The 64,072-nt window shown below is 45.5% G+C and overlaps 1 protein-coding gene across 3 annotated transcripts; it reads left to right on the top strand.

The window, feature by feature from the left end:
• The first annotated feature begins 5,778 nt into the window (after positions 1-5,778).
• Positions 5,779-34,323, top strand: FAS (Fas cell surface death receptor). 3 transcript variants are annotated; one of them, XM_060642966.3, is made up of 9 exons: positions 5,779-6,626; positions 20,567-20,732; positions 25,077-25,214; positions 26,248-26,356; positions 29,038-29,096; positions 29,251-29,319; positions 30,762-30,868; positions 31,906-31,930; positions 32,644-34,323. In XM_060642966.3, the coding sequence occupies exons 1-9, from the start codon at positions 6,597-6,599 to the stop codon at positions 32,928-32,930; spliced, it is 990 nt and encodes a 329-aa protein (XP_060498949.1). In that variant the 5' UTR covers positions 5,779-6,596; the 3' UTR covers positions 32,931-34,323. The 3 variants fall into 3 exon arrangements, with proteins under 3 accessions (XP_060498949.1, XP_060498951.1, XP_060498950.1); XM_060642967.3 differs by having other exon boundaries at positions 5,791-6,626; positions 30,762-30,823; XM_060642968.3 differs by lacking the exon at positions 31,906-31,930 and having other exon boundaries at positions 5,787-6,626; positions 30,762-30,829; positions 32,625-34,323.
• Positions 34,324-64,072: the final 29,749 nt, after the last annotated feature.

Below are 64,072 nucleotides of genomic sequence, written 5' to 3'. Positions count from 1 at the left end.
CACGCCAAGGTCCCTAGCACTATATAAGTATTAGATGCTGCTAGTCGCGATTCCTTATTTTTGTTTGATTGCACAATTCCTAGCTCCTTAAATAATTCCTCCCCTTACATTTTCCTGGCTTAAGTAAAAATAGCTTTGAAGAAAGATCGTAAAGAATTTTGGTAACCTCCTGGAAAGAACTGGAGACTCCAAGGGGATTTCAAAGCCAGCGCGGTGGGGAATATCTGTTTCATATTCTTCCTCAGCGTGGACGCTAGAAAAATCCGTCTCGCTCCATGTGCTGTGATCAGGGAGTCGGGCTGACTGGCTGGAAGCATCTGGAAAGAAGCGTCTCAAGACGTGGGTCTGTGAAGGGCTGGTGAGGAGGGTTTGGGTGGTAAAAACACCTCTTCTAACCTCGAGTTCAAGGACGGTTACTATCGCCCGTGTTTCATGGGGCATCAGGGAGCATTTCTGACTGCTGGAAAGTTCTGAAATGGAATGAGCCACCTCGGGAGGCAGTGAGAGGCAGCGCAAGGAAGGACTGCAGCCCAGGCCGGGGTTTCACTCCCCAGGCTGTCCTAGTGGGATTCAAGCGGGAAGGGCCAAGCTGGGGTCCCAAAGGTCTCTCCGGCTTTGAGACTCTGTGACCGCAGGTCAGAAGCTGTCAGGAATGCCCCGCCGAGGGCCTCAAGTTTAGATTCTTGACACTAGCCCCACATGAGACTCTACATTGCAGTTTTAAGTGTTAAAAGTATCAGTCTGCTGAATGGAAGCACTTAAGAGACCGCACAGTTTTTGCCAACCCACGTTGATATTTGTGCTGATTTTCTTCCGGCTTGAATGCACCAGGAGAACTTCCAAAGGAAGTGCAGATGTGGCCCAACTTCTATGAGCCGGACCTCTCCTGAACTCTGACAGGTGTTGTCCTCCCCCCCTTTTTTTTTTAAATTTTTTTAATGTTTATTTTTTGAGAGAAAGAGACAGAGCACAGAATCCAAAGCAGGCTCCAGGCTCGGGGCTGTCAGCACAGACCCCGATGCAGGGCTCGAACTCACAGACTGTGAGATCGAGACCTGAGCTGAAGTCAGACGCCTAACCAGCTGAGCCACCCAGGCGCCCCGATAGGTCTTTTTCTAAGTGGACATTAAGTCTCTGGGGTCCATTGTCCCCTCGATCTGCACTTCTGCTTGGCCCTACAACCTTTAATAAGAAATCCAATCCAACCAAATATATTGTGATGGTCCACAAAGAGAGGACCCATCAAACAGGGCCCAACACAGAACATTTTTGGGGGGAAAAAAGAAACCTCACCAGACAGGTCTTTCCCCAAGTCAGTCCTCCTGATCCCGTGTTGACATTACCTCCCTGACTGCTGCCTTGACCCACCTCTACTTCCCCCAAAGATCCTCACCTTCCCTGGCAATCTCCCACCCCTTTCTTGTGCAAGGCCAGCCCCCCAAACCAGCAGACTCACACAAAGTCCCAAGTCTCCCAGAGAACCATCCTTCCTAGAGGGCGCTGTGTATAGGGGGGAAGGAGATGCTGAGAAATTTAAAACTATTTTAAATCATATAGCCATGCCTCACCCCCTTTTTGGGGTGTTTCTCCTTACCATTTTGAACTATTTTATAATGATCATCTAGGCACGTCACAAAGATATTTGTTCTTTTCTTCACCAATACCTATCTGGTGGACTCGAGCCGGTAAATGACCCTGAGAGCACAGACTGGGGGCATGTGGCTTGCAGTGAGCCTCTGGAGAAAACCCTGGGTGTGTCTGAACGATCACATTTGTATGAAGAGAGGCAGAGAAAGATCGGCACCTCCTCTCCTTCAGGCCACACCTGACCAGAGACAACAACGGACGGTCATGGGAACTAAGAGTCTGATCCCATGATTCCATTTTAGTTCTTTTCCAGAAAAATGCAACCGAGCTATTTTCCCTGTGGAGAGGCTGAGCTGACAGGCTGCGGGCGATGCTGTGTTCTCTCACCTCGTGAGAAGGCAGGCAGTTCAGGAAATGAAAGGCACCGGTGCTGGGCACCGTGGGCGGGGACCCCATGTGTTGTCATCTATAAAACAAGTTGGTGACCCCGTAGGGTCTGAAGTGGACCATTTGCAAATTGCAAAAATTAAATTAAATTAAATTATACAATGCGAGACCAACTCCCAGGCAAATCATCACGATTCAAAGGGCTTATGTTTAAAGTGAGACGGAGAGAGAGAGGGGTTAAATATTATGCAAAGCTTCTCGTAGCTAGCGAGGTAATGAGGATTTAAATCCACGGGCCCAACCTTGTCACGAGTCTATTAGTGAACTAGGGCTGCCTTCTGCGGAAAACCTTCCACTTATCCCTTCTGTGGAAGAGACCTGTGCTCTGGACCCGGCTCCAACTGCCCCCCCCCCCCCACTCTGGCTCTGTGGGACTCACTTTCCTCCTCCCCCAACCATTTTCTCCCTTAAGCTGACTCAGCCTGTTCTTTTTTATCATTATTATTTTTTAATGTTTCTTTGTATTTGAGAGAGACAGACGGACAGAGAGAGACAGGGGGAGGGGCAGAGACAGACGGAGACAGACGGAGACAGAATCCGAAGGAGGCTCCAGGCTCGGAGCTGTCAGCATAGAGCCAGATGTGGGGCTCGAACTCACCAACTGTGAGATCACGACCTGAGCCGAAGTCGGACGCTTAACCCACTGAGCCACCCAGGTGCCCCTGACTCAGCCTGTTCTAACAGGGAAAGGCAGGTGCCTGGCAGAGGGTTCCCCCCCCCCCCCCCCCCCCGTAAAGACAGCACCCCTTCCGGTCTCCTGGGGAGCGTCTGGGCGTCAGACCAGAAAGACTGGTCTTTCTCCGGCAGTCACCTGAGGGCTGGCAGGAAGGCCAAATTGGACAGAAGTCACCTCTGCACAGTAAGTCAGCTTCTCCAGAAGCCTGTTGGCCTTTCCACCCGCGGGCTGGGAAACAATCCCTAGTGGTATGCAGGCGAATATTTTGTTTCAATAGTTGTATATTTATTTTTATGGATGCCCTCTGTGTTTGGTAAGGAATGTTGATTTTCCATTTATGGCTATATGACAATATAATTTTTTGTTTTAAAAATAAAGTCATCTTAAGAACCAAGTAAGTTGATTTAAAAATATAGAAAGTTAAATAAAAGTACAAGTGAGCCACACAAATGGCAAAAGGGGGACTGAGGCTGGAGGAGCTTTGTCTTAATCTAACCCTTAGATCTCCTCCCCCCACCCCCACCTCCCCACCCTCCATCCCCCCACCCCCGCCCCCGCCCCCACCCCCAATGGACACCTTTTGGGAAGCAGCCCCTATTTTCCCATGGGCCAGTTTTGGACGGCAGGAGGTGATCACACTTCTCATGCGTGCTTGGAGGGCGCACCACAGGTGGCCGGACGCAGCAGGGAAGGGCCACTCAATGGCATCATGATCCCAGGCCTATGGAGGACCTGTTTCTCCCATCACTGGTTGCCCACGTGTTCCCTGCAATCTGGCCAGCACACTCTTAATGTTCCTTAATCCACTGTCTTCAGGTTCTTGCCCAGGAAGTAGGCTAGTAAAGCACTTTTCACACTGGGGGAACCTGGGAGCTTGAATAACGAGCTCCACATCTCCGTGGCCGAGCTTTCCAGCTCCGGGCTGCCGGGCTCCTAGCGCCTTGCCCTGGGCAGCACCTTCAGGCACGTGAACGGGTTCATACAGGAAGTGGTGGAGGAAAGGAGCTGCAAGCCCTGTAACTTGTCTGGCTTCCCATCTGAACTTTGACCCCAAATCAGCAACCCGCCTCCGGAAAGCCCCACATTCACGAAGAGCAAGGGAGCAGTGAGAAAGCATTCACTGGTATTCTTGGAATGCGCCTGGTGCTCGGCGATTGTCTTTTCTTTAACCCTGTAAGACCTAATACGTTGTCAGGGAGATGAAATGTCTAGGTGATGAGGCTCGCAGACTGCCTATCTAAACCGAAGCTCTCTCTCCTCCCTCTTCCCTCTCCCAAGAACCGAAATATATTTCCGTTAATTGATAGAAACAACATTCAACTTCATCACTTGACTGGTGTGGTATTTGGCGCCCTCTAGTGGTAGGAAACGCTTCCGTCATACGTAATGTCTCCCGATCTTGAGCCATCTCGACAGGCTTGCTCAGGCAAACATCCCTTGCGTGAAGCTGAAAATGTAACAGTTAATTTGTAACAATTAATTTTGGTACCAGAGGACTTCTGAGGCTGATGAGAAGCTCTGACGAGCTATCATTCAGGATTCTTTTGGTTGCAAGAATCTGGCTTAAGCAAACACTGAGAATGTACCGAGTTTGGTAACTGGGTGGTGCAAGGTTCCGGATCGGGACCAAATCAATCCAGGATTCAGCGACACTACCAGTCTCTGCCTCTCAGCGTGGTTTCTGCTCAGCAGGAGCTGACTGTTCCTTCAGCCCTGGCGGGTCCACAAGCTCTCTTAACAGCCACATCTGTTCTGCATTTCACGTCTTCCCACTTCAAATCCAGTGGAAAAGAGAAAGTGTGTCCTACTGTTTCCAGCAAAGGTCACAAGGTTTATGACCTTCGACACAAGGTTTATCTGGTAGAGTGCCTGAATTTCTATTATTGAGATTGTTATTTTCCCTTGAAGGCTTGGAGGCCCTTAGGAACGTGTTGTTAAAAATAAAAATAACTTGTAGAAATGTCCAAACTGTTTTGCCTAGGACGCCAACATATTCATGAGGTGTTCACTCGATACGTGGTCTTGAAAGGATCCCATAAAGAAGACACACAAGCGTGGGCCACAGTGTATATCATACCCCCCTGTAGACAGTCACAATGCATATTAGCCTATGAAAGGGTCCGAGAAGTCTCGGATTAAAAGACCTGTTTGCATTTTTTAAATCTAGAACATTCTAAAATCGTTTGGCCCCTCACGAAACACCCGTCTCCCCCACAAAACACCTATTACCATCTCACGGAACCTGAGGGTAATTGGGGGAGTGCGGGACAGCAGGAGCAGGGCCCAGGAGCAAAAATATCTAAGCTAATTCTTGGCTCTGCTATTGATTAACCAACTTTGCCAATGTTGCTTAACCATTTTTGGCTACAGTTCTTTATGTGTCAAGTTAGCTTAATAATCACCCACCTTGCTGGCCTAAAATAGTAAGTACCACGTCAGTAGGAACCATTTGTGAAAGTTGCTGGCTCATCAGTCACACTCAGGAGATGTTGATGTTGTCATGGCCTCTGTCTCCTTCCTCTTGCCTCATTCCTTCCTTCTTATGTTTTTTTTTTTTTTTATTTCAATGAACTTTTTTTTAAAGAATGGTTTTAGATGTATAGAAAAGTTGCAAAGATAATACGCACAGTCCCCGTGTGATACCCCCCACGCCCATTTACTTCTTTTGTGTCTGTTCTGTGGGGGAACAGTGACACTTGAAGGGGGCTGGCCAGCCAGTCTTCACAGGGCTCGCTGACAGCCTTCTGGAAGGTGAGGCAGAATCAAACCAACACCTACAAGTCAGGGCCTTAAGTGCAGGGTGAACCACAAAGTGAGCGAAGGCATCCAGGAGGGCCACCTGCCCCAGGCTTTGGGGGCCTGAATAGTCTTCCAGAAGAAAATGTCTACAAAGACGAAGCCGGCCAAGGGGAAGGAAGCAGAAAGGGGGGCGGGGGCGGGGGCCGGGGAGACTGAGGCTCAGAACTCCATGAAGGGTGGGAAGAAATTCTGAGTACTTCACTCGAGCCCCGCCTGGGAACCGCTTTCAGATTCACACTCCCAACGTCATACAAACTTCCCTTCTGTAAAATTCTTGCAAAATACTCTCTGACCAGACAGATCAATTTCTCCAAAACAGTAAAGACTTTGAACTGTGTTAACGCCATCACTAAAGAACTGCAATTTTAAAGAGAGAGAGAGAGAGAGGGAGAGAGAGAATTGGCCAGGAAATGATGAGTAACAAGGAGGGGAAGTCCTCCTGAACACGAAATGCTGCTGGAGCTGCGTGATGTGTCCTAACCGGTTAGCTTTGTCCTCTCCTTGAGCGATAAAGGCGAATCCCCAGGGCACAACATCTGAACCCTTTGCGGGACAGCTGTCACCGGGTACCGCAGTCAGGGGCTCTCGGGAGCCTCGATCGCAGCCACCGCCCGCGAGCGGAGGGAGGCCGGGTCTTCGTCGGACCGTTCCCAGCCACCGGCCGAGGCTCCGGGTCGCAGCAGGACGGCCAGCCGGCCCCCCGGGGTCCTCACCTGAAACCCCGCCCGCCGGCCGCTCGCGGAAACGCCTCCGCGCTGGGAATGCCCGTCTGTGCACCCGAGCCTGACCCCTCCCTGCGTCCCGCGCGGCGCCTCCCCCCGTCTCCCCCTGCCCCGGGCGCTCCCCGGCCGGGCTTCCCCCTGCGCCCCGGCCCCGGGACGGTCTCGGGGAGCCGCGACGGGGCGCGCGCAGGTGCTGGGAGACTTCCGGGGCGCGGGGAGCGCGGTCGGGGCGGGGGGCGGGGAGCTCCTTCGCGGGCTGGCGGGGCCCGGGGAGGGGCCAGGCGGCGGTCACTCCTCCCGGACCCGGGGGCGGCGGCGCTGGCGCTCGAGGAGGCTCTGGCGGACCGGCGGGGCGCTCCGCAGCCATGAAGGGGCCCTGGGCCGTCCGTTGGCTGGTGAGTCCGCGGCCCTGGGGCGCACGGCGGGGGAGGCGCGTTGCGGGGTGGGGGGTGGGGGCTCTCCGGGATCTGAGAGCCGCCCCCTCCCCGGGGATGGGGGACGAGGTGGGGCGGGGGGGGGGGGGGGTGTTCGGGATCGGTGCTGCGCGTCCGGCTCCGGGGCGGGGGGCTGTGCGCGCCGGGCCCGGGGACCGACCCCGCGCGCTCCGCGGCCGCTCCGGGATTTGGGGCAGAAAGCGGCCTCCGGGCGGTGGGGGACGTCGGGCTGGGGTTTTCCGAGCCGTTTCTTGGCTCGGGAAAGTGATTTTGGGGCTGAATGCGCCTCTGGAGGCTTGTGACTTTCTTATCAGGGGACAGAAAAAGAAACTGGTTTTATTTCCCTTCCGGGAATCCCTCTCCTTAAGACTGTAAGTCACCGTCTCAGGTTTGTGTTCTCTTTCGTCTCGTTTCTTTTTGTCCTTCCTTTTCTTCTCGAAACCTGGCTGCGCTGGCGCTCCTGCCGCTTCTGTCTCCCCCCCCCCCCCCCCCCACCTGGGGCGGGAGGTGGGACCTGATCCCAGCGCGCCCGCACCCGGGCGCCCGACCTTGGCCTCGAATCCCGGGCAGCAGGGAGAGTCCCCAAGCTCAGAAGCGCCAGCCTGGTGGCCCGTCGAAGGGACTTGGATCATTTGAGCTCCATGGGAGTCCACGGATTCTCGTTCTATCGGGACCCACCCAAGCTCCCAGCGCCGTGATGGGGCCGCTTGTAAATGCCACCCCAGTCCAAGCTCACCGCGGGTGCGGGCCGCGGAAGATGCCTTCAGCTCCATTTCACAGATGGCGAAATGGAGGCCAGAAAGCTCACGTAAATGCACCCGAGATCGCACAGCGCGTGTAGGGGGCAGAGCTGGGCCTTGATTTAGACCTAGGTCCAAAGTCCAGGTAACTTGTTGCTGGGGCCTGGTTTCCAGACCACGCCAAAAGTTGAAAGGGAAGGGGCAGGGATGTCTGGAACCATCTTATGATGGGGGGGTGGGGGGAGGGAGAAACCAACAACAACAACTCACTGGGCCTTTCGGAAGTAATGCACAATATTTGGCTTCCTTTAGGAGCTCTCTTAGAGAAGATGTAAGATTCAAAATTGATTTGTACAAATCAGACTACACTCTCTTCTTCCTATCCTTAACCACTGCTTTATCGCAGGGCCGGTTGCTTTTGCAAAATCTCTCCCCGTTCTTGGGACAGCAGCACTAGTGAGTGTAGCAAAATTATCCAAACCCAGAAGGGCTTCGTTTTTTAACTTGTATACTGTTGCATCTTTGCCAGAAGTTTTTGCTTTTCTGAAAGAATGCACACACAAATAATGTGTGTGTACACCTATTATGATGATATCTGTATAGTTACATATAATATATGGCCTAGCAGATTAAGAAGTTTCAGGTTTATCCAATAAAATTTGTAAGTGCAGACGAATAAAGAAGAAAAAAGTCTGGCACAACCCCATCACGTAGGCAATCGCCGTCTATATTTTGTGGTGTGCATTCCGTTTCGCCCCTCCAACGTGGCTCTTAAATTTAATTACACAGAATCTTGCCTCGTGCCCACTGCTCGCCCAAGAGCATACCTGTATTCTTCAAGATGTTTCCACGCTGTCTGTCGTGTCACCTCCTGTGTTTCCAGCAAATGCTGCCTTTTGTGCCTTTGCAGGTAGCAGTGCTGACTTACTAGTAACAAGAATGAGAAAATGGCGGGAGGAGTGGAACCCAGAAGCAGATGTTTAACCTTGGCAATGGGCTTGCCTCATGTATTCTTCCCCTCGGTTTTTTCCAGTCTTCTAGTCTCTGTTGCTGCCCGTGGTCCACAGATACGCCCACCTCTTACCTCCGCACGTCTCTCTCTCCCTTCTTGGAGCCTTCTCTCCTCCAGCTTCTCCTGCTGCTTGTGTGGCACCTACAAGAAATAAGTTTGAAATCCCCAGACAATTCACGAGTGTCTAAAGGAGACAGAAAAAGTGTCAGACCTAATGTAGAAATGTGTCTGAGAAAGAGCTGTGGGAACGTCTTGCTTGTTTCCTTCCTTTCTTCTTTTCTTTTCTTTTCTATTCTATTCTTTTTTTTTTTTTTTTCTTTTTCTTTTTTCTTTTTTTTTAGCACATGGCTCTGGTAGGTTTTATCTTGTACTGTTGAGGTCTGTGGTCAGGCAGGGACTAGATACACAGTTTTTTCTACATTTCTTAGAGCAGTTGTCTTAAAATTATGGTCAAGAGAAAGGAGAGGGCATTTGAAAAGAAACCAGTGTATTTATAAGCAATCATATGGAAGATTTTTGGTGGAAGAATTAAGAACGATTGCTTGATTTATAATTTAGTCATTTTCCTTTAAACCAACCTAAGAAACATGAAATGAGTTGTAGTGTGTGTGTTTTTTTTAATTTTTAAATTTTATTATTTTTTTATTTTAGAGAGAGACAGTATGTGAGCAGGGGAGAGGGGTAAAGGGAGAGGCAGGGAGAGAGAGAGAGAGAGAGAGAGAGAGAGAGAGAGAGAGAGGGAATCCCAAGCAGTCTCCACACTGTCAGCACAGAGCCCCATGAGGGACTCCATTCCACAACCTTAGGATCATGACCTCAGCCAAAATTAAGAGTCAGCTGCTCAACCTGCTGAGCCACCTAGGCGCCCCCTTTTGGTATATTTAATGTATTTTACTTTAGTTCATTATTTTATCATTTTTAACTTTTTAATGTTTATTTACTTTGAGAGAGAGAGAGAGAAAGAGCGTGACCAGGGGAGGGGTAGAGAGCGAGAAATCCCAAGCAGGCTCCCCACTGCCAGCGTAGAGCCCACTGTAGGGCTCGATCTCACCAACTGTGAGATCATGACCTGAGCCAAAATCAAGAGTCAGACGCTTAATGCACTGAACCGCCCAGGCATCCCTATTTTATTTTTTTGACACAATGTGTTTTTTAATGGGTTTTACTTCTCTCACAATGGACTTAAAAATTTTTTAAATGAAACGAAATTACGAAATGTAATTTAAAACAATAACCACCGGGATGTAAAAACACAGACTTCTAAAGGATGGCAAGATTGGGCAGCAGAAATGAAATTGCTACACGGAGCCCATCAGGCCCCCAGCCTTAGCTCCAGTTAGATCAACAAGTGTCCCCTCCTCCCTCTCTGACACACAGTTACCACCCCTAGTGGCAAATTAGAGTTTAGAACTTTAGAAAACTAAATTTCAGTTCTTGCCCTAAGTTTAGAGGGGGAAAGGTAAAAAGAGTCAGAAGGAAAGAGGACCCAGGATTTGGACGTAAGTCTCTTTGGGACACTAGACAAGTAATTTATTTCTAAAGAGCTCTTAGGATAGAACTGTCAGGATTTTGAAAAAATCTCTCGGAAGGCTAGCGAAGCCAGATGACTCCAGTTTCAACTAGCAGTTAGAGAAAATAAACAACACTGAAGGGATGTCTAAAAACCTGAATAAGGAAATCCCCCAGTTGAAAACCCCTAGTGAATGAAGTGCCTTTTGGCAAATTATCTTGGTCCCAAAAGTCCCTCGTGAGCACATGTTTTGTAATAGGTACTAAAGACCGTTGCCTTAGGATGAAAAATCATAAAAGGGCATGTTTAAAAAGTGGACCCATAAGATGCAAAGCAAGGCGAAACCAAATTTAGGACAGTGAATCTCTTTCTTCCTTTTAAGTCAGTATAGAGAGAGAAATTGACTATGATGTGAAACAAAAAATAATTCTTGAGAAAATAAAGCCACATATTTTTTTAAATTTTTTTTTCTTTAACATTTATTAATTTTTGAGACAGAGAGCATGAACAGGGGAGGGGCAGAGAGAGAGGGAGACACAGAATCTGAAACAGGCTCCAGGCTCTGAGCTGTCAGCACAGAACCCGACGCGGGGCTCGAACTTACGGACCGCGAGATCATGACCTGAGCCGAAGTCGGACGCTTAACCGACCGAGCCACCCAGGCGCCCCATTTTTTCACCACCAAATACAAGCAGTTTTTATTTTATTTATGGCCTCTTGGTTTCATCTACACTTGCACATAATTACATGTTTCCTCAGTGGTGTTTATAGTCTGCTTTCTGTCCCTTCTTGGGTACACAGTTTTTATCTTTTAATTTGTATTGGATGTGTTTACAGAGAGGGCATTTATTCAGTGCACTTGGATTTCTATAATGCTCATCACTTACTGTTTTATTTATTACCTTGTAATAATCTCTTATTATAAAGAAAACATTTCTAATTGTACTGGGATCAATCTCTATATGTCTTATCACCAAAAAAATTATTTGTAAACCACTGTCAGGACCTTAGTGTATTTAGTACTATATTCCTTTTGCTGTCTGTGTGTATCTTTTCCCAAATGTGGGGAAATGGCATTTAACTACCTCAAAAGTCCTTTTCATTTCCGGAAGGCCCTTGCTTTGAAAAAGAAAAACAAAGTGCCTTTAGCTTCCTAACACCAGCTAAGTGTCTTCAGCTCAGTCCTGAACAGGAACAAAACGCAATGCACTTGCGCCCTTTTCTTGCCTTTGAAGTGAGATGGAAACCGTAAAGCTCTAATTAGGAAGAAACTGATCGTGGTAGCATCGGTAACCCCACCTTCCCCCGAAGGAATGCGCTCCTTCTTGCCTTTGATCTGTTCCCTCCTTGTTCTGGAATGAACTTCTGTGCAACTGCGATCTTTGCACCACCGCAGCCGTCTGTGGGCATTTAGCAACAGCCGTCTATGTCGGACAACTGGCCCGAGTTCCACCAGGTGTGAGGATGATAGTGAATTTAGCGTGGACTTGGGCATTTGGAGCAGGATCAGCCTTATAAATGAGCAAATCCGACTACAGGTCAATGGGCAGACATGCTGAGCCCAGCAAGGCAAGCGCGCCCCCTGTAGGTTTTGTTCAACGGTGAGCTGGGATAAACTTGCGACATTGGAATAAACTTGGCCATGGAGTCATTAATGACAGGCTGTCCCCTGGTCAAGTCGTGCAAGATTCTGGATGTATTCACCTCTGTGCTCTGGGAGGCTGTGCTCTGGGAGGGATGTAAATACAAGGTGTGGGAAACATGGATGCTTTTGATTTCTGAGGGCAGAGATCTTGGAAGAGAGAGACAGAGAGAGAGAGACAGACAGAGAGAGAGAGAGAATATGTACTCAGAGCGTGTGGCTTATGTTCTTGCCCCGTGCTGATGATCGAGCTTTGGTTTTTTTGCCATCCTCGCAAGGAATCCTTGATCATAGTAGACTGTTTTTTCATATGGATGTCTTAATAGATTTAGGCCTGATTGCAAAAATTGGGCTGACACTGTCCCAGACTGGTTTTTTGTTGTTTTTCTTTTTTTGTCCACATGGGATTGACACACACTGTATATATATATGTGTGTGTGTGTGTGTGTGTGTGTGTGCGTGTGTATATATATATACATATATATATGTGTGTGTGTATATATGTATATGTTATATATATATATGTATATATATATATATATATGTGTGTGTATATATATATATATATATATATATATGTTAGTGTGTATTTTTTTTTTTGACACAGAGAGAGGGTGCATGGGAGGGGCAGAGAGAGAGAGAGAGAGAGGAAGACAGAATCTTAAGAAGGCTCCACACTCAGCATGGAGCCTGTTTCAGGGTTCGATCCCCCGACGCTGGGATCATAACCTGAGCTGAAATCAAGAGTGGGAGGTTTAACTGATTGAGCCACCCAGGCGTCCCTGTAGGAACGTATTTTTAATATTAGTTGCTACCTCAATGGTGGAGGATTTGGGTTTCTCTTGAAAAGTGGGAGACCTAGGCCCACATGCCCTACTCCCCTCCCCATTGCCTGTTAGGTACTCCTGTGCTCCCTCTTTGGCCCCCTGGGCATTTAAGGACTCCAGGCTCTTGTTTAGAATTTTGTAGCCCTCCCATTATGTGTTTCCTCCATCAAAGGTGACTTCCCTTCCTTCGGGCCTATTTTTGGAAGGGTGTGTTTCTCTGGGAGAAGTCAACTTCTGGTTCGCAAGGGCAGAACACAGGCTGTTGGTCTGTAAAGCTCTCAACTTGTCACTTGTAAATGTCAAGGCTGGCTCCCCTCAGATCTTCCTCTAGGAGGACAGCCGTGGTGAACATCCACGGGACTGAGAACTTGCTGAAGGTGGCCATAGGGAGGGCCTCGTCCTCAGAGACTCTGATTTATTATTATTATTATTATTATTATTATTATTATTATTATTATTTTAACGCATCACTACATGATTCTGATCTCCATCACAGTTTTGAAAACTGTTTTTCTAACTCTAGTCAACATCTAATCCCAGGTAGAATTTTCTAGATTCCCTCACTGTATTTTGTTCATTGCTTGATCACTCAGAGATCTTGCCAGTCCCTTACCGCCCCCCCCCCACCCCCCAACTGCCTCAACTCTTTCTCTCTCTCTTGGTCTTTTCAGAAGCTGGCCTTAAGAAAGAAAAGAGATTACACCTTTTGAAAGAGTAAGAAGGAGTGGAATCTTCACTTATCTCTTTCATGCAGAAAAATTTATTTTATATCTCTGCATCTCCATGTTTCAGTAATGTACCTCTTACAAAAGGACATGACTGTTGCCTGATTTTTTTTTTACCCGAATACATTAGAAATGCCTTTCATCATTGGAAATGGTGGACTGGCCATGGTGGACTGGCCATGGCCTAAGACGTCTTTCTCCTCCTTTGTTTTAAGTAACTAAACATCAAAAAAAGCAAGCAAGGAAACAGAATCATTTCTTGCTCCATTTATGTCCTCAGCAGCAGGGGACAGGGCGAAGCACTGAAAAAGGTCACACTCTTTCGATGCACCTGTTACTCATTCTTGCCATTCGAAGGGCAGCCATTTTTCACCACCTCACAAACATTATTTTCCCGTTTGCTTTCAACTTCACTAAGAGTAAAAAAATGTTTAAAAAAGGGTTTTTTTGCCACTTCCATTTCAAATCCTATTTCCTCTCTCAAGGGCAGTTGATTTCTCTGGAGTAATCCAAAGGGTAGTCCCAGCGTCTTCCAGCAGCTTGCTTAATTCAGTCACTGAGACGTCACTCTCTCTGAAACTACCGTGTTAGACCTTGAGTGTTTGCAAGTCCGGGGAGTGTGTGGACAGCTTGCCACACTGCGGTGTGGTGCATGGTGCGGGGCCCTGATCAACTTCCGGGTCTGGCCATCCCCACCTCAGTTCTTGTATTGAGGGACCTGTGGGCTGTGAAGGGTGATCCATCACTGATGCTGGGGACTAATGAATGTCCAGTTACTCTCTCAGTGTCTCGTCACCTGCTACAAGGAATAGACTCTCATGCAGCCCTGTTTCTGAGTCTCAAAAGGAGCCAGTGCAAAGATTCTAGTGGGGGGGGGGGAGACTTGGGGTTCCTATTTGTGCATTGCAGACCCCCACCCCTGCAAGAGACCACAGACCCAGTGAGCATCGTGCCAGTGCTCAGAAACTCAGCACCCACATCGGAGGAAAGGAGACGTAAACCCAACTTCTTCCCAAGTTGCAGACCAGGATGTGGAGTTTCGCCTCTTGTGCCAGCCAGAACCCCAACCAGGAAGAAAACTTCCTGCCTCAGTTTTCTCAGACTTGGGACTGACTCTGGTTCTCAGAGAGTTCCTGCCAGACCCCCTCTTTCCACCCTCAATATGCATTTCCTTTGCAGATTCTTTGTTTCTTGTCAACAAGCGTCTGAAAACACACTGAGTTGTTTGTGTGCCTAAGTGGAGTAGAAGTAGTTAGGAAACCATTTTACAAACCTAAAACAGAGCCCAGGGTTAGGTCAGGAGTGCTGGGTTTTCCCTTGGCCCTTCCCAGTCGTAGATTATTGGACAAGTCATTTCGTGTGCTCTGGGCACTATAAAATACGACAGCAGGGGGCGCCTGGGAGCTCGGTCAGTTAAGCGTCCAACTCTTGGTTTCCACTCAGGTCATGATTTCACAGTTTGTAGGATCCAACCCCACGTCGGACTCCACGCTGACAGCATGCAGCCTGCTTGGGATTCTCTCTTCCTTTCTCTCTGCCCTCCCCTGACCCCCTCTCTCAATAAATAGAGAAACATAAAATAATAAAATAAAATAAAATAAAATAATAAAATAAAATAAAATAAAATAAAGTAAAGTAAAATAAAATAAAATAAAATAAAATCATAAAGTAAAATAAAATAAAATAAAGTAAAATAAAATAAAATAGTAAAGTAAAATGAAAAAGTAAAATAAAATAAAATAGTAAAGTAAAATAAAATAAAGTAAAATAAAATAAAATAAAATATAAATAAAAGACAGTGAGAATTCCTCACTGTTTGTTCTAATTACCACGAGGAGATACATATTGTTGAACTTTGTACTGGGCCAGGCAAATGTCACGCCGGAGCGGGGAAAACGGCCTTCTGAGGGACCGGAGCCCCCACTTCACATTTTCGTGGATAATTCAGGAGAGAGAGAAACAAATATTCTGATTTGCAGAAAATACTAAAATCCAGGGGCGCCCGGGTGGCTCAGTCGGTTAAACGTCCAAATTCAGCTCAGGTCACGATCTCGAGTTTGGTGGGTTCAAGCCCCACATTGGGCTCAGGTCCTGGAGCCTGCTTTGGATTCTGTGTCCTCCTCTCTCTCTGCCCCTTCCCGACTCACACACTGTCTTTCTCTCTCTCTCTCTCTCTCTCTCTCTCACACACACACACACACACACAAATAAACATTAAAAGAAATTTGTTTAATGTTAAAATCCTGTAGATAAGGAACGACTCAACGGAGGTCTATCTTGCAGCTGAACAGGTGTTTGTGGCCCCTCTCTGCTCTGACATTCCAGGGGTCCATGAGGTCGCTGTGTCTACGGTTATGGTGGCCATAGAATCCCGCTATGGCTTGCTAGTCAGAGTGCTAATGACTTGTGTGGCTCGGGAGACGTGATCCTTACTTATTTTAACAGCTAGTTGCTAGTGATGATTTCGCTGAGGACCTCAGGCTCTTCCCTACTTTGGCAGGTCTGAGTGCCACCTGCCCAGAAAGCCACCTGTTGGCTCTTCCCCACATTTCCATCCACTCACTGCGCAAACATCTTATTTGGTGGCCTTCCCGGACCATGCTTTCTAAAACAGCACCGCCCCGCCCCTCCAAGTCTCCACACCCCCTAAGCTTTCTTTATTGCTTTACATAGCACTTACCCCTCCCTGGCATAGTGTGTATTTCTCTGTGTGTATTCACGTCATATCCTTGCATGGGATGCTGCATTGTATGTCTCAACGTGACTGGACCACAGAGCTCAGATATCTGCTCAAATGTTATTCTGGGTGTTTTTATGACAGTGTATTTTTGGTGTGGTGTTTGTTTTTTGTTGTTGCCACTTTTTAACAAGATTAGCATTTAAAGTGGTAGACTTTGGGGTGCCCGGGTGGCTCACTCAGTTAAGCATCTGACTCAGCTCAGGTCATGAGGTCATGATCTCATGGTCTGTGAGCTTGAGCCCTGTGTTGGGCCTGTGCTGACAGCTCAGAGCCTGGAGCCTGCTTCGGATTCTGTGTCTCCCTCTCTCTCTGCTCCCCCCGCCCCCGCTCATGCTCTGTCTCTCTTTCTCTCTCTCTCAAAATAAATGAACATTAACAGAATTAAAAAAAAAACAAAGTGGTAAACTTTGAGTAAAGGAGATTTTCCTCCCCCATGTGGGTGGGCCTCATCCAATCAGTTGAAGGCCTTAACAACACAGAGACTGCAGACCTTGAGGAAGAAGAAATTCTGCCTCTAGACTTGAACTGGAGTCAGCTCTTCCTGACTTCCCATCAGATTTTGGACTTGCCAAGCCTCTCTCTCTCTCTCTCCCACACACAAACACACACACACCCTCTCTCTCTCTTTGAGTCCTATTTCTCTGGAGAACCCTGACTAACACAGCTCACTTACATATAATCTGTATGAGAATAGAGTCTTTACGTGTTCACGGCTCTGTTCCAGGCACCTGTCTGGCACATAGTAGGTACCCAACAAAGTATTTGCTCAGTTAATTAATGGATTAATGGGTTAGAGAATATTCCCAGCAGAATACACAACTGAAGTTCTCTGACTTTCTCATCTTTAGGATGATGGAGATGTAAAACTATTTTTCTTTTTCATTGTTTCCTGTTTGGTTATCATCTGACTTAGTTTCTTCACATTTCAGACCTTTAATTTAACCCATTTTCGGGCCTTTTCAGCTTTTATGCAAACATTTTTTTTTTTTTTTTTTTTTTTTTTTGAGCATTCAGATCATTTAGTTCTTTGTGGGTTTCCTGCCTTGTCACAGTCCAAATGCCTCAGTTCCTGCCCGGACAGTTTGGGTTAAATCTTTGCATACTGCAAACTTGAGTTAATGCAACCATCAAAAAGGAAATACAAGCTGTATGGAGCACGGGGCACTGCCTACATCACATTTTGTACCCGTCACTGCCTGCCCTTCAGATCAGCTTTCTTTTTCTTATTTAACGTAAGTCTCTGAGGCTCACTTGAGCTCAACTCTGTGAAGCAGATGTGATCAGACATGAAATGAAGTTGGGCCTGATGTCTGTGCTCGTGGCCAGTGATAGTCGTGTCTTCCCATGCTCTACCCCGGGTTTTGCATGTCTCAATGTCTTGATGGATTTGGCACAGTGGATTTTGATTTCCAACGAAAAATTTCAAAACTGGGGCGTCTGGGCGGCTCAGTCGGTTGAGTGTCTGACTCTTGGTTTGGGCCCAGGTCATGATCTCACAGTTTCATGAGTTCGAGCCCCACATTGGGCTCTGTGCTAGCAGCATGGAGCCTGCTTGGGATTCTCTCTCTCCCTGTCTCTGTCTCTCTCTGCCCCTCCGCTGCTCGTGCGCTGTCTCTTTTTCTCAAAATAGATAAATAAACTTAAAAAAGAAAAAAAAAACTGTGAAACAAAAACAACGTGAGTTAGAAAGTACATTGGTTTTAGACAGCTGTAGAAAGTCGACTAGATGCACGGTTCTCCAGAAATCGCATTCGTATCACAATCCGTGAGTGTAAGATGTGAGCACTTATCGCCTAAACCAAGAATGACTCGTGGACCCGCTCGTAACACTGTCTCAGCAATACTGGATGGAATTAGAATACCAAAGAGGATGGGGCCCCCTGGGCCTAGGAGACCCCCACGCACACAGGATTGGTTATCAGCTCTCAGCACTTTTCACTTGTCAATTTGGGCTGGCTCAGTCCCCATCAGTCTCTTCTGAGTTTAACTATGTACCATTTTCTTCAGTTTCTGGTGGGAAACCTGAGTTGAAAGAGGAGAGCAAGTGTTACTCACCGTGACCTCCGTCTTCATAGCCGTGGAGGTGCCTGACGACGGGAAAGAATTTGGGGTGCTTACATCCAGTCTTGTGTTATCTGTTGCAAACAACACTCCCTGGTAACTTCCAGCAGTGGGGAGATTTTTACACTGGCTCGAGACTGTACGTGCTGGCGATGCCTGGAATGTTAGATGGCTAGTATGTTTAATCCCTGACCGTCATATAGAACAGCCAGACGGTTTTGGAATAAGGATCCTAAAAATTTGGAAAATTTTCATTGGAAAGCCCTTCCCATCTCAGCAGTTAACACTTTGCTATGCTTACCGTCACATTATTTTTCCCAGGACGCCCAATTCAGTTACTATGCATTAGCTTTTGATTCTCTGATCTAGAAGAGGGACGGATATTAACCGGATGACAGGATAACCCACAGATAAAGTAAGAAGTGGGGAACAGTCACCCGGAAAAGAGAGTTGGATGCTAATAAAGATCTTTTGTGCAAAGTTGCACATTTTGGCTTAGAAAAAGCTCATAGATTCAAAAGTCTTTTAAAAAACTGAGAGGCATCCATCCCGGGGTGCCTGGGTGGCTCAGTCGGTTAAGCGTCAACTCTTGATTTCGGCTCAGGTCACAGTCTCAGAGTTCGTTGAGTTCAAGCCCTGCGTCAGGCTCAGCGCTGACAGTGTGGAGACTGCTTGGGATTCTCTCTCCCTCTCTCTTTGCCCTCCCCTGCTCACTCTCTGTCTCTCACAGAGTAAATAAACTTAAAAAAAATTAAAAAGGAAGAGGCATGCCAATATAAAGTGTAAAACATCCCCAAATTATTAATGCACCACAAACAACCTGCCTGCAAATGTGTTTTTGGACACTTAATACTCATTGTCTATTACAATCAATGTTACTTTGTATTCTTGTAACCTGGCGTATAATAGGTGCTCAAGGAACGTCTGTGGGATTGAAGAGCAGTGAAGCCAGCATATTTAGGCATTATTCCTCTGATCTGGGTACCAGTTCAAGTGGTTCTTTACGCAGAAGTATTCATATAGAAAGCATATGTATAGGCTATAGCCTGTAGTAAGTGCCCCTGTCTCTTGGGTGTAGGGAAAGAACGCCACTGTGAAAGGCATTTGGAGACTCAGACAAGTCCTACCTTTTGCTGGCGAGAGACCCTGGTCAAGTGAGATATTTTCTTGATATTTTGGTGTCATTCGCCCTCTTGGAAGAAGACCAAATTTTAGAAATGCATTTTTAAGCACATCCATCCCAGGAGGAAAAGAGGGCCATCTCATCTCCTGTAAGGTCCCGTGGTATCCTGTGACCTGAAGGGGACACAGGCTTTGGTGACATAGGGGGAGGGGCTAGAAGGGAAGACGTAGGAACTTGTGTGCAGGGGCTTATACGTGAAGAACACTTAGTTCTCTTTACTCAGAAGGTGCTGGTATTATTACTATGCCATAGAGTAGAAAAAAATAATATGTGCCATGAAAACGGTGAAAAATGACCTTAAAAAAAGTCTTCGGAATTAAGAGTTTAAATTTTTTGGATGCTTAGCGATAGAATTTACATATTCCACCTAAAAGAAGGAATTGTTTATATTTATGGTTAGAGACACCAAAAATACTTAGGCAGTCAGAGAAAGGAACCAACCAGAGATTATGTCCAAATGCTTCCGTACGTTTTGGGGGGCTCATTTTTCCAAGGAATTCTGGTGTGTAACTGACTAAGATAAATTTGACACCGATATCACTTAAACCGATGGACTTTTATCTCCAGAAGAAGGGAACTGAAAATAGATTAAAGACTGGTTCTCCACTAAAAGAAGTTCATTTTTTTTTTTTTTTTTCTGAACAAAGGTGAAGAAAATCCCATCGGTTTCATTGTATGGTTGGACAACCAGATAAGACTTCATCAAAACTGTTTGTTCTGTGGTTAGGTATAAAAAGAGAAGACATAGAACTTGTTATAAACTAAATGCCAGGTTTGGGAGAAGCTATCACTTCTTATCCTCCTAATAACTCTGCAAGACACAAAGTGCTGTCGTCACCTACGAGTCAGGAAATTGAGGGTCAGGGTGGTTTTATAAATTGCCTGAAGCCACACTGTTGGTAGAAAAGCCGGGATGCACACCGCAATCAGTCATTTTGAAATTTACTGGTTTTCCTACGTCACGACGTTGTCCCTCACTAGAGCTGTGTGACGATAACAATAATGGTAATTAAGAAAACAGTAATAATACAGTTTACTGGGCACCTCTTTATTATGTGCCAGAAATCGCGTGAAGAGTTTTAAGGGCGTATTCCGTTTAATTATCACAACAAACTCATGAAAAGGACATCATTTCCACTCATTTCCGCTCTATAGATAACGCAATGGAGACTGGGAGCATTTGAGGGACTTTACCCACAGTGATGGGGCCGGTAACTGGGGGGCCAGGGTTCACTTGAGCCCAGAATCCTGGCTCCTGTCATCCCCGATGCCATTAATAGAGTAGTTTGGATTGTCACACAACCAGTGTGCTCCCTTTCTGGAGGCGAGTCAGCAGAAGGAGGCAGCCCCACGTGGATTTTGCCTGTGCGACAGCAAATGTAACCGTTCGGGGCAGGTCACCCCTGTTTACCACGTTGCCTGGTTGACAAGTCAGTGTTTGCTCATGCTTTCCTTTTTCAGATACTTACCTCTGTTGCCGGATCACTGTTCAGAGGCGACAGTGCTCAGGTCGCCGATGTCAACTCCAAGGTGTTGAAATTGAGTAAGAACGCTACCGAAGGGGAGCCTGGATGCAAGGAAGGTCTGCATCGTGGGAGCAAGTTCTGCTGTCTGCCATGCTCTCCTGGTATGTGACCCAAAACATCCAGCCGTTAGCTGGAAAGTCAGGGTGAGGCGTAGCACGGAGTAATAATGGAGAAAAAATGTTTGCGGTGCTTGGTTCTCCTCTATCAGAGCATTGCTGGAAAGAGAAACAACTGGGAAATTACTTTCCGGACGCTAATGTAGTTCAACTGTATCCTGCTTGTTGGGTGCGGGTACAAATAAATACGATTTATAAATGGCAGGTGCCGCTGGAGGGAGAGCATTTCTTCAGCTGTTTTTCAGGAGCAAAAGAAGACTCATGTGTGGATATTAAAGCTTATCACAGGGGCGCCCGGGTGGCTCAGTCAGTTTGACTTCGGCTCAGGTCATGATCTCATAGTTTGAGTTCGAGCCCCGCATCTGCCCTCTGTGCTGACGGCGTGAAGCCTGCTTGGGATTCTCTCTCTCCCTCTCCCTCTCTGCCCCTCCCCTGCTTGCTCTCTATCTCTTTCTCAAAATAAATAAAAATACACTTAAAAAAAAACTCATCACAATGGGCCCGACTAAAATATATCATAGTATATCATAGTAATTGTGGGGCTCTGAAAGCAAGGGACCCCCCCACCCTTCAGAGATGTGTCTAGCAATTCCCTTCGGTTGGAAGGTCTCTGGAGCCTGCAAAATACATTTGCGTTTTCGCAGCTGCGACTCGGTGAGCGAGAAAAGCAGTGGACAAAGGCCAACAATTTTAGAACACCAGGGTTTTGAAACGCAAACCCAATTTCAGATCGGAAATCCTTCGAACACGAGCAAATTCGAAGCTTTGCAAAAACGCAGTTGTGGGGCAAGCCTGGTTTTCAACATGAGTAGAGTGGAGGGCTAGTTCCTACCGGCATGAACCCCTCTCAGCTGCACGGTGAAGGGAGGCAGGAGGGGAGAGGGAAGAGCACCTGGACTGCCGTAGATTAACACAGCCAATGAGGACCGAGCGTGGTAGGTTTCGTAGTGGGTCTTCAGGCTTCCAGAACTCCAGCAGCTGAACAGGCTTAGGTCCTGTGTCGAAAGATCCTACCAGCCTCCCTTGGGCTCCTGTCCAGTTTTTAATAACCTTCATGGAAAATCCCACCCACTTAGACTTAATCCTCTTTACATTTATTTCGTCTTCTCCAAATGGGAATAAAGAATGGCTTCCTAGCTTTTTTATACCTTGTTAAACATCATCCATGGGGCCTCTGGGTTAAGATCCTTATGTCTTTAAAGCGTAAGTTGCAAATTCAAACGTGGATAAGAGGCTCTGCGTATCAGACTGTCAAGAATTTTTGTGTTTGCTTTTTTTGTTTGATTTGCTTTGTTTCATTTTCTCTGAAGAAGTGCTTTCAGCCCCGCTGAGCTTGCTTGTGAGATAAGAACTCTCAGAAACCACGACTGGAATGTAAATTATCACTAACTTTTTAAGAAAGAAATTTGGACACACAGAACAAAAAGTTGAAAACGTTCGTGCCTACTGTTACAGTAATAAATTTATGGGGAAAAGGTCTTTAAAAATCATCAGACATAGGGGCACCTGGGTGGCTCAGTCAGTTGAGCGTCGACTTCAGCTCAGGTCATGATCCCGCAGTTGATGAGTTCAAGCCCCGCATTGGGCTCTGTGTTGACAGCTCAGACCCTGGAGCCTGCTTCCGATTCCGTGTGTGTGTGTCTCTCTCTGCCCCTCCCCTGCTTGTGCTCTCTCTCTCTCTCTCTCAAAAATAAATAAACATCAAAAAAAATTAAAAAGTAGTCAAATGTAAAGGAAAATATTGTATGCATGGCATTTCATTGTGGTACCCTGTGATGTGGGATCGGTGAAGTAAATCTGGGAGTATTCAAAAGTTAGAATGTCTCAAGCAAATATATCATGTTTTCTCATATATTTCTGACATGAGCCTCAAGGTGTAAATTCCCTGAGGGGATTTCTCACTGATCTGTCGGTTGGATTACCCGACTGTCTCTGCTGCATCCCTAAGAATCCTGGGCGGTGACGAATGCACACTGATCCGCTGCCCTTCCTTCTCCCGCCTGTTGAATTGTAGGCTTATCGCTATTCACATTGCTTCCAACTCTTTTTATGCTCATGGGTGCTGTGATATTCATGTGTAATTTAATCAACTATTATATAAACCCATGCTATATGAATACGGAGAAAAGGCAGATTTTATTCCTATGAAAACTCATTTCCATGTTTGCAGGATTTCAGTAAAGGCAAGTTGCTGAAAGAATTGTTGATGAACGAGATGAGATCAAAGTCAATGGAAAAATCACAAGTCCTTGAAAGCTTTTCGTACAAATTACTGGTATCTTGAAGGTTTTATTTCCATCAAAAAGAGGAAGAAAAGAAAAAAGGGAGGGAGGGAGGAAAGGGAAGAAAAACAAGAAAGGAGGCATTTTGGATGTCACTTACATGAGGAAGAATCTGGAATTATAACAACTTTTTCTGTGCCATCAGACTGGGAAGTCATTATATAGTTATGTTTCATAATTTGAAATATTTACAGTATTTTTTTCAATGATTCTGTACGTGAACTGACTTTTGATTGACTGATCAAAAAGCCATCCCTTCACCATATCCGATAAGAAGGATTCTGTGGTACACTGAATACATCACCCACACACACACACACACACACACACACACACACACACCGCATGCACATATACTCGCATGTACGTGTGCGTGCATATGCGTTAAGAACACACCAAAACGATAGTGAATCTCTCGGAGTGGTTGACATATAGGTGCTTTTTAGACTTCCCTAACTTTTCCAAAGTCTCTACGGTGAGCAAGTGTACTATCACTTTCAGAAACGCATGTATTTTAAAATCTGATTTGCAAGAAAACAACCGCTCACTTTTGATACTTTGATCAATTTAGGTTGTATACATCGGAGGAGAGAAAACTCTGGGTTTCTTGTATGCCTGTCATGCCCTAGACCTTGGGCTGGGCATATTGTGCAAGGTAATCCGCTAGGGAGGCTGATTCGTTTAGAAACCAGTATAACACTACCACTGGCAAGCGAGGAAAATTGAACTTTGGCTCAGTTTTCTTAAGCATCCCTGTGATGTTATACAGCACTGTATTTGAATTTGAAGTTGGTTCTGGGTTTTCACAATCGGTTTATTTTTTTCTATCGGCACACTATTGTCTTAGTTTATGATAATATCACCCATGTTTAAATTGCATAATTTGCGTATGTAGTATTTTGTTTTATCAGAAAGAATGCTATCGTGTTACTAAGAAAGTTACGTATCCAGGAAAAATAGCTTAAATTATTGTTGCTGTGCACATGTGTGTGGCAGACAGACTCTGTTTATTCTTTTAATTTTTTTAATTCTTTTAATACCATGAATAATTGGGGTCACGAGTCCTGCTTCCTCTTAGATTTTCCTTCTCTAGCTCTTGCCCAACATAGCACTTACCCCCATGTTTTCCCCAGAACACTTACCATCACCTGACATCATATGCTTACTTGTGCATTTTCTGCTTCTTCCCTGGAAACACGGAGCCCCTGAAGATCTAGGCTTTGTCTTGTTTCGTGCAGCATCTCTGGCTCCTAGAAAGTGCCTGGCACACAATAGGCATTGAATAAACACTTGTTAAATAAATGAATTTTCAGGAGAAAGCATGGTTGTATAAAGCTTACTAACACCGATACAGTGACTCACTTTATTTGTAAAGGAAATGTGAATATTATTCACGATTGTGTGTACTGAGATAAAAAAAAAACCTGATGATAAATGTTGTAAATACGTTCATGCCTTCCCATCCAAACGTACTCTATCCCTTAATGGCAAAGGAACAGAAAGAAATTGAATGAATTTCTGACCTCCTTGCAAAAAAAGTTGCTAGAGGCATTTCTTCAAGTGCATTTGGTCATCGTAAGCTTTTAAAAAAGATATACTCCTGGGGCTCCTGGGCGGCTCAGTCGGTTGAGCGTCTGACTCATGGTTCGTGAGTTCGAGCACCATGTCAGGCTCTGTGCTGAGAGCTCGGAGCCTGGAGCCTGCTTCGGATTCTGTGTCTCCCCCTCTCTCTCTACCCCTCCGCAGCTCATACCCTGTCTCTCTCTCTCTCAAAAATAAATAAACAATAAAAAAATTAAAATACATAATCCTATTGTGAATCATCCTATGTCTGTAGGCATATTCCTTCAGTCGCTCTTTTAGGTTTAGTCTTGGGAGCCGTCCTGTCTGTTGACGTGATTTTCACAATAACCTTCTCCCCCGTTGTGTTTGTACTTCGTTAGCCTAACAACCCTGACCCCCATTTTGTTGTCATACCTGCATGTCTCCCATGCTGTTGCGTGACTACCTTGTGTTCAAACACTCGTTCCATCTCTCTCTTGGGCAGGCACACGAAAAGCTGCCGACTGTGAAGAAGATGGGGGTACAGCATCCTGTATACCCTGTGAAGAAGGGAAGGACTACACAGACACGAGCCATTTTTCTCCCAGATGCAGAAGATGTAGAATTTGTGATGGAGAGCACGGTAGGCATCTTTCAAAGCAATCAAAAAGACCAATCATGGGGCTCCACGTAGAACCATGCATAATCCAGTTCGAAATTGGGGCCTACTCTGGTACTATGTTCGCACACAGAAGAGGGCAGCATGGAGCTGGCCGGGGTGAAGCGGGACCAGGTACCAGGCTAATCACCTGTCTACACATTTGCGGGTCAAATCCAGGCAGTTCTCCCAGAATAACTAAATACGAACCTGGTGAACAGGGTTCATCCACTCCGATCAACATTGCATACATTTTTTCGCCACCTTGATTTATGCTCTTGTCGTGGCCCTCAAGAGCTCAGAAGCCTCCTGATACAAGGACAGAGGAATCCAGAGGTGCGTGGGATGCTCCCCGTTCTTTGAGGATCGATTTTGTCCTGATAATTCCAACGGGGGACCTGAATTTTTACGACCGTCCCAATCTATTGTGAGAACCTAGATTCAAATGTGACAAATACTCCCAGTTTCATTTGATATCAAGAAATCTCTGGACATAAAGCTTTCCTTGGCCCCACGCAGGCTCTAAAGCAATGTTTCTCAACTGTGTTTGTACATTAGGGTCACCCAGGGAGCTATGAAAAATGTCAACTGTTAGGTCCCACCTCAGAGCAATTAAACAAGGATCTCTGAGTGAGGGCTTTGGCCTTGGTCTGACTGACTGGGTCTGGAGCAGGGCCTGATATTCTGCATTTCTCACAGGCTTCCAAGTGATGCCGATTGCTGCTGGTCTCCACCCCAGGCCCTGAGCAGCCAGGCTCCAGAAGAACAGGGGAACTATTTAAGCAAAAGTGAGGTGGCATTCGTTGCTGGATTGTCTGCCCACTTAAAACTCGGCTAAAATGATTTCGACTATTTCCACCTGGGGTTACCTGTTTGCCATATAAATACTCTCTGTGTTAGGGAAGATGTGCCGATTTAAGCGGTAGATCTCAAAACTTCTTGTGGCCCCTGCTCACCATTTGCAGGGTCCACTTATAACCAGCTGCTCTAATTAATGGTCTGAAAATTGGCTTTCTAGGCTTAGAAGTGGAAAAAGCCTGTACCCGGACCCAGGATACCAAGTGCAGATGTAAATCAAACTTTTTTTGTAACGTCTCTCTGTGTGAACACTGTAACCCGTGCATGATGTAAGTTTTCATCTTTCTTTGATCAAAATGCTAGAGATCTACCTGGATAGACCATGTCTTCCCAGGGGGGAAACAACACTGGCTGGGAGTCAAGAATTTGGGTTCTAGTCTTGCTTCGCCGCTTCGTTCATTCAAACATCCAGTCTCCGAACGTTGATTGAGCATCTCCTATGTGCTGGATAGTGCGCGAGCTGCGTAAGCTAAGAAATGTCCTGAGCAAGCCATGTTCCCGGCATCAAACGTCTCAGGAGAGAGGCAGAGGCAGAGAGAGTCAAGAAAAACAATGGTTATGGGGCCAACACCGTGTGTCGAACAGCAGAAGAGACTTGCGCCCAGGGTGTCATGAGTTCTACAGGAGAACCTTTCCCCTCGGCCTGGGGAGGTGGGGGGCGGGGTGTGAAGATATGACACGTGGCCAGAGTCTTGAAAGAGGAAAGAGAACATTCCCAGGAGTACACAGACGGATAGGACATCTCGAGCAGGGAACAACATCTGCCGAGAGACAGGTGGACACTCCAGAGAGCAGAGTAGCTGGCCGGGGTGTGGTGAAAAGGAGCCAGGGCCAGATGACAAAAGGTGTTGTCTTTCATGCTACAGATCTTAGTTTTGAGCCAATGGTAGAAAACCTGATGGTGCATCTCACTTTTCTTCTGATTAATTGGGTGATTTTGAGCAGAGTCAGCTAGCCTCCCTGACCCCCAGTTCCCTCACTCAGAGGACGCAGATAATACTCACTTCTCCTGTCAGCCTCACTGCTGTGACGTCAGGGTGGGTAATATGTGTTGTATATTAGCTTTTGCTTTGTAAGTTATTGTTTTGTGCAAATAGAAACGTTTAGCATTATGTTCAGGTGCCTGGCCTTAAACTTGTATTTCACCTTGGGAACGTTGGCTTGACAAGTAGGGACATGATGCCTTATGTCTCTTACTTACTAGAAAATTCTAAATTATGGGCAGTCAACCTAGCCCTTACTTCTAGCCCCACATGTCTGAGAGTGCCTCATGGCGATAGGATAGGTAGGGACTAATGTACGAAAATAAGAGGAATAATAGTGTGGGTTCACTTATGTGTGAGTTTCTTTCAAGAAGTCTAGTGCAGCATTGTAAATGTATATTCTCTTCCTTATGATTTTTAAATGTCATTTTCTTTTCTCTAGCTCACTTTATTGTAAGAATTCAGTATAGGGGTTGCCCGGGTGGCTCAGTCATTAAGTATCTGACTTCGACTCAGGGTATGATCTCACGGTTCGTGAGTTTGAGTCCCACATCAGGTAAGCTCCAGCCCCTCTTTGGGTGAGCCCCGCTTCTCTCTCTCTCTCCCTCTCTCTCTTTGTCTCTCTGCCCCTCCTGGGATTGTCTCTCTCTGCCCCTCGCTCATTTGCACTCTCTCTCTCTCTCTCTCTCTCTCTCAAAAAAGGAAAAATACAGTATAGAATGCATACAGTATACAAAATATGTATTTTTAAGTTTATTTATTTGAGAGAAAGAGATAAGAGTGTGAGAAGGCAGAGAGAGAGAGGGAGAGAGAATCCCAAGCAGGCTCTGCACTGTTATGACAGAGCCCCATGTGGGGCTCTATCTCACAACTATGAGATCATGACCTGAGCAGAAACCAAGAGTCGGATGCCTAACGCACTGAGCCACCCCGGGGCCCCAGTATACAAAATATGTTAATCCACTGTTTATGTTATCAGTAAGGCTGTTGGTTAACAGTAGGCTATTTAGTAGTTAAGTTTTAGGGGAGTCACAAGCTATATGTCGATTTTCAGCTGTGCATTGGGGGGGCTGGCGGTCAGTGCCCCTAGCCCCATATCCTCGAGGGTCAGCTGTAATAATAGTTCTAAATACCTCATAATCTCCATTCAATTTTCTTCTCACCATAACTGTTGGATGCAAATGTTATCTCTTTGTTATTGATGGGGAAACAGGCTCATGGTGGATAAGCCACTTATCCTAGCTCGCTTACTTAGGGAATCGGCTGAACCGATCTCATTCAGGCAATCTGACAATCTGACTGTCAGGGTTCGGCTGTCTGAAGAAAACCCCAAGGATTTTCCTCTTGAGTGTCCTCATCACCACTGGATGCCCTGACATCTCTACTGGCCAGCTGGGTGGGATTTCTAAGCAGTATCATGGGTAGTGCTTGTCCTCGGGTCTTTTTATAGTCCAGTGGGACTGTTTTGAAATAGTTTTTTGGCAGTTTATGATTTCAAGTTGTTTCCTACGAGTTTTAAGATCTTTGTCCATTTCATCCTTTTTCCTAATTGTCAATGTTTTATTACCTTTCTGTAATTCTTGGCAGCGTAAAGATTTTTTTTTAAGTTATCCCTTCGCTCATTGTGGGGCTCAAACCTTCGACCCCGAGATCAAGAACTTACAAACTGTGAGATCATGACCTGAGTCGAAGTCAGTTGTTTAACCGGCTGAGCCACCCAGGTGCCTCTCAACTCTTTGTCTTTTAAAACATAGTCACTCTGTAGGATATTTCTCACCCAAACATATAAATCACGTTATGAATTTGTGCCAGCGTCAGATGCTAATCTAGCAACATTTGAGGGAATATGTTTGTCAGAGATGCAAAGATAAATAAAATGGCCCTGCGTGTATAGTGTGCCGTTGCAGATGATCAAGGAGCCAGTCCACCAGGCATTTTGAATTTCCTCTGGATTCTTTCATTTTTAGGTGTGAACATGGAATCCTTGAGAATTGCACACCAACCAGCAACACCAAATGTAAACAAGGTGACTGTTTCTTTCTATGACTGTATTCTCCTTTCTCTCATCCCCCCTGTAGAATCTGACGAAAAGCCAATCCCTTCTGATTCTTTGGGAGTACTCTGTTTAACCTTAAAGATGACTTGGTTTCACGCTCAGTGCTCCATGTTTCTCCCTACAGGATCCAGCTCCAAACTTCTGTGGCTTTGTGCCCTGCTCCTGATTCTACCGTCCGCACTAGTATGTTGCTGTAAGTTCTTACTGTGTTCAAACTGCAGGATGAAATAACTTGGGAAGTAGTAATTCCCAAGAATTCCCATCTGTCTCCTGCCCATAAGAAAACTGCCAGGTAGGCAGCCTTGTTGTGTTGTTAAATTCCTGCCACTGGATGCACCCCCCTGAGACCTGATAAGAATGAGGGGTACGGCCATCCCTCAGCTACTGTTTTTAAACAATTATTCTGAAGTCCCGAATGGATATTCCCATCCTCCCTGTGAACAAGGATGTTTTCATCCAGGCCCCAGCTGAGTTGGCCAAGGACGAGAAGTAACCCTTCACTGCTCACTGAGATGGTCCCATGCATTAAGAGAATAAGAAGTGGGGCGCCCGGGTGGCTCAGTCAGTTAAACGTCCAACTTCGGCTCAGGTCACGATCTTGCAGTCCGTGAGTTCGAGCCCCGCGTCAGGCTCTGTGCTGACAGCTCAGAGCCTGGAGCCTGTTTCGGATTCTGTGTCTCCCTCTCTCTCTGCCCCTCCCCTGCATGCACTCTGTCTCTCTCTGTCTCTCGATAATAAATAAACATTGAAAAAATAAAAAAAAAAATAAAAAAAAAAAGAGAACAAGAAGGTTCTTCCTGGGCAAGCCTGCAGGGAACACTTAATAAATTCATCCTCTCTGTGCCTCCTCTCCTTTTTCAAACTCCATGGGTTTTTCTTTTAATTTTTTATTTCTCCCCCTTAATTTAAAATACTTTGGCAGTGTAGTTTATGCCAGGGCTACCGAGAAAGTCAACACGTAAGCCCCAATTGGGTATATTCGTGATTACTGCAGGAAAATCGCTCATAAAGGCACAGAACGTGTCAGGTTTTGAGAACTCTAGAGCATCCGGTTTTTCCTTCCCCATTGGAACAAATCACTGTCTCCGGTTCAGGTGAAGATGCAAAGGGTGCTTTGCCTTTGGAGACCAAATAGACACCAGCTGTGCTTGGAGATGTACCCACTCGTTTCTTGCATCTCCTACTGACTCGAAGGCACACGCACACTGAGTGTGTGTACTTAGCTATTTGTGTGAGTATGTACTTGAACTGCCCGGCATGAAATGTCACCCCGGGGCAAGCCGATGCCAACTTGCCACGTCCTCTGGCTTCTGTGTTCTGCGATTGACACGCACCCAACTCCAAGCTGGTGAAAGGGAGCGGCGGGGCCCCACGATAAGTGAGAAGCCAGCTTCCGGCTAGGCCAGGGTGTGATGAACGGATGACTCGCGTGAAATGTGACATACCCCTAGAACATTCGACCGAGGGGGCCGGGATTTCCAGAAACGGGACAATGCTGCCTCTTGGGTATTGGTCACGTTAAGTTTCAGGGAATTGCTCCCTCCTTCTCACGCTTCTCTTCGTGGGAGAGTGTGTTCGCACAGGCTTCCTGCAAGCCTGAGAACCGAGTCTAATAGAAATCTCTTTGTCTTTCAGGTGTGTTGAAACAGTACAGGAATACGAAGAATGGCCGCCGGAGATCTACAGTCTCATCTACTGTAGGTGTTGAAACGTGCATCGGCTTCCTTAAGGAAACAGAGAAAGTAGTCATTCAGCTTTTTATTTGTTCTTTTTTTTTTTAAACAAACACCTATGGTGTGTGCGTGTGTGTGGGCTAGAGGGGCATCAAAAATGAACTAAGGGGCACCTGGGTGGCTCAATCGGTTGAGCATCCGGCTCTGGATTTCAGCTCGGGTCATGATCTCATGGTTGGTGGGATCGAGCCCTGCGTCAGGTGCCGCGCTGAGTGTGGAGCCTGCTTGGGATTTTCTCTCTCTCTGTCTCTCTCTCAAAATAATAATGTTTAAAAAAGAACTGAACTGAGATATGGTGCCCAGTTTATAAGAAGCCTCGACACAAATAACGTAAGTATGAGAATGTACTCAGCGTGAGTTGGAGAGAGAACGTGGCCAAGCTTCTGTGTTCTGCGTTGGTGTTATCCCTGCAGACGCACTGCGGACAGACGTTCTTTACGAGAGCAGGGACTCATTATCCGAGCCCCGGGCACACAGAAAACTCTGAAAGCCTGTCGCAGAGGCACAACTCAGCTCGCTCCAGCCACTTGTTACCTTGTCTCTCACCATATCTTTTATCAACGTGGATCAAAGCATTTCAGATAGCAAAAGATACAGTGGGGAGAGAAAACAGTTCACTTGATGAATGATGATTTCCATTTGGGGTCAGGGCTCGGTGAAAGTCGGGGTTTATGAAGTAGTTTCAACTTAAACCATTTTCTCAGGTCAAAAAGAAGATTAGTAACTGTAAAGGAAATTGTAGAATAATTATGTTTGTCATGTTTATTCTCACGAGTCTATATGAAAAAATCATCTCAGCACATTCCATGAATCCTTAGATTCCTTGCCTGCCTAAAAAATAAGCTAATATTCCTTAGTTTCGGGCAGCATAAAACTTTGGATGGTGGGAGAATCCTCCTCAATCATGTAATCTAGCTAATTTTATACATCAAGCTACTGATTGTACCTCCTTTGTATTAAGGAAGAATTAGTTACATGTAGAATATTATATACAAATATATTTTTATTTATCTTGCTCCTTCCCTCCCTTTTTCTTGTCCCCTCAGGAGAGTATCCCAATGAATTTCGCAGGTAAGGCTTCTGTCTTTTCATTTCATGGAGATGGCTTCCTTAGGCGTTTACGGGCTAATTTCAGTGACATATCGCGAGGTCTTACTCCTCGTTAAACACAGTCCTTCCTGCTCACCGTCAAGTGTTTATCCGACAGTGTGTTTCAACGTATAACTAATACTCACGGTGAAAACTGAATTGGGTAGCAAGAAGACAGTATATTCTGAGGCTTAAGAGAATTTTCCTCCATAAACTGGTTTTTATAGAACGCCTGCTTAAGTTGACCTAGCGGCCAAATCAGCTGAATTGCAGACTCTGTTATTAGTGGTGTATTCCTGGTTCTGTAATAATATTCATGATTCTGTTCAGTCCTGCTCCTTGGCCTGTGAGTCAGAGAGAAGATCATAGAGTCTTGCCTGCCATTGAACTTTGTGGGTCATTGATCATCCAATCCATAGGGAACGTCAGAGGTGATCTCTCCCAACGCTCTTAGTTTATAGCTGAGAAAAGAACATGTACCGAGATGTTACGTGACTTGCCCGGGTCATCGAGCGCACTACTGGGGTCACGGGAGGGGTGGGGTTTTGTTTCCCGCCCACCCCCTCCGACCAGCTCTCTCGATCTCTAGGACTTAACGAGTATCTTTAATACTATTGGAGGAGAAGTAAACATGGTTTTCTATGAGCATTTCATCTAGAGAAACCAATGTTTAGAGACTGTCCTCTATTTTGCAGACATCGACTTGAGTAAATACATCAGTAGCATTGCCGAACAAATGAAAATAACTCAAGTCAGAGAATTTGTCCGCAAGAACGGTATCAACGAAGCCAAAATAGACGAGATCAAGAACGACAACCTCCAAGACACAGCTGAACAGAAAGTCCAACTGCTCCGGAATTGGTACCAGCTCCATGGGAGGAAGGGCGCATATTACACTCTGATGAAAGGCCTCAGGAAAGCCAATCTCTACGCTCTTGCCGAGAAAATTGAAGATCTGATCCAGAAGGACAGTGCGGGCTAACTTGAGAATGGAAACTGCAAACACGAAAATGAAAGACAAAGCCTGGCTGAATGTGAAAAACAACTCAGTTCTGAGTATCTACTAGTCCATACAGAGCAAAATGAGCGTCGGAATGAGTTCTTAATCGCTGTTGACCATCCACACCGTTCGCGTGTTTACAGGGCGTGTTTACTTTTTCATTCGTTAGGTTCTAGAGCTAATATATTTACGGGTTTGGAGGGTCTCATGATTCTGACTTGAAGGACATTGGGAAGACAGAGCCGGTTCAAAGTAAATATAGTAGCATGACTTGTGAACAAGTGTGTGTGCAGAGGAGAAAAGATTGGGAACACACTCTCGCGTCTAAACTCGAGTCAGAGGGTGTGGGTGTGAATGGCATCCGTGCATGTGAATGCAAATGTCTATCCCTAGGTTGATTCCCCTCCATAAATCAATAGAAGCTGTGAGTTTGTTGCGATGTCACAATCACTGAAAAGACCACTTCGCCTGTACCTTTACCTCCGTACTGACTCTAGAGATCCCATTGTTTTTGTAAACTTTCCACTCCGAGAAGAATATTTGAGGAAAGTTTGCATGTGCTCTGAATGTTTCTATCTCAAATATCTTTGTACAGGTTACTGGCATTTCCTTGTGAGGTATTTCCATGTTGAATTCACACAGAAAATGCAGACTGGATTATAACGCTTGGATATTTCCTATTCGTCCGTACGCCATTTTTCTGCATCGGGATGACTCACTCACTTCTCAGGTGTCAAAATGTTTCCATCAAGGAAGGACTGCTGGAGCTTTGTTGCCTGTCCATTCTCTGCCTGATTGGCCTTGTTTGCCAACACGCTCTCCAACCCAGAAGTGCGGCCTAAGAAACCCTTAATGATCCGCTAAAAGCCGCTTAATGATCTATCTGCCCATAGAAACTTCTGGCCTGCTTTGGAGAGACTAACTGCTGTTACAGAAGGTGGCGTTGTGGTCTTTCAAGGACCCACGTCTACCACCGAAGATGATAATGTAGATTCCTATCTTGTCCTGTTCCTCGAAAAATGCTCAGTGAGGCTGCACGTGTCCTCTCTGGCGACAAGCCTACAGACGCAGCTCAGACACGGCAAAAGGGTGAAATCATCCTCAGGTTTTAGGAAGGCTCTTGTTACTCCCTGCAGCTTCCGAGACAAAGAAGCCCGCCTCCCCGCTGCTCCTTCCTTTTACCTGTAAACACTTCCGAAAGTTCGTGTTAAATATGAATTTTAATAAACGCTATTTATATGTAGGTAGATGTAAATCGAAGATAGTGATAAACTGAAGCAGATATTTACAACCACCTAAAGAGCTTCCATTGGCAAAAGATCTTTTTTTCTTATGTTTGGAAACAAAATATTTCATTAAAATCCTGTTTTTGGCAGTTCTGGTTGTCTCTTTTGTGGTTAAGGGCTTGCTTTCTGTTTGGGTTTTCCTGTGCTCTGACTACTGCTAAAGGTAGCCTGTGTATGAATCTCTAATTCTCTCTTGGATCTCTCCGAAAGTACTTCCTTTTTTTAAAGTCCTCCTAGTAGTTAACCGCCCAGAGGATCTGTCCCAAATAGTACATAATTGTTTGTTATTACAAGAGGATTGGATGTGAGGCTCTGAAATGTGGATAAGAAAGTAAATATTTCAGGGATGCCTGGGTGGCTCAGTCAGTTAAGCGTCCGACTTCAGCTCAGGTCATGATCTCACGGTTTGTGAGTTGGAGCCCCACGTCGAGCTCTGCGCTGACGGCCCAGAGCCTGGAGCCTGCTTCGGGTTCTGGGTCTCCCTCTCTCTCTCTGCCCCCCCCCCAAATAAATAAACATTAAAAAAAAGAAAAATGTTCTACCCTGCATACTTTCCATTCTGGCTACTTTGTGACCACTGGATTATCTCTCTTTTTTAATTTAATTTTGATAATATATCTTACTTAATCCCATTTTTCCCAAAATATTCTTATTTCAAGCTGTAATCTATATAAAAAGTTCTGATGAGATAGTTTACATTCCACATTCATTTTTCATACTAAAACCTTCCAAACCTGGTTTGTATCTTATTTATTATTATTTTTTTTTTATAATTCTCTCTCTTTTTTTAATGTTTATTTATTTTTGAGACAGCAAGAGACAGAGCATGAACAGGGGAGGGTCAGAGAGAGGGAGACCCATAATCCGAAGTGGGCTCCAGGCTCCAAGCTGTCAGCACAGAGCCCGACGCAGGACTTGAACTCACAGAGTGTGAGATAATGACCTGAACCGAAGTCGGATGCTTAACCGACTGAGCCACCCAGGTGCCCCTATTTATAATTTTTTTTAATGTTTATTTATTTTTCAGAGCCCAACATGGGGCTTGAACTCACGAACCGTGAGATCGTGACCTGAGCTAAAGTCGGACGCTTGAGGCTCTTTTACCAGGCCTTTCGGAGTCCCCAGTGCTGAGCCAGGATTTTATAGAGCTGTTTTGGGAATCACACCCCCTGGTGACATTGGGGATCTTGCAGATTCAGCCATGCATCTGGGGGCAGCTTGGCAAGGCTTCCAAGTTCATGGGGGTTAAGCCCCCATCCCGGACAGTGTTTGGCAATAACTTCATTTTAGCTCTTTCATGAATTGGGGAAGCTCTCTCTCAGTCCCTGGGTTTATGAAGGGAGCCTGGTCCCATATTCTCCCTCAAGAGGGACACACATACTCTCTCCCACACGGGAGAGGCTTTTCTTCCAGGCACTGACCCAGCGAGGTTTCATTTGTGCCGTGGTCACCATCTTGCAGGGAAGGCTTTATCTCATTCTTTAGCCTGGCTTTGCCTTTTTACTTTCCTTTTTAAATGCTTTATGCATCATTGCTGTTTATTGAGATGGGGAAGGAGTGGCCCTCAAGAGGTAGGCTTACAATGCTGTATTGATAATAAAGTCCCAATTTTGTCACTAGATGAGAAGAAAGAATATTTTGTGCTACAGGATTTTAAATATATTTTTAAAGTTTATTTATTTACTTTTGAGAAAGAGAGAGAGAGACAGGCAGAGAGAAAAGTAGAGAGAATCCCAAGCAGGCTCTGCACTGTCAGCACAGAGCCCGATGTAGGGCTTGAACTCATGAACCATGAGATCATGGCCCGAGCCAAAGTCAAGAGTCAGATGCTCAACCGACTGGGCCACCCGGCGCCTCTATATTAAGGTACTTCTTAAGGCTAGAGTCTGGAACCAGGCTGCCAGGATCTGACTCCCGGGTCTACTCCTTGCTAGTGTGTGAGTCACCCAGGCGCCCCTGTTGGACATTCTTAAGTTATGAATGTCAAGTTGATTTCAATTACATCGGGCCCTTTGACAGGAATCAGGAGAGTAGAACAGAGGCTGTGGGGGTTTTGTGTAGGCCTGAGGATTATTATAGTGACGAATCTAGAGTCATATAGATCTGGGGTTAGATTCAATGTCGAGTTTCTCCAAAGCGGTAGAAACAAATGACTTAATCTCTTTGAGCCTTAATTTCGCCATCTATAAAATGGAAAAAATGTTCCAACGGTTTTGAGTTTTATGAGGATCGAATGAAGTATATGTGAAGTATACCACAATGTCTGGTTCTGTACCTTGAAAGACAGTAAGGAACCCCCAGCTCAGATGCTGAAGCAGAACAGAAACTGATTGGCCTAAGTTTCTGGAGGCTCAAAGACATCACTCGATATGACCCTTAAGGGGAGGAGTTACTTTGCTCAGATACCGACGGCTTTGCATTTTTTAAGTAGAAGAAATGGACTCATAAACTGTAACCAGGTGACCACACTTGGTTACACCTCCTTTTGGAGATTTTGCTGCCAGCTTGAAAGTCCTACCTTTCGTTTCTAGTCGCCAAGCTCAGCTTCGGGCTGGAGACGTTTCCCATCAGTAAAGCTAAGGCCAACCTCTGTCTTCCTTCCTTCCCCTGGGAAGTTTAACGGGAGGGATCGACTTCTGGGGACGAGCGGTGATCACTTGTATTTATTTTATTGAAAAGGGACAAATCCAGCCGGTAACGTCAGCCCCCTCGAGAGACAGACGCTTGCAGTCGTCAACGGTCTTGTCTTTTCCTCCGCACCACAGCCCGCCTGGCGCAAGGTCCTGCGGGTGGCACGAGGTCCTGGGGAGGTGGGGGGACTTCCCGCCCTGGGATCCAGCCTGCGCACTGAGCATGTGAGCCCCGCCCTCTCCCTGACCACCCTTGCCTCTTGCATTCCTTCCACGGCGTCCTGACGGGTCTTGCTTTCTCTCTCGGCCCTCGGACCCACGGTCCAAGCAGCAGCCACCGCAGCCGCCTCGATGGCAAATCGGACACCGCTGCTTCCCTGTTGAAAATCCTCCATGGCTCCCGTTGCTTCTTGAACAGTCCGTCTACACTCGGGTTACGGGTCCTGCCTGTCGTGGGCATGTGCACCTTTCTAGCACCCCTTCTTGACCCGTTCCCCTCTCCAGTGTAAAGCCCTGGCCAGGCCAATCCACTTTTGTTCCTCAGAGCCGCTGTGCTGCTCTGGCCCCGGGTTTTTTGCCTTCTTGCTCCTTCCCCCCACTTTTGTCCGGCTGCATACAATTTAACCCTCAGGTCACAGCTTGAGTGCCACCTGCTGTGGAATCCCACCGTGATGCTCTCTAACCCACGCAGCTCTCAGGTGTTCCCATGCAATGCCCCCTCCTTTTTTTTTTAATTTTTAAAATGTATTTATTCATTTTGAGAGAGAGAGAGAGCGGGAGAGGGGCAGAGAGAGAGAGAGAGAGAGAGAGAGGATCCCAGGAAGGCTATGCCCAATGTGTGCACAGCCCAACGTGAGGCTTGAACTCATGAATGGTGAGATCATGACCTGAGCCAAAATAAGAGTCGGATGTTCAACTGAGCTACCCAAGCGCCCCTATTTTTTTTTTTAAGTTTATTTATTTATTTTGAGAGAGTGTGTGAGCAAGAGAGAGGCAGAGAGAGAGAGAGGCAGAGAGAATCCCTAAACCCCAGCCCAAGGTGGGGCTCAAACTCACGACCGTGAGATCATGACCAGAGTCCAAAATGAAGAGTCAGATGCCTAACAGACTGAGCCATCCAGGTGCCCCTCTAATGCCCTTCAGGTGGCTGCTTGTCTCTCCGTTGCTGGGCCACCAGGCACCTGAGGGCAGAAATCAGGATTGACGCAGAGCAGGTATCCGTGCGATCGACTTTTTTTCACTGAATCAGCTAACAAAGGAATAAATGAGTCTAGCCATTCGTGTTGGTTTGTGGGTTTGTGACCGCCTTTCTGGAGGAAGATCCTCGCTCGACAAGGAGGCTGACCTTTTGTCTTAAACAAATGATCTTATGAAATCATCACCTGTGTCCAAGGCCCTTCCAGACGCTTCCCTCCCTGTGTTGTTCCAGCCTCTTCGGCCCCGGCCTCCTCAGCGCCCCACGCCTTGCTTCTCACCGCAGCACAGAGTCAAAATGCCACCCTTGACTGCCTGCACCCTACCTCTGCCCCAGCCTCCAAGACACATCTCGCCAAGTTCCACCCTTCCTCAAAGGTCCAGGGAAGGCATGAGCTCCCCCAAGGGGCTGTCACCAGCTCCCAGAAGCCTCGAGTCTCCTGAAGTCATCGTGTGACGCCTTCCGGACCTCCCCTGCCCGCCCAGCAGGTGCTCTGTATCATTTGACTTGGGAATATGCATGTGTCTGAAAGGTCCATCGGGGCAGGAGAGGAGCCATAAGGAAGGGGTTAAGAGGGCTGGCTCTGAAGACAGTGCTTTGGACTCTGTCATTCCTCTCTTGGGACCCGGCCACCTTGGACACGTCAGTTACCCTCTCTAGGCCTTGGTTTCCTTCCAGGTACTGGAAGAATAGTACCTGCCACGCAGCGCTGCTCCGAGGTTAGATGGGATATTCCACCGAGTTCCCGGAATGGTGTCAACGCAGCCCTCCTGTAATTATGTCACCTCCAGGGTTCCACAGGCCCAGCCCAACGCTAGCACGTGCGCAGTGTTGACACGCGATCCTTGAAACGGATGCCTGAGGAGACCACACAAAAAGCTAGGGACGTTGGGCTATGCATCGGCCGTCATGCCACAGGATTCTTGCGGCCACCGCATAAGAAAGAGAAAATACAGGAGTCTGCAGGAGAATGCCCTGAAGTGGCCACTAGGAGGCAGGCAAAGCATGTGACAAGTGCGGCGGTCACAGGTCACAGGCAGGAACTTTTACCCCTCCCACCTCCTTTCCGTGCTGATTGATGTCGCAAGTGTGACAGACAAGCAGAGCCTCCCAGCCACCATCCCGGCCACCCAGCGAATGGCACTCCAGCGGGAGAAGCAACCAAGTATTTCTTTTCCTTCGCCTGCTGCCCACTGCCCTGAGAGTACAGCGCCCACTCTGCATGGCAGGGACTTAGATCTGTCCCCAAAACCTGGCGCCCAGGTCCCCCTGCGTCTGCTCCCAGCCCAGCTGATGACATCTCAAAGTCTCCGCATCAAAGCTAACAAACTCAGCGGTCCAGCAACTGACCCAATGACCACCCCTCCTAGGTACCTCTTCTCGGACCGCGTTGGAAGTAGATGTCTCTCTCCCATCTTGGAAGGTCAAATGCCACCTTCTTTCGAGGCTTTGGTGAAGACCACGTGTCCAGTGAAGGCCTCCCTGGGGTCTCAGGCTGAAGACGCTTTTCTGACTCTCACATTCTCAGGGCTTGGGCCCCGTCTGCGTATCAGAGCTCATATGCTGCCTTTTGTAGAGAGGATTAGAGATGATGGTGCAAAGGTTCTAGAACAGCATCTGGGTCACTCAAATACGGAATCCATTTTTACAACTGTCACTCTCATCGGGGCACCCGGGTGGCTCAGTCGGTCAAGCAGCCGATATTTTTTTAATGTTTATTATTTATTTTTGAGAGGAAGAGAGACAGAGTGTGAGCGGGGGCGGGGCAAAGAGAGAGGGAGACACAGAATCCGAAGCAGGCTCCTGGCTCCGAGCTGTCAGCACAGAGCCCGACGCAGGACTCCAACCCGTGAGCCGTGAGATCATGACCTGAGTGGAAGTTGGGCACTTAGCCGACTGAGCCACCCAGGTGCCCCAAGCATCTGACTCTTGATTTCGGCTCAGGTTATGACCTTGCGGTTCATGAGTTTGAGCCCCGAGTTGGGCTCTGCACTCACAGCCTGCTTGGGATTCTCTCTCTCCTTCTCGCTCTGCCTCTCCCCCTGCTCTCGCTCACTCTCTCAAAATAAACAAATAAACTTTTTTAAAAAACTTAAAAAAAGCAATTATCACTCTCGTCACAATTAATGCAAAGCTTATCACCATAAAAGCGGGAAGGGCGGAGTTGTGTCTGACTAATCTTCCACATGCAAGCATCTAGAAAAGTTTGTTGTTCAAACTACCACCTAAATTAGTGAGCCAATCAACCCCTAATTCATCTCTCAAGTAACAATGGAGAGCAAATGACTCCTGTGGGTTTTTTTTTTTCTTGTAATTATGATTCTGAAGTGCATGTCAGTAAATGCATTCATTGTTTTTCTTCCCCTAATTTTGAGGTCAACATAGTCACTTAGGAAGTTCAAGTAATACAGGAAAATATAAGGAAGAAAGTGCACGTTAATGTAATCTCACTGACCAGGGATAACCACTCTGATGAATCTACGCACACACAGAGTTAAATAAAAGTGATCTACTTACCATAGATGCTTCTAAGCTGGTTTTCTCTCAACAGTAGGCCGTGGATGCTTTTCCATATTAATAAATATAAACAATCTTTTTAACATATTTTAAAAGTATAACATACGCTTGGGGTACACGGTATTCTACCCCTGAGGCAGCATGCTTTATTAAAACACAAGTGTTATCATTCATTTTGCTAAAATATAAGCCTAGGAATGTCACAGTCATGTCGCCACTACGGGCATTTAGTACTTTGAGTCTCACTTACCTAACCTTGAACTGAAGACATGGTGGGGAAGCGCAAGAAGACAGTGACCCAGAACTTGGGCACTGCTAAGGCAGCAGGCCCAGAGGTGAACAGAGCGCCTCCAGGTGGCTGAGGAGTAGGACACCCGGGGGACAAAGGCTAAAGGAGAGCAGCTGGGTGCTAGAAATGGTCATCTCCGAGGAGGCACGTTCCAGTCCGCCCTGCTAAGGTTTGGGTCTCCCCAACTCTCAACCCTTCAATGCAAGCCTCAGCCAAGTTCAAAGATGCAGGGTCCGGAGCTGCCTCAAGCAGAAGGAGATTCTTTCCATACCACTCAATGCTGGCCAACCAGCCAACGAGGAAGTTACTAGAAGGAGGAAAATAAAGAAAACGTAGCTATAGAGGAAGGAAATGAGTTTTACCGAGTGCTTACTGTGAGCCAGGCTATCTGCTTATTTGTAAAAAGCAGTGACGAAATTGAACATCTGTTGAAGATGAAATTTCTACGAAACTGGAAGTAGAAAGGAATTTCCTCACAAGGAACAACGTATCACTCACATCATAGGTAATGGGGAAGGATTAAAGGTACCTTATCTGGCAACTCCTTCCAATGGCTCTGCTTTTATTTTATTTTATTTTATTTTATTTTAATTTTTTAGTACCAATACTTTTTTATGTATTCTCTGCATTTTCCCAGGGTAAAGAGAGAGGGGAAAGGGTCAGCGTGTACCCAGTACAGCAACATCAGCCAACAGGTAAACACTTGCCCGAGATGGACTCACTACAGCCTGAAAGGGCTCATCTCCCACAGTTCAGAAATGAGGGCAGGGGACCAGGGACAGAACAGATAGGTACACCCTTCCTTACCCTCCCACCCTCCGCAGAAATTCAAGATTTCACACAAGGCTTTGGTTCCTATTAAACAATCTTGTGGCCACCTGGACGTGAGTTTCTTCGGGTTGATGCTCTGCCCTCTTTCTCTCAAAAATAAACATTTAAAAAATAAAAAAATACTTAGAGATGAGGACTCCTCTGTCCCCTTCAGCTCCAGCACACCGATCCCTGCAAACTCCCGAAAAAATCACCCAGGCGGACTACCATCGGGCAGATGCGTCCACGGAGCTACCCAGACAACCCCCCAAACGGCAGTGTTACCTGGCCAAGGAGACAGGCCACCATTTGCCCCCAAGATAACAAAAACTCTGTTCAAGCCGCCCCAGGCATCCGTGCAAAGTCTCAAGCACTGCTCAGGGCTCAGCTCTGGAAATCTTCACACGTGCCAGTCCTGCCTCCAATGGCAGACTTCCAAGTGGCCGCACAGTAGGGCCACAGGGGCCCCTCGCGCCGCCCCCCCCCCCCCCACCCAGGGCTCCACACCAGTCTCTTCGTTCCTTCCGCCCCCACTCCTGCTCACTGCTGCCACGGGAGCCTTTTACATCCTCCTCCTACTTTTGGATTTCAGGTCATGGGCCGTTTTCCTGACCTCACCCACCGGGCCATGCTGGCCCCCTTCCTTTTTTCCTAACGGCGTGTGTCAAAGTCGTGGTTGAGCATTTGGTGGTGCCACTCTCTCATTACTGTTTGCATTTAGACTGCAGGCTCCTCGAGGGAACGGCATTCACAGGCCTGAGCCTCGCACGGTGCCTGGCACAGACTAGAAGTGCGGGAAGCGTTCACTGATGGGCTGGCAGACGGACCGAAAGCGTTCACTGACCGACTGACGGACAGACGGGACGTAAAGTCGGGCTCATCCTGCTGCCACAACCCGATCCTTCCCACCTTCGTATCGTACCTTCCAAGCCGTAACTTTGTGAGATTGCTTGGTGGGGTGCCAGCTCTCTCAAAGTTGCTGCTTAAACCCTGTTTACCTAAACCCCAAGTTCAAGGTGGGGAGAGGTCAGACCCACTCACAGTCCTAGCCAGATGGTGAAAGATGGCAATTTTGCTTGACACCAGCCTGGCAATTTCTTGAGGACGTTCTGACTCTGATTGTGTGACTTTGGATGAGTTCACTGGCCTTCATCTGTAGAACGGGGATCACAGAACCATTGGGGGCCATGGGCTCCCCCCACTACCCTGGGCTCTGTGTCATTGCCACCCAGGCGCCCCCAAAATCTTTTTGATAAAATTTTAAAAAGTGAAATGGCTAAGCCTCTAGAGATCTAGGATATGTTGGCTCCATAAACTTTGTCACCAGGGTCCCTTGGATCTGTTGGTTGTTACCGGGCATGAAAGATGTTGCAGTATCTGCCCTAGGTGATAAATTAACTTCAGCTACGAGAAGTTCTCAGTTCCAAAAACCAAAGGACAGGAGACCAGTCAGCTGGTCCTCCAGGCGCGTCCGTGGAGAGTGAGGATGGCTGAACACAAATGCATCAGTGAAAGGTGCTACACGGGGAGAGAGGAAAGGGTCCCTCGTTCAATAAAAAAAAAAAAAAATACTGTTCCCTCATTCACTTTGCTTCCAGGTGGCCACAAGATGGCACTCTTTCCCCTGTACTCACTTTGCCTCTGTGCCTGTAGAAGATTTTGTTATCTTTGTGGAAATAATACCCCGATCGATCGTCGTCGTTTGATTCTTCTCTTTTTATCCAGGAGAGGAGTAGCACAGCATGGGTCAAGTCAAGGATGAGATCTGAAATCAGGCGAATTCAGGTTCATAGTTTAGCCCTGCCACAAATTCTTCTAGCACAAACTGTTACCACCTTGGATTTAACATCTCTTGAGTTTGTTTCCTTATCTATAAAATGAAGACACATCTCACCTGTCCTTCTTATAATTATGAAGAACAAGAAGAAAATACATCTCAACCATTAATGTGCATAAGAATCGTCAGAGGAGGGGCGCCTGGGTGGCTCAGTCAGTTGAGTGTCCGACTTCAGCTCAGAACATGACCTCACGGTTCATGAGTTCGAGCCCCAAGTCTGGCTTGATGCGGACAGCTTAGAGCCTGGAGCCTGCTTTGGAGTCTGTGTCTCCCTCTCTCTCTGCTCCTCCTAGCAAAATCAATAAATATATTTTTAAAAAAACTTTAAGAATCACCTGAGAAAAAGTTTCCATGCATATTTGCAGGCTCCGCTCCTAGAGACGTTTCAGTAAGTCCAGTGTTGTGCGTGGGAATCTGTATGTTACCAAGCACCTTTGATCATTGGGAGGCCCGGGGACCACAATGCAAGGAACTGCCCTTTGCCAATACATACCAGCGACAGGAGAGAGACTCAGGCACAGAAGTTATTCTTCGCTTCCCTTGTAACAGCATTTGTGATTTTCTATTTTATTTATTGTTTTATTTTTTTAAGTTTATTTCTTTATTTTGAGAGAGAGCACGTGCGTGTGCGTGTTCACGCGTGCGAGTGCAGGGGAGGAGCAGAGAGAGAGGGAGAGAGAACGAGAATCCCAAGCAGGCTCCACGCTGTCAGGGCAGAGCCCGATGTGGGGCTTGAACTCATGAACCGTGAGATCATGACCTGAGCTGAAATCGAGAGTCAGACGCTTAACCGACTGAGCCACCAGGTGCCCCTGAGATTTTCTATTTTAAATAAAAGTTCCACAAAATCTCCACTGCTCATAGATTAACTAGCGAGGGCAGGAATCTGTATTTTGTTCATTCTTTGATGGTTCAGAGCCAGTAGTTGAAATATTTCTGTGGTGGTAGCTAGACCTGGGACGGCCTGTGGAGCATCCCCAGAGGTTTTAATCCATTTATTGGTATATTTCGGTGACAGGACTTGGCAAACTCAATAGAGTTTTGCCTTTGGAGCCCCAAAGGCTCATTTCCGCTTCCAGATAAATGACCCAGTGCCTTCTGGTAATGACTGAATCATGGCTTCATTCACCCTGCAGACACAGCTCCAAGTTTAGCAAGGAGATTCCATGACTCCCGGGAGTTGTCCGTCACCATGGCTCTGGATGACCCCCAGGATTCCTTGACTGGTACCAGCAAGGTGTTCACAATTCCTGAGCAAAGACCCAGCCCCCCCCTCCCCAGAGGGTGCACCCCTACTGGGCTGTTGCCCTGCAGGGAAGGTCTGATTCGAAGCGGGAATATAGGGGTGCCTGGGTGGCTCAGTTGGTTAAGCATCTGCCTTCGATTCAGGTCATAATCTCACAGTTCAGGGGATTGAGCCCCACATCGGCCTCTCTGCTGTCGGGACAGAGCCTGCTTTGGATCCCCTGTCCCCCCTCCTCTCTCTCTGCCCCTTCCCTGTTTGTTCTCCCCCTCTCTCTCAAAAAATAAACAATCATTTAAAAACAAACAAAGTGGGAACGTAGTGGAGAGGGATGCAGTGTGGCCCCTCGGCCGTGGCCGGGGAGGAATAGCTCGGATTGTGTAACCACGGCCCCCGGGGTTGGCTGTTTTCCTATCGTCTTAGGTATGAGCAGACAGGGCTGTTAGCACAGCATTCAGAACCGGCTACAGAGCCTTGCTTCACTTGGACTGTGTCCAAACGTCGCACCGATGGAGAGAAGACGGTGTTCAGCCACAGCTACAGGATTTGGTTTTCCAGCAAATAGCTGCCGAACGACTACGACTTTTGAGTCAGGCACGTTTCCAGTCCTTTCACTAAAAGGTGAATGAGATACCCTGAGACTGCCGTTGGCGAGCTGAGAGGCTGGCCCAGGGAGACGCTCCAGAAAGAATCCGTGGACTCGACTGCCCTTAGGGGGGCCCGCGGAGACCGTTTGCCGGATGGGCAGAACCCTGAATCCGCGCAGGAAGGGGCCTCAGTGGGGCGCGGTCCACACCCATCCCGCCAAGGCTGTCTTGTGAAGGTTTTCCTCTGCTCTGGGGTATTTTCTCCACTCCTGAGATGCTCAGCGTTTCCCATGCATCACACCTTGCTCATCTTTTCACTGAGAAAGGGTTTTCTTCACAGCTTGGAATTTGGAAAGTCCCTTCCTTCCCTCCCACCGCCCCCTCGCCACCTTTTTGTTTTTAATTGAGGTGAAATTCACATCACATACAACGACCTGTGTTGAAGTGTGCAGTTCGGTGGCATTTAATGTACTCACAGTGTTGTGCAACCACCACCTCGTTCTAGTTCCAAAACATTTCACCACGCCCGAAAACACCCAGCACCACCCGGATCCTGCTGCTCACTGCCCCCTTCCTCCAGCCTCTGGAAACCACCACTCTGCTTTCTGTCTCTGAGGGTTTGACTAGCCTGGATAATTCATAAGATCTAATACGCCTGGCTTCTCTCGTGAAAGCGCACTGCTTAGCACAAGAAGCATTCAAATGATGCTGTACTTTTTATTGTCTTATTTTTTAAGTTTTATTTATTTATTTTGAGAGAGACAGAGACGGCATGAGTGGGGGAGGGACAGAGAGAGAGAGAGAGAGAGAGAGAGAATTCCAAGCAGGCTTCACAATGTCAGCACAGAGTCCGAGGCAGGGCTTGATCTTACACACTGTGAGATCATGACCTGAGCTGAAATCGAGTCAGATGCGAAACCTACTGAGCCACCCAGGTGCCCCGAGGCCATAGATTTTAATCGCTGCATAGTCAGAGGAAAAAAAGGCCTACTGGTCTCTTCAGCATCAGAGGGTGACATAAGGAAAGGGAAATATATGTAATGCTGGCAGATTTCTGTATCTTAGGGCTAGTTTCCTTTGGATAAAGATCCAGAATTCAGAAGACAACAGTAATGGCTTAGCTACATCATCTCATACCCCTACCTCAATTTCCTCCCTCCTGGCTCTGAGAGCAAGTGTTTAAAAAGGGAAGTTTACGGAGATGGTCTCCTGTGGGGAAAATGGGATGGGACAGAGGATCTCAGACGTACAGAGGTCTGATTCTCACTCTTCCCTCTTACGGAGTATTATCATTGGGCCATGCAAGTACCCGTTTTAATTTTGTCTTCATCGATGCATGTTATTCTCAGACTTCGTGGCCGGTACCGTTACCCCCTTTGAAAGAAGAAGGTTCCAAGAAGACAAAGTATGTAAACATTCATGCGTCTTTCTGCTGAAAACTCACACTGAGTTTTTTACCCTAGACAGATTCCTAAGTGATGAGCAATGTCCTCGGTAGGAATGCTTAGTCACGCACTCACTGGAAGCCTAGTGAACTTTCACTGAGAGCCAACAAGGCTCTGGCAGGAGATCTAGCAGTAGGTGAGCAGTGCTTGCCCCTACCTGGAGAAGGTTCTCGACTGACAATACAGGTGACCGGACTGGGCTCAGTTCAGCCAGGTACCTTCTCAGCCTCCTATGGCTTTTCTTTCTTTCTTTTTTTTTTTTTTAATTTTTTTTTAACGTTTATTTATTTTTGAGACAGAGAGAGACAGAGCATGAACAGGGGAGGAGCAGAGAGAGAGAGAGACACAGAATCTGAAACAGGCTCCAGGCTCCGAGCCGTCAGCACAGAGCCCGACGCGGGGCTCGAACTCATGGACCGTGAGATCATGACCTGAGCCGAAGTCGGACGCTTAACCGACCAAGCCACCCAGGCACCCCACCTCCTATGGCTTTTCAACTGTGTGTGTGTGTGTGTGTGTGTGTGTGTGTGTGTGTTTGCGCACGCGCACGTGCGTGAACTCTTCACTCTGTTTCAAGTTTACAAAGTGCGATGGTTCCCAGTGAGGGCTAAAGTGGCATTCTGTGTTTCCACGGGATTCTTTCATGATTGCCCTTTACCCCATGACTGAGGAGGCAACTAACTGGCTTTAGAAGCACAAGCCCATACAGACCCTTAATATTAGAGCTTGTGGACAGGACAGCTACGTATTGAGTAGGACCCAACGATATCCCTGGAATTCGGTTAAATTCTAGGGATACAGTAATGAGTAAGACGGACACTCGGGTTTATCTCAGGGTGGAAATATACAGCAGGAAACAACTACAGTGATTAACCAAATAATGTATTCTCTGATAAGGGATACCAAGAAAAAGTACAGGTGCTAGGAATTGGCGTAACAGAGGAACTTAATGTAGAAGGGTGTCAGGATAGAAGATCAGGAAAGAGCTTCTCAAGAAAATGGCATCAAACCCGCGTCCTTCCGGATCTAAATGCCGCTCTATCTAGATATGAGCAGATATTCATGAAAACTTCAAGACGATGATCTCCAGGCAGAGGGCATTGGAATTACGTGGGATTATTCTTTTTCCTTGAGATCTTAGAACACGGATGTATATACCCTCAAAAGTTATACGTTAAAGACATTTCCTAGGCAAATAAGGTACACACACATTTGTTGAGGGTTCTGGTCAAGTGGAATCGAATCAAATCCATCCCTGGACTGAACTGTGCTGATTTTATAGTTTAATATGGAACTCTTTGATATTCACAGAGGAACTTAGGAAATCTCCAGTTTCATTTTTCTGAGAAGTGGATTGCAAAATACCCATTAGCAATTCAAAAAATAGACAGCGTCTGCTAGACGCTAATTGAAGCCATCACATGAGGCGAACTTTCCCGGACTTCCAGGAAGGGTGCTTTTATGAGGCATCCCACTGGTCAGAGACTCTCTACCGTGCAGATGTACAAAGGAGGTTACTGGGCAGAGTTGCTACCGCATGGAAGCTTGCTCTCCAGCCGGAAAGACAAGCCAAGCACCTGGAGTCACAGGCTGAGTGCACGTGGTCTGTCTTCTCTTATTCCTGCAAATAGCCTAGGACGTCAGGCAGGGCATTTTCACTTGGTCATTTAATTTGACCTTGGTGACAGTGAGTGCACCCAGATCATCTGGTGGGGTAAGTTTAACCTTTAGAGGATGGTACTCGTGCCCAGAATGTGTAATGTGGAGGCTCAGTGCAAAAATCTGAATTCCTGGGGCGCCTGGGGATGCTCAGTGAGTGGAGCATCTGATTCAGCTCCGTCCATGATCTCGCGGTCCGTGAGTTCGAGCCCCGCGTCGGGCTCTGTGCTGACGGCTCAGAGCCTGGAGCCTGCTTCGGAGTCTGTGTCTCCCTCTCTCTCCCTCCCCACTCATGCTCTGTCTCTCTCTCTGTCTCAAAACTAAATAAACATTAAAAAAAATTTTTTTTAATCTGAATTCTTAACTTATTTCTCCAGTAATGGATTCTGGTGATGCCCCTTTGAAACATACTTACCTGGAGGACCTGGAGATGCTCTTCAAGGGGCTCTGAATCCTCAAAAATTAAATACCATGTATTAACTTGAACTTGCATGTACATTTGTCAAGGAAACAGTCCATTCTGTTCATGAGCTTACTCTAAAATCCCTGTTGGAAATGGGTTAAAAATTACCTCCTTGGAGAGTAAATACTGCTTTGCACTTCCCAAGTGTGAGGTCCTCCCTCATCCGGGCAGTTGACACACACCATCTCATCCCAACAAAAACCTGTGAACTAAGGAGTCTGCCAATAATGAACCTGAGGCTCAGAGAAATTAAATATTCCCTCCTCACCCCAGTGCCCCGGTACGATTCATCCATTTAAAGCATATAGTTCAATGTTTTCAGTATATTCACAGAATGGTGCAGCTATTACCGTAATCTAAACGTAGAACATTTTATCACCTCCCCCAAAACCCATACCCATTAGCAGTGAGTATCTCCTCACCCTCAGCCCTAGGGAACCGCCAGTGGCTTTCTGTCTGTATCTTGGGCCTTGCACATCAGGGCAATCGCGCACCGTGTTGCCTCTTGGGACGGGCTTTTTCCAGCTAGCGTATTATTTTCACTCTGCTGCTCTAGCTCGTACTCTGTATCAGCCCCTCACTCCTTGCTGGGGACCCATGCGACTCCACAGTACGGATACGTCACTGTATTTATCGGTTGATGAACACGTGGGTTGTTCACGCTCCATGCTGCTGACACCCGTGTACGAGTTTGCGGCGGGCAAACTCCCACTTCTCGTGGGTGTAGACCTAGGGGTCAGTAGAATTGCTGGATTATGGTTCACGTTTTGATACACTGTCGAAGTTGTCTACAGAGGGACGACACCACTTTACACATCCAGCCGCAACGAACGCGATCCCAGCTCCCCCACGTTATCCCTGACACTTGTCTTTTTGATTAGAGCCAGCCTCAGGGAGTGTGGTGTCTTCACTGCTGTTCTGATTTGCAATTCCCTACTGACTAAGGATGTTGAAAATGTTTTTGTGAGCATATTGCTATCTGTACAGCTTCTTTGGAGAGACTTCTCTGCAAGTCCATTACCGTTTTTCATTGGCTCATCTATTAAAAAGACATCAAATTGTAAGAGCTCTGTATGTCCTCTGGCTGCAAGTCATTTATCAGGTACATGCTCTGCTATGTGTCCTATCCTGTGGGCTCTCGTTTCACTTTCTTAATGGCATCATGTGCAGCATGAAAGGTTTTTTTATTGTTTTTTTGTTTATTATTTATTTATGAGGGAGAGAGACAGAGCGGGGGAGGGTTAGAGAGAGAGACGGAGACACAGAATCGGAAGCAGTCTCCAGGCTCCGAGCTGTCCGCACAGAGTCCCAACTCGGGGCTCGAACTCACGAACCACAAGATCATGACCTGAGCTGAAGTTGGATACTTAACCGACTGAGCCACCAGGTGCCCAGAAAGTTTCTAATTTTAATACAATTCACTTTGTTTCTTTCTCTCCTCATTTGTGCTTTTCGTCTTTTATCTAAGAACCCATTGTTTAACCCAAGGTCACGAAGACTTGCGCTTGGGTCCAAGAATTCAATACTTTTATAACTTGCATTTGGGCCTATGTTCTATTTTGACTTAATTTTGGTGTATGGTGTGAGATAGGAATCCAATCTGATATATCTGCCTGTGGAGACCCAGTGATCCCAGCACCACCTGTTGAGAAAAAGATTCTTTCTTCTTTGAGTTGCCTCGGAGCACTTGTCAAAAATCAGTTGAGGGTAAATGCTAGGGTGTCTATATGAATAGTTCGTTCTAGTCCACAATCTACATGTCTATCTTATGCCAGTACCACACTATCTTTATCACAACACATTTGAAATAGGAAAACACACATGCCCAACTTTGTTCTTTTTTAAAGATTACTCCGGCAGGGTGCCTGGGTGGCTCAGTCAGCTAAACGTCCGCCTCTTGCTTTTGGCTCAGGTTGTGACTTCACAGTAGTGAGATCGAGCCCGGCCTACGGGCTCTGCGCCGGGGGTGGGGACTACTTAAGATTCTCTCTCTCCTTTTCCTTCTTCGCCTCCCCCACTCTCTCTCTCTCAAAAAAATAAAAGACTGTTAAAAGTTTTTTAAAAATCACAAGAAATAGGGGCATCCGGATGGCTCAGTCAGTTAAGCATCCAACTCTTGATTTCAGCTCAGGTCATGGTCTCACAGTTCATGGGATCAAGCCAGCCATGGGCTCTGCACTGACAGCTGGGAGCCTCCTTGGGATTCTCTCTCTCCCTTTCTCTCTGCCCCTCCTCTGCTTGTGCTCTCTCTCTCTCTCTCAAAATAAATAAATAAACATTAGAAAAAATTTTTAAACAAAAAATAAAGATTGCTTTGGTTATTTGGGGTCTTTTGCATTTCCACATAAATGTTAGTATCAGCTTGTCAATTTCTGCCAAAAAAACAAAACCCACCATGTAACTGCAAAGCAAATTTATGCTTTATCTTCCTTTGCTTGCTTGATATTAGACTCAGAATATATGATATTGGCAGACATATATTTTCAAGATGTTGTGCTATTGAAAAATATTTCTAGAGTCAATTTTCACCAAGTAATCATAAAAACAAAAACCTGACTATGGTAGTCAAAAATGGAAAAACCGAAATATTTGCTAGATTCTGGGTTTTCGAAGCTATTAGAATTTAATGTCCCACTGAGTGCCATACTCCAAAGGCTTTTTTACCATCTTAGTGACTGATCACCGCATGAAAGTTAATGTTACATGCTGAGAGTCTAACATTTGCAAGAAGAAAGCCAACGGGTTTATCGTTAAAATTGAAATGATTTGTTTCTAACTGGTGAAATGAAGGTTCCAGTTGGCTTTCAGTGAGCACTCTTCGTAAAGAGCATACTTAGGTAACAAGAGTATTCCTACCAATGAAAAATCAAGTTGTATATAATTGAGACTCTCTTTTTTTTTTCCTTTTAAATTATGTTTTTCAGCATTCAAAGGCGCCCAGAGTCCTATGATTTCAAATAATTCCACAAGAGGAAAGTTGAGAAGGAAGAATTGCACATGTAATATTGTTTTCCTAGTAATGGCGTGTCTTATTTACTAAACTCATTTAAGCAGTACTGAGTACTTACAATGAGGGAGATACCATGCCCAGCTGTGGGACCGTAGTGAGAGCAAAACAGACAGAGACTCAACTCCTGGTGCCAATGGTCAAGTTGGGGGAGACCTTCCTCCAAGCCTGCTGCTTTCGTGCTGTGATCTGTGAGCTTCTTCCGAATCCGCCTGCATTCCCAGCAGCGTGGCCTTGGTCAACATTTGTAGCCTCGCGTGTAAAATGTGTGTCGGGCTGTGAGGATTCCGTGATGTGAAGAGAGCACCCAGTTTGCAGCAATGCTCCAGGAAAGGAGCGTGGCTTATGCACAGGGCACAGGTCTTACGCATCCTTTCAGACTCCTTTCTCTGCACCCACCTCTTGGAACCCAAGCTATCAGGACAGCTCCTTAAACTCTACTCGTGCCCCCCGTTCTAGTCCCAAGGCCACGTCATAATTTGCTTTGAGGTGTTCACTCAGCCTTGACTGACCACCTGCACACTTGGAATTTCTGGTTCTGGTCACCATTTCTGGCACAGAACACCCACATGCTAGCGTCCCAAGGTCACTGAGAGGGTTGGATGACCTCCAGAAGCACAAGGATATTATCTCCTTGAGGGGAAAAATTTGACCACTGGGAACCATCAGGCAAGAGGAATCTGGGCAGATAAATCCTGTCTCCTTCCTCTTTCTTCCACGGAGAGTGTTTCCTGGCCACTCAAATGGAGAACACCCGAAAAGCTATGCCTGCTGAGCGGCTGTGTGTGTTTTCGCGACTTGTCATAGATCGGTAGACAAGCATCATCGCAGGTGGCCTCACCTGCTTCCTTGTTCAGACACACTTCAGCAGAGTTCAGGCAGAAATTCTCTTGCCATTACTGCCTTTCTTGGTCTAAGATGATTTTTCGTGTAGATTTCGGGTAAGAAATTGCTAAGAGCATTGACACAAGCATTGATAATTTAACAGAAAACTCCCTCTTTGAGCATAACCCCAATGTTCCTGGAAACCTCTTTTTAGATCAGGCTCTCTGGAACGCTGGAACTGGTAACACAAGAAAAGAAACATCCCAGCTGTTTATTCTGTCCTGCGGAGGAACACTTTAAGCTACAGAACTCAAGCTTCCTCCCTTTTTTCTCCCACTTTCCACATGCTATCTGTCACCGACGGTGGCCAATGCAAGTTGATATTTTTGAACCACTTCCTTGCTCTTGGTCCCACTATCAACTTCTTCAGACTTGAGTCATCACTCTTCCAGAAAACATCCTCAGAAGTGCTGGTCTGCCAGCCTCCGGCGTCACTCTTCTCGAACCCATTGTCCAAACTTCTACCAGATCAGTCGGTCCAAAAAATAAGGTAAATTGCTTCCTCCTCTGCTCACCAAACCTCGAAAACTCCCCACCGCCTTTTGGAAAGAGCCTTCAGGTCAAACCCCTTCTCTGACCATCCGCCCCTCCTGCAGGAGTAGAGTAAGGACAAAACTGTATGATAAATATTGAGGAGGGACAGGCTAAGCGTTGTGAGAACACAGAGACAGGCTCCCATTGTAGCTGGGAAATGGGCACCATTGTCAGGGGGCTATTGATAATTGAGCAGCGTCTTTTCTGAAACTAGATTTAGAAAGAGTGCAAACCACTTGATGAGGGAAACAAAGGCGAGGGAAATGTAGCTTACCTGAAATCTCCTTACAGCCCACAGCCGGCTGGTAGACACCTGAAACATGTAGGGTGTGACCTTCCTCAAGCAACTCATGGCTGCCTTACTTCCTTAATGTTTTTGTTTCATTACAGACTAAAAGTAACCGTATCTTAACAGCAGCTAGCCCCTCAAGGTCCTGAAAGCCTGGCTTTCAAATTCCTTAGAGACTTGGCGCTGTCCCTAATCCCCACTAACTTAAAAGTATATAATCAGTCGCTCCTCAACAAGCCCAGTGCAGCTCTTTCTGCCCGTGGGTCCTGTGCCCACACTTTCATAAAATTACTTTTTTGCACCAAAGACGTCTTCAAGAATTCTTGCTTGGCCATTTATTCAAGAACCCCAGCACACTCTTTTACTGTTCTTTCTCCCAGATAAGGATGTTCCCTCTGGCAGATCACAAGATTGCTCAGCCCATACTCCTCCTTTTTGGAGGAGGGGGGTATGCGTTCCTTCCACACTCCCTACCCCACTTCCCCACCCTCCACCCACCCTAAACCCTACCCCCCACCACCCCACCATCCAAATTACAATTTCTCATACGCTTTGAATTGTCAGCCTCGGCCACATGACTTCCTTGTCCAGTGCGATGTGAATGGAAGCATGTACCTCTTCTGAGGAGAAGCTTTAAGAGCCATACCGTGAGTGGGTCCATCATTTTTTTTTTTTTCTCCCTTTACTAGGAGATCAGCAGGTTGCAGCTAAAGCCTGATCTTCCAGTCTGGGTCCAGAACAAAGATTATTTGGAATGGAACTGTAGTGGACCCACAATGGACAAGTGATGCACCTGAGAAATAAATATTTGCTGTTGTATGTCTCTGGGGTTTGGGGGGTTGATAGTTACTGTGGTAAAACCCGGTCTAAGTGGATGCATACCTTCCTTTAGCAAGTGTCCCGGCCATCCATTGCTGCCTACAGTCCACCCTGAAATTAGTGACTGAAAAGGATGGCAAGTATTTAGTTTGCTTACAAATCTGCAACTTGGGCAGGCCTTGGGAGGTGGGGGGACGTCCGGAGTACCTTTCTTTCCCTGCTGCAACGAGGCATAAACCAGTAGAGGGCAGCGGCTGAGAGCTGGCACGCTTTAGTCATCACTCGCCGGTATGTCTGGGGCTTGAGGTTGCTTGTGACCCGAATCTCAGCTGGGCTGCGGCCGGGACACCAACCCGCAGGTTTTCTCTTTGTCATTTGCAACCTGCCAGCATGGTGGTTAGGTCTTGACCGCTAGCGCCCCTTTTAGCCACCTGATCTTAGACGTCATATGGAGTCATTTCTACGGCACACTTCCTATCCTCATCATCAGAAAATATGTATCACGGTTCTCCAGGGAAACAGGATGGCGAGGTTGTATGCAATGAGCTTTAAGGAATTGGCTCACGCAGGCGTGGGAGCTGTCGTCTGCAATCCACAGGGCAGAAGGGCAGAAATCTAGGTTGCTGTTCTGAGTCTGAAGGGGGTCTAGGCACAGAATGCTTTCAAATTTAACTCAGGTATTGTAAATTCCCCAGAAGAAATACAGCTCTAATGACACAAAAGAGATAATCGGTTCTTCTTGTGACCCAACGACACAAGTAATCCATTCATGGGAATTAATGAAAAGTGGCTATTTTACACGCAAAAAATGGGAGGGGGGGCAGATGGGGCAGGGGAAATTTCTAATGCACATTTAACTTAAGATACTCCAATTACAATGAAACATAATCAAATGCACTTCACGGGAAAGAAAAATTCTCGCAGAATACAGAAGTAAAGGAAAAAACAATCTGAAAAAGTTGAAAGGAGATGACGCATATTTGTCATTAAAATGACCTTAAAGTTGCCATTAATATAGTCTGACATTAAATAGATTCATTTAATCCAGTTAATAAGACAACTTTGGTAGGAATCACAGAGTATCATCTAACCACATCAGATGACAAATTTGAAAGAAATTAAGAAAGACACGAACCCAGAGAACAGGGTTTAAAAACTAACCCCTTGTGATGAGTATGAGCTTGGAATCTCCCTATTGAGCCTACAGCTGACACCTTCACACGGTGGGCTGGGTGGTCCCAACACACTCATGGCCTTGGCATTGTCAGCCTGCACTTTGTTCGGGCCCTTCTTCTGTGGCCTCTAGCTGCCGTAATGCATTTAAGTTGAGTGCTATCAAATAATTTGCCAAAATACATAAACTGTATTGAGTGTTTAAGGTGATTTGGGATTAACTACATTTATCGGTGAATTCATTAGGTGTACAATTGTTTCAGTATTTGGGAAAAACTTGATAGTCGGGGTTGCAAACTTTGAGGTATTCGACGGGAGAATTGAACACAGTGATTACAAATACATTTAAACTATTTTAATGATCTAATATTATTAAGTTTGTGAATAGCTTAATATGTTTGAATTGAGGTATCACACATTAATCAAAGCCTCTCCCAGAAATAACAGTTCATATTTTATATAACATGTACTCAGTTGTTAGATTTACAAGATTGGCAAATAATATAAAGGCTCAAAGAAAACTAGGTCTCTAAATTTTTACTTTAGTAAATATTAATTTAAGACCCAAGTAGCTTTAAGTAGTTTTTTTTTTTTTTAACTTGAAAATTCCCCCATGAAGACAAAACTGTCATTGGTAATCTGGAGGTCTGACACAAAATTTTCAAATTAATAAGGATGGAGATTCCAAGTAACTGGAATCAAAGTTACATCAACACATGACTGAATTAAACTTTCCCAGACAAATACTCTTTTTTTATCAAGACCTTTTCCATGCTGTATTCCTATGAAGACCAAAGAATGTGTTAAATTTAAATCATCAGTATAATCTCTAAATACACATATATAAAAAATATAAAGTATTATGCTAATATGTCAACTCTGAGTGGTACATTTGTGTGATTTTAGTTTTTTATGTATTTTGTATTATTATTGAAATTATTTCTCAGGATATATTACATTTATAATCTGAACACATTAAAATTTTTTAATTGTGCTAAATGTCATATAAAGTAGTCATACTTACATCAAAATATATGTCCAGCAGGATCCAATAAAGGGCTCCCAATGGCCAGAGCTGGAAGCATTTGAACAACAAAATAACAGAGTATCGGGTTATAACCCAAAGTGTAAAGCATTTACTCCACCAGTCCATACTGATATAACAAATAGGTGAATAAAAATAATGAGAAGAGACAACTCCTCTATTCAGAAAAATTCCACATAATTGCTGTAGATACTCCTCACTTTAAAAAAATGTTTATTGGGATACGCCTGGGTGGCTCAGTTGGTTGAACATCTGACTTCGGCTCAGGTCATGATCTCATGGTATGTGAGTTCAAGCCCCACACGGGGCTTGCTGCTGTCAGCCTGGAGTCTGCTTCGGATCCTCTGTCCCCACCTCGCTGCCCCTCCCCTGCTCATTCTTTTTTTTTTCTCTCTCTCTCTGTCAAAAATAAACATTAAAAAAGTTTTTTAATAAAAAATATGTATTTCTTTACTTATTTCTTTATTTAAGCAATCTCTACGCTCAACATGGAACTCAAACTCACAACCCCGAGATCAAAAGTTGCATGCTCTTCAGACTGAGCCAGCCAGGCACCCCGATATTCCCCACTTCTTATGTGTGAGCTGTGTGTGTTAACTTCCTTCAAAAGAGCAGAGTATGGAAGTTGGGGCGGGGGCGGTGGGTAAAAGTAACTTTACAGTGGAGACACTGGACAAACACTATCTCAGCCAGGTGGTCAAAGTCAACGTCAAAGTCATCAAGCATGTTGATAGTATGAAACCCTGATGTGACGTGATCAAAATGGCACTTCACCTGTGTGATCTTCCTCGCGCAAACTCATAACCCTAGTCTAATCATGAGACAGCATAAGACAAGTCCAAAATGAGAGACATCCTATGGAACACCTGCCTAGTTTTCCTCAAAACTGTCAAGGCCATCAAAACACAAGGAAATCCTTATCAACTGCCACAGCCATGAGGAGCCAATGGAGACATATGACTAAATGTGATGTGGTATTCTGAGCGTGATCTTGGAGCAGGACAAAGGCAGTAGGTGAAAATGAAACAAGGATGAATAAAACATGACACTTTAGTTAATAATTTTGTGTGAATATTGCTTCATTAATTGTAACAAATGTTACGTATATGTAACATAGATTAACGTATATGTTAATAACAGGAGAACCTGGGTGCTAGGTAGGTGGGAACTTACTGTATTATCTTCTCAATTTTTCTGTAAATCTGCTCTAAAAAAACAAAGGCTATTAAACAAAAATGTTTCCCTGTCTTCCTAACCCAAAACTTCTGAAAATGGAAACTTCCACTGGAAGTACAGGTCCAGCGGCTCAACGAGGAGGAGAATCTATGTGCTATGCTGTGAGAGGGATGCCCACAGAGGCCGTGCTCCCAACTTAGTATGCAGAGAGCAACTTGGCCCATTTCTTGAGTTCCCAAAGGCTTTCCTGCACTTGAGATATAAAAGCCTTTTTGAGGATCTAAGCCTTGTGTTTTGGAAGACTTCGAGGAAGGTAGGGAAGAGAGAGAGGGAAAAATATGGAATTATACTATTTCTTCTTGTTTACTAGGTGGTGCATTTTCCCTGCACCCCAGTTGGTTTTTGTTAAACTGAAGTTAGAGCTTTGCTTTTCCTTTTATATGAAGACCTTTTGGTAGCTGGCAACCCAGGCCAATCTTTTCACCTTCCTTCTTGTTGCATTGGATTTAAATTATTCTGGGATTCGCCTCATTTGTTGATGCTGGATGTTGGGCTCTAGCTGTTGAGCAGTGTTCCTGATGCGAAGAATTTGAGAGTACTGTCACTGGGCAAAAAGTTTGTTTCTCTTTTGAAAAATGTAAATAAAATATAACACTGTAATATTATATGTGTGTGTATATATTATCATATATATGGTGAATATAACAAAACCATAACACTACACAATACGATAATAAAGCATTAATGTACTCACTACCCAAGTGTAACAAATATCAGCAGCTTGCCATATGTGTTTCAGATATCTTACTAAAAGAAAAAAATTTTAAATATTTGACTGGGGAAAAAACACCATAAAAACCACAGACAAAAAATTCCACTCTAAGAATTTTGCACTGTATCTTGGATCAAGTAGGAAGTTAAGATGTACATCCTCAGGAAAAAAGAAAGTTACAATACAAAGCTCCAAGAAAAAAAAAATTAATAGAAATCTGTACTGTTAAAAGGAGGGAGAAAATATCATGCAAGTTTCCTCTTAAAGTTTCAGGAAGTAATTTACTAGAAAAGAATACAGAAAAACTAAAACACAGCCTTGGGTCTGTCTTTCCTGGAAAAATACAATTGTGTGTAAAAATATGCACGCACACACACACACACACACACACACACACACACACATACACACACTGATTTGCCCGGTGTTTATCCTTTCTGGAACTTTCTAAATCACCGAGAGGTAAAATTTACTTTGCTTCTAATTTCTTTGGCTCTTACTGTCTAAGCAACCACTACCTTATCGTTTATTATTGTATTTCTTGATTGAGACAGTTGAGCGATCTATTTCATAACTCCACAATGCGGTTAGGTCTTATCACTAATCAGTTTATAATTTCATATCTTTTAAACCCAACTGGGCTTGTGTGTCATGATTTTCGAGACAGAGCACCCAGTGATTTGAGAAGTGGTGTATATTGTAAATCTTCAATAAATACACATTGTGTGATTGAGTGAATTGATATTTTTAATGTATAATCAGTGGTTGGTTTGTACTTTAAACTTCCTGTATTAATTCAGAGCAAATGCCCTCTATTCTTGAGACCCTCATTAACTTCTATTAATATTTCAAAGCCCAACTTACTAAGTCCACACTTTTGAAAGAAGCCTTTTCTGACCCCTCCAACCATTAGGCATTGACAATTCTAATCCATACAGTTCATTTGGAACTTCACCATGTACCTTTTGTATTTTATCTTATGCAGCGCATTGTACTTGCCTTTAAATTGCACCGTAACTGATATGTTCACATTTGTACATTTTGTAACCATACTATGAGCAATTTGACAGAGGACATCGCGGAAAGCCAGCGTTCTGAAGTCAGAAGCCAGCCACTGACTGGTTGTGGGCCCCTCATGCCGTGCCTGGTGGGTGCTCCATAAATGTGGGACAAATAAATAACTTAAACCCTTCTATTTTCAGTTTCTTACATAACCTAGAGAAATACTGCAAGGACCAAAAGACATAATGTGTCAAATATAGTCATATGTAATAGAAAATGTGTATTTCAGGACCCATCGCTGGCATGGGCCTGCCTTTTAGTTTCCCACAGATCTAGTGGATTTTCTCTGCCTGGATCCCCAAGATATCTTTCTCTTTGCCTTTGAAGGAAAATACACCTAATTCATTTCTTATTTATTCTTTTACAGTACCCCGTCTATTTCCTTCATGCATGTTTTTTCATGTACCCGACACTTCTGGATAGTATTGTTCACCTGTAGGGTCTCCCATAGATCCCTCCCTCGCCCCCACAACCACCCCTCCAGCACTGAGCTTGACAACTCATTTGCACCTTTTTCTGAGGATTATCACACCACACCGTTTGCTAAGTGGGCCGCAGCTCCTGGGTGGCTTGCATGAGTCACCCTCTGGGACAAAAGGACAGGATCTCTGCCTCCACTGCACTTGCAATCGTGAGATAAGGAGAATGACTTATCCTTTCCCCTGAGAGGTGATGAGGGGACACTGGCAGGAAGTGGGTGGGGGGACTCCTCCCGGGAACTGGGAAATGCACTGGCCTCTTGGAGAGGTCTATGAACTCTGGCAGGACAGAGGACACATTTCTAAAGAAACTTCTTAAGCAGGGGTTTTCTAATATTTGAGCATATAGGAATATTTGAGTGCATAAGAGTCACAGAAGGAGTTTGTTAAAAATACAGACTACGCTAGGGGTGCCTGGGTGGCTCAGTTGGTTAAGTGTCCGACTTTGGCTCAGGTCATGATCTCACGGTTTGTGGGTTCCAGCCTCGCGTCGGGCTCTGTGCTGACAGCTCGGAGCCTGGAGCCTGCTTCAGATTCTGTGTCTCCTTCTCTCTCTGCCCCTCCCCTGCTCAAGCTCTGTCTCCCTTTCTCTCAAATATGGATAATAAAACATTTAAAAGAATTAAAAAAAAAAAGAATGCTCCAATATGACTGAGAATTTTTAAAAATCTGAAAAAATCCTGAATTATCAATAGCAGGGCCTTTGTTAAATAGTTTATTTCATTTTAATACATTCAAATAATACTGCTTAGTTACTTTAAAAATCACACTTAAGTGTAAATTTATTCAAATGAGAAAATATCTTTGAAATATTGTTAAGAGACAAAGAAAGATACAAAGGAATGTATATAATATCTCCTTTTATGGCATATATGGATGATATTTAAATGGTTAAGACCATCAGCAAATGATTGATTTTTCTCTTCTCTTTTTTATAATTACAAGATTTTTCTACATTAAGTACTTATTATTTATGCAATCAGAAAAAGTGTATGTGAATAAAATAGTGATAATTTTTTTTAAATCTCCTGGGAAGGATGTGGCCTTTTTGAGAAATGAAAGCAAGTTTGAGAGAAAGCTGAAAGCCTAATAAAACAGGTACTAAAAGCACGTTAGTAGGGAAAAAAAAGACTCAATATCGTAAATTATAAAAATTTCACTTCTGGGAGCATCTGGGTGGCTCAGTAGGTTAAACGTCTGACTTCATTCAGCTCAGGTCGTGATCTCACAGTTCATGAGTTCGAGCCCCGCGTTGGGCTCTGTGCTGACAGCTCAGAGCCTAGAGCCTGCTTAGGATTCTGTGTCTGCCTCTCTCTCTGCCCCTCTCCTGCTCATGCTGTCTCTCTTTCTCAAAAATAAACATAAAAAAGTCATTTCTCCTCAAATTGATCTATAAATTAATGCAAATCCAAATACATTTCAAGCATGCCTATATGCCTGCTATGTGTGTGTGCATGTGTACATGTAGAAATTAATAAGATGCCTCTATCATTTGTGAAATACAAAGATCTGAGAATAGCTGAGATAATACTGTAAAAGAAAAACAAACCTGAAGGTCTCACATTACTAGATACAAAGATTTGCTATAGAGCAGTTAAGCGGTGTCAGTGTGGTACTGGGACAAGAATAGACAGACCAAAGGAACAGAAAGGAGTTTCCAGACACAGGCCAGTTCATAGACGGTCTCTTGATTACTGCAGTGTCGTGGGGAAAAGGAAAGGATCGTCTTCACAAACCTGCTGGGTCAAGTGGAGGTCCATATGAACAAAGATGAATTTTCACTCCTACTTCTCACTGCCAGACAAAGTGATTCCAGGTGGACAGATGGCATGGCAACATAATAAAGCTTGTAGGTTAAAATATGGAAGAATGTCTTTACGACTTCGAAGTAGGCAAAGATTTGCTAAATGAAATCTCCTAAAAAGCACTAATCATAGAAAAGAGACATTAGACTGCATTATCATGAAGAATATCCATTCTTGGGGCATCTGGGTGGCTCAGTCGATGAGGCACCTGACTGTTAATCTCGGCTCAGGTCTTGATCTCAGGGTCGTGAGTTCAAGTCCTGCATTGGGCTCTGCACTGGGAGGTAACCCTATTTTTTTTTAAAAAAAGAAAAGACAAGACATTTTACGAAAGGAGGTATTCAGATGACCAATCATCCCAAGAAAAGGTGCTCAACTTTGTAAGTTGTTAGGGAAATGCTCATCAAAAACAATTTGAATGCCGTTTCCCAATTACATGAATGACTAAATGAAAAAGACAAGGACTTCCATGCGTTGGTGATATGGCGGCTCGACCGGAAGTCTCCTGCACTCGTGGTGTTGGGTAAGTACTTGGGCATACTGTTTGGCAATATCTAGTAAAACTGAACAGGAGCATTGTCTATGACCCAGAGATTTCTTTTGTGAGAACACACCCAGAAGAAATGCATACCATAAAACAGAATTATCTGCGATGGCCCCATACCGAAACCAACTCAAATATACATCAACAGTAGAATGGATATATACATGGCAGTGTTTTCATACAACATGAGGAAGACAATGCTATGTGCAACGATGCAGGTGATTTTCAAAAACGTAATACTGAACAAAAGAGGCCAGTGTATAACCATTATTTCACATCTATGAAGTTTTTTAAAAAAACAAGAAGAAAGTAATCTGTCTGTTATAGATATATCCCCGCAAAGGTAATGCCTGTTAAAGGGCGTGAAGATATGGGTAATGTTTTAGTTTTCTATTTGGGTGCTGGTTTCATGGTATGTTCACTTACTAAAAATAAATCAACAAGCTAAACACTTGTACGTGCGTTACACTTTAGTAAAATATACATTTTAAGAAAAGTGGCTGAAGGATCCGTTTGTATATTATTTGGTGGAAGGGTGAGTTAAAATACATATATTTTTTTAAAGATGAAAGGTAAACCTAGTTGCCAAAAACCCAACTTGGCCTCAAGCTTCTGTGTGTGTTGAAGTTTTGATACATAGCAGGACACAGATTCCAAATACGTTTTCCTCTTGAAGTTTCCTGAGCTCTGATCTGACTCTTCCAGTAACTTCTTGACTCAGCCCCTATGGTAGCGGTCTTATCTTGGTGCTTCAGTCCTCGGCTTCCTGTCTCACTGCCACTGGACTCAGTCTCCTGCGCGAACCCAGGTCCCCATCCCCTGGACTGGCTTCATGTCTATTCTATGGCTTAATCTCTTCAGATTTTGCCTTCACACCAGCAGACTCTGATGACTTACCATCTGAGGTGATGAAATCCCTATGTAGATAAGCCCTGGAAGGAAAATTAAAACCATTAAGAAGATTTATTCTGCAGACATTACTTTCCTCTCTCTCCATCTGGCTTTTGTAAAGCTCCCAGAAATAAAAAGCATAGAATGTCCATCACAGGAAAAAAAAAAAAAAAAAACAGACAGCAGGGCACGAGTTGAAAATTGAAATGTCCAGAGAGGCCAGGCAGATGAAACATGATGAACTGTTTATAAAAATGTGTTTCCTGTGAAAAGAAAAACATACGCTCACTTTCATTTTTTTTCTAAAATTATGCAACCGTCAGTCTAAATTTGTGGAACAGAGAGAGATGCATTTACTCTACATATGAAGGATAACTGTGCAAATAAAATCCTTAATGGCAGCACCTCTTAGGGCAGACGTCTACTCTAGTAAGCATAGGGCTCGTGTCTTAACTACAATGGATAGCTGATACTCTGTTCCCCCCGTGTGATGCTGTGGCGAAATATAAACCTGGCACTAGAAGAGATAGAACCTATATGTTTAGGTAAAATCTCCTGACGCATAAATTCTCGTGTAAAAAAAAAAAAATTACAAGACCATGAGAGTCAAATCCAAAGTGTTTGGGGGCTGGATTTGGCCCAGGAAACGTTAGTTTGTAACCCCTCCCATGATCTATTTGCA

Source organism: Panthera onca, chromosome D2 (genome assembly GCF_046562875.1).
Source record: "Panthera onca isolate mPanOnc1 chromosome D2, mPanOnc1 haplotype 2, whole genome shotgun sequence".
NCBI classification, from domain to species: domain Eukaryota; kingdom Metazoa; phylum Chordata; class Mammalia; order Carnivora; family Felidae; genus Panthera; species Panthera onca.
The sequence above is the reverse complement of the archived record's forward strand: the minus strand, read 5'-3'. Positions and strand labels throughout refer to the sequence as shown.

Coding starts and splice junctions, on each gene's coding strand:
- FAS (XM_060642966.3), top strand. CDS start 6,597: ATGAAGGGGCCCTGGGCCGTCCGTTGGCTG. Junction 29,097..29,250: donor CAACACCAAATGTAAACAAG/GTGACTGTTTCT, acceptor TTCTCCCTACAG/GATCCAGCTCCAAACTTCTG. Junction 30,869..31,905: donor TCCTTAAGGAAACAGAGAAA/GTAGTCATTCAG, acceptor TTGTCCCCTCAG/GAGAGTATCCCAATGAATTT.